General features: G+C 34.1%; 2 protein-coding genes across 6 annotated transcripts; both read right to left on the reverse strand.

Annotated features, from left to right (window-relative positions):
* Window positions 1–1681: 1681 nt before the first annotated feature.
* On the reverse strand, window positions 1682–38227 carry LOC127834453 (lysozyme-like). The gene is made up of 7 exons (XM_052360303.1): window positions 38192–38227; window positions 37707–37837; window positions 36980–37101; window positions 36321–36449; window positions 35793–35904; window positions 35172–35405; window positions 1682–2117 (listed from the first exon to the last, which is right to left on the reverse strand). The coding sequence occupies exons 2-6, from the start codon at window positions 37828–37830 to the stop codon at window positions 35197–35199; spliced, it is 696 nt and encodes a 231-aa protein (XP_052216263.1). The 5' UTR covers window positions 37831–37837; window positions 38192–38227; the 3' UTR covers window positions 1682–2117; window positions 35172–35196.
* On the reverse strand, window positions 22521–34959 carry LOC127834459 (uncharacterized). Of its 5 annotated transcripts, none has more exons than XM_052360333.1 (7): window positions 34941–34959; window positions 32117–32246; window positions 30841–30967; window positions 26932–26965; window positions 25901–26038; window positions 24784–24868; window positions 22521–23104 (listed from the first exon to the last, which is right to left on the reverse strand). In XM_052360333.1, exons 2-7 carry the CDS (start codon window positions 32136–32138, stop codon window positions 22890–22892), a joined length of 621 nt encoding a protein of 206 aa, XP_052216293.1. In that variant the 5' UTR covers window positions 32139–32246; window positions 34941–34959; the 3' UTR covers window positions 22521–22889. The 5 variants fall into 5 exon arrangements, with proteins under 5 accessions (XP_052216293.1, XP_052216283.1, XP_052216307.1 ...); XM_052360323.1 differs by having other exon boundaries at window positions 30841–30992; XM_052360347.1 differs by lacking the exon at window positions 34941–34959 and having other exon boundaries at window positions 32091–32387.
* Window positions 38228–72089: the final 33862 nt, after the last annotated feature.

Genomic DNA, 72089 nt, shown 5'->3' on the forward strand with positions numbered 1-72089 from the left:
AACTGTATTTTAAGATTCTACGCATCGGCTTATTGAAATCGGACGCAAGGTTGTATTTAAAAATACTATAATCACAAACGGGTTTTTAATATGAGCCATTGGACATTTTTCTTGATCGCAATAGACTCAATCTACATCTGGTAAAACTTCACTCATATGTTTTAGAACTCAAATGAACTACTGCAGGAACATTCAACTTGTTAATAACGTACATATCTTAGTTTTCTTATCTACAATTTTACGCTTAACATAATAAAACAACTATGATATGGGCTTAAGTTAAACAATACACGTAAAGTACATGCCTTCACATGTGTACAATATAAAACAATAAAAAAACGTAACATAAACCTGAAATTATATCTTGGCTTGTAAATCAAACTGATGTAGATTTTTTTTTAAATAACTAATAAAACTCCATGGACAAGTTTATTATTAATATATATTAATAATAAACTTGCCAATGGAGTTTTATTAGTTATTTAAATTATCGCAATGTTGACATCCGATAATTGTGATACACAATACATTTTCACCTTTAATGCATTACAAAACCGTTCTGACAAAAAATCTCAAATAAAAAAAGCCATGATAAAACTCCAGAAGGCTTTCATTTTCATCGCCGCACAACGGACATAATTCTACTCAACTTAAGAAATTCATAAGTTTATCATTATATATGTTTACACCAACACAATGTTCGTAAAGAGTTCAGTATTATTATGAGAGCACGAACTATACTAAAAAGGAACATATGTATGATTGTTAATGTATTTTATATTTCATATATTTATAAAAATATGTATGATATGGTTGCTCTACACGTATGTTTCAGTTTATAAGCGCCTTTTTGTAGGCTTCAGTTCAATACGCTCTGGGAGTGTGAACTGTGTCTTAACGATTGTATTAATATAACACTATTTGTAGTTAAATTTCTGCTTGAAAATAGTAAACATAAATTGTTTTTATACATGTGTACATTAAGAGAAGAGTTCCGTCGTCATTCTCCTTTTAGCGTTGTGCCCGATTGATAAATATTGAATATATTTCAACACTATCACCGGTAATATGCTATTATGCGGATAGTGCATATTCATTCCGGACACGGTTGAATATGCAGATTTATTTCGAAAGACAGGGAAGTCGTATCAAATGATTTTGTATAATGTTTATAATTATCTTTTCCGATTTAATTAAAACACGGCAATACAAAACAACATAGAACCAATCGGATGCAGTTCTTTAACACGAACACAATATTTTATATTCTAGCGGTGTTTTTTGAAACATGTTAAATTTCCTTAAATAACTATGATATGTTTTAATACTGTTATAATAATTTGCCGAAAAAATACATTTAAGCCAGCGGAAATATGGCATTTTTTAAGTATGGGTTGTGGGTGCTTTTTATAATCCATAAACGAAGAAATGACATACATTTTTACCCTGATTGATTACCACGACATAAACTGAAGTACATTTAAGTAATGTGGCTAAATTCTTTTAGAACTTTCTAATCTTAAATATGTAATGTAAATATAACAATTTTGATCCGTCTCATCGGTGGTCTAGACGTTATAAAACACGATTTCTTAACTAAAATTCAAAGTAATGTATTATATGTGTACTGTTTACTTTCATTCAATTCAAATATGTATGGTCTAAGGATAACAAACTAGAATACATTCGGCATTTTTTATGAGAAAATTCATATTGCGTAATTGCAAATAAAATCGAAACAAATAGTATGCGTATATTTTATTTGCAACAAATCTTTCAAACATAAAAATCTTAAATCACCAATCTTGACACAAAAACTACATCTGCACAATGTTTATTTAAAAACAAGTTTAAATAAATTAAAATTTACACTTGAAAAAAAATATTAATGGTAACTATATTTTTGTTTAACACTGTATTTCTTTTTGATTGGAATTATAGTCAGATATTTATTTAAAGCAATTAAGTACACAATTAGCATGAACTCTTTGAGACTCCTGAAAAAAACAAACAAGCAAATATTCTTGACAAAATAAAACATTTGACTTTGGAAAGGAAATTCGTTCTGAAGTTTTACTTTTATTACAACTGAAGTTAATATTTCTTTAAGGAACTGTGTAACTGTAGGTGGATGGTCCACGGCCGTCCACAAGCTCAAATGACCATATATGGAGAAAAAGGCGGGACCAAACCAAATAGGCTTGCAATGCGCATGCCCAAGCAAAACCGATTGTAAGCCATCTTGAATTGTTAGCGTGAAAAGAAATATACTACATTTATTGGATATTTTAATATGATGAATATTCTAGGTAGAGAATATGGATAGTATTATCATTATTAGTATTACGTCAACATTAACTCAACAATTGTATTGTTGACATGAAGAAAACGCTATTTCGAGGTTGTTTTGACCATTGATTGCTAAGTAGGTCAAACTCAAAGTTTAAACCTTTATTGTCTATTAATATTTTATTTAGTTAAGGAATCTTCGAGTAATAGTTTAAAAAAATCTTTCGCATTCTAATTCTATAGCTAAATCACGTGTTGTTGCTATATTATAAACTTTTTAGCATGAGCCATTTAAATCCGTTTGCATTACTTTTTTAGTTGTTTCCCCTGGAAAATTCTCTGGTAGCAGTACACGGTAGGAAGCAGAAATATGCGAATTGGCCCCGGTCAAAAAGTGAAATATTGGGAAAGGGTAGGTTTCCATGTCAAATTTGAGGGTAATAGGTCTTATTGTATCCCCAAATTGCATTAAATCCTGAGAATATGACCATTTTCAAATGCGAAACTGTGGGGTCATGACCTCTTGTTGTTGTTGTGTTCTTTGTTACTCAGGAAGGAAAACTGCGGTAGGCATATTGTATTTTGGGTTCTTTTTAAGCTGGAATCGCTAGTAGGGTCACGCTGTGAATTATTGCGCGAAAACCACCTGGATACCTGGTATTTATTCATGGTTTGATGGGTTGTGCTATGTTTTGCGTGTAAAAATATCATTCCAAAAGCAGGCTATCATTACGTTTCATTCGTCCCCAGCCACTTTCGTACATGGTAAAAAGTTGATTTTGAAGCCCCTTTTTGCGGCCTTGTCATTCTTTCACTTTTGTCAATAGTATCACCTGTACAGGTTCCATATGCTCTTTTTTTATCTTAAATGTAAGTTTCAGACTACTTGTGTGCAGTGAATGTGTTTTTATGATTGCAGGTTCATTGTTTTCTGAATTGAGCGTGGTGGAGATCAAGAAGGCGTCCGCGGCTCCGAGAGAGTGTGTGTCTACCGTGGTCTGCTACCTCTTCTTGCTAGCCTTCGCTGAGTTATTCAACAATATCGCTATATTGCTGATTTTTGCTGTTGTTTATTGGTTAAAGCTGCATGCTTTTGTTGGATAATGTTTAATTTATCATTCACGTTTTACATATGATTCTGTTTAAACCATATTTAATCGATGTTTTGGTGAATTTCGCGCATGCTTAACTTGCCTGATTTCGGACGTAATTTACTTTCGGATACATGCTCCTCTTGTGTTTTTTCGATGTTTTCTTATGTATGCAGATTTAAAAAAACAGCTCATGCTTAAATGTGTTATTGAGCAAGTGACTTCTTAATACTATGGCAATAAAAAAACTTATAAAATTATAAAGGAAGTTTAGTTACATGTATAAACTCACAGTCACAAGTGTGTAAGTATTACTGTTACATTTATTTATATTTACTAAAAGTAAATATATGCTCACATATCAGTAAGTATTGTACAGCCCTAAATTATATTTAATACACCCATCTAGGCAGTTAATTCATATATGTGCTGGCTTTAATTTACATTCATGTTATTATCACCCTGCAATAGGCGGAGGGATATTGTTTTGGCCTTGTCCGCCCGTCTTTCCGTCCATCCGGCACTTTTGTGTTGGGAACCATATCTTGGAAGTGCTTTGGTGGATTTCATTGAAACTTGGTATGAGTATATGTATAGATAAGAGGATGATGCATGCCAAATGGCATTGTACACTATCTGACTGTTAATAACGGAGTTATGGCCCTTTGAACCTAAAAAAATCCTTTTTTACCTGAGTGTCAAATATAACACTTTTGTGTCCAGAAGCTAATTAGCGGGGGATATCAATTCAATTAATTTGCTTGTTATTAATTGAAGGGAAATAAACCTGTTATTTTTTCTGTCATTATGGTGTTTAAAGTCACATTTAATGGCATCCAACCTACTTTATTTCAAATACAGTAACACCTGGCGCCGTGACCTGGATGCAGATTCTAAGCAGATGGGCCAAAATGGGGGCAGCTAGAGAGACTCGCCTGGAACTGACAAGCCTGGAGGGAGCTGGTTGTCTGTTGGCGAGATGGGACAACAGACGAAGAATAAACGAACCTACTTGATTTGATAAACATTTTTGTAAGTCATTCAAGAATCGAGCAAACTTTTTGTTTCCAATAAGCAGTCCTGTTAATATCCAAAATAAAATAAAATGTTTCACTCAGGTTCCTTTATACTCATTTTGGTATTTAAGGGACCTTATAACAGATTATGGCATGTATTGAAGTTTGTCATTAAATGCGTTATATTTATAAATGTAAACATTAAATCTAAAAAGCTCAATTAAAAAACAAGAACAAATTAAAAGAAAAAGTTATCCTTATCTGGGCTCGAACCACTGACCTCTGGAGTAAAAGTCTAACGCTAAGACGGCCATCCATGCTCATACAATATTTTATACTTTTAGTTTATATAAGCAAAGCTCGTAGTGTCACAAAAAACGACAACAGAACTCCAAATTATTCAATTGTTTTGCTTTGCAACGATTTATCATTTTCAGGTTGTTAATGTTAAGTATAACTGTTTTCTCACAAATATCATAACTGCAACAAAAATGTGCAAGTCTGAAACAATTTTTATGCGCCCTTTCAAAGAAAAGGGTGCATATAGTTATCAGACTGTCCGTCTGTCGGTCCGTATTTCTGTCACACTTTGCGTTTAGGTTTCGAAAAATGCTCATAACTTCTATTTCCCTTGAGATATAACCTTCATATTTGGTATGCATGTGCATATGGACAAAGCCTTTCCATACGAACACAAATTTTTACCCCTTGAACTTAAGGTCCGTGTTTAGGTTTCAAAATCTGCGTTTAGGTTTTGAAAAATGCTCATAACTTCTATGTCCCTTGAGATATAACCTTCATATTTGGTATGCATGTGTATATGGACAAGGCCTTTCCATACGCACAAAAATTGTTACCCCTGTGACCTTGAACTTTGAGTCCGCGTTTAGGTTTCGAAATCTGTGTTTAGGTTTCGAAAAAAGCTCATAACTTCTATCAAGCATTTATAGGGGGCATAAGTCATCCTATGGTGACAGCTCTTGTTTTATTTTGTCAATTTACCAAAACATGCAAAAGCCCCTTAAAATACATGAAGCAATGTTTACAGTTGTCCATAACCACATATTGAAAAAGAATGTGCAAGCTCTATCTATTGGCATACAAACAAAGCCAATCTGTTGGATTATTACACATGGCAAGCAATATGATCTTAGGTATACCTTCTATAATCAGGTGTTTGCACTTTAATCACATTAAATTTGAAAAACTATAGAAGTACAAAAAGGTCAGAATGATAACAAACAGGTTTGTAATGGACATCATCTTGCAATTGCTATTTATGTGAGTGGGATGGTACACAAATTCTGAATTTGTTATATGTAGGACATTTAGTAACTTAACAACCCATGCATGTTGCAAGGGTGTTAATTGTCCAGATTATTTGGAAATCCCGATTTGAGCCATTCAGGATTGAATTTTAGATCAGTGTAAATCCGATGATTTGTTTTAAGGGGGTGTGAACAAATATTGTAATTGCTTCATTGGCATGCCGGGCATGTGCGCTTAGTATGAATTTTTCCTGGTCTTTTTAACAAGGTTTTCCAAAGAAAGAAACGGGTAATTAGATTGGCAAATGCCGGCTGGCGGGCGGACGGAACAAGCTTGTCTGGGCCATAACGTTGTGGTTCTTGGTGAGAATTTAAAATCATTTGGCACATTTGTTCACCATCATTAGACGGTGTGTCGCTCAAAAGAATACCGTCAATATATCGAAGGTCAAGGTCACACTTAGAGTTTAAAGGTCAAAAATGGCCATAAAAGAGCTTGTCCGGGCCAAAACTATGTCATTCATTGTGAGACTTAAAAATGATTTGGCATATTTGTTCACCATCGTGGGACGTTGTATCGCACTTTAGAATTACGTCAATATCTCCAAGGTCAAGGTTGCCACAACTAAAAATATATTTATTTTGAAACAAAGGGGGTTAATTATAAACAATCAGTTCAGTTTGAGTTGTCTCCCTCTATCAGACTTTTTTCTACATTGAAAACCTGGTTTTGTGACAATTTTGTCCCTTGTTTTACTATTGTCTGATTGGTTATCCGCTGACACGGACATAAAAGGTAACTGACCTAACCTCTTGGCTACTTTCCAGAAATCTTACATACTACAAAATGTAGCATATGTCCCCCATCATTAAATTTCCATTTTCTGCTGTCAAACTAAGTGCATATATTATTTCATTTGCAAAAGACATATCTGGATATATTTTTGGACGGTTGTTTTACTGTATGGTTAGTGGATTAACATTTATTATGCCCCCCTTCGAAGAAGAGGCGGTATATTGCTTTGCACATGTCGGTTGGTCGGTCTGTCGGTCTGTCCACCAGGTGGTTTCCGGATGATAACTCAAGAACGCTTAGGCCTAGGATCATGAAACTTCATAGGAAGATAGATCATGACTCGCAGATGATCCCTATTCATTTAGAGGTCACTAGGTCAAAGCTCTAGGTCATGGTGACCCGAAATAGTAAAATGGTTTCTGGATGATAACTCAAGAACGCATATGCCAAGGATCATGAAACTTCATAGGTAGATTGATCATGACTTGCAGATGACCCCTATTGATTTTGAGGTCACTAGGTCAAGGTCACGGTGACCCGAAATAGTAAAATGGTTTCCGGTTGATAACTCAAAAACGCATACGCCTAGGATCATGAAACTTCATAGGTAGATAGATCATGACTCGCAGATGACCCCCCTATTGATTTTGAGGTCAGTAGGTCAAAGGTTAAGGTCAAGGTGACCCGAAATAGTAAAATGGTTTCCGGATGATAACTCAAGAACACATATGCATAGGATCATGAAACTTTATGGGTAGATTGATCATGACTCGCAGATGACCCGTATTAATTTTGAGGTAACTATGTCAAAGGTCAAATTCACGGTGACCCGAAATAGTTAAATGGTTTCCGATGATAACTCAAGAACGCTTACGCCTAGGATCATGAAACTTCATGGGTACATTTATCATGACATGCAGATGACCCATATTGATTTTCAGGTCACTAGGTCAAAGGTCAAGGTCACGGTGACCCGAAACAGTAAAAAAAAATCCGGATGATAACTCAAGAATGCTTTTGCCTAGGATCATGACACTTCATAGGTACATTGATCATTACTCGCAGATGACCCCTATTGATTTTCAGGTCACTAGGTCAAAGGTCAAGGTCACAGTGACAAAAATGTATTCACATAATGGCTGCCACTACAACGGACAGCCCATATGGGGGGCATGCATGTTTTACAAACAGCCCTTGTTATCGATGTTCTTTATAACATTTATATAAAATGACAATTACACATCGAGTGTTACTGGTGGTCTGGCTTATAATATTTTGCATTTTACTCACCAGAAATAGCAACTAAGACTATAAAAAGAACAATGAACTATGGCTTTGGGGGGCTCTACCTGTAAGGGACCTACAGCCTCAGACTGTGCCATGTATCAAAACCGTCTATATATAAAAATTAATTTTATTAATTGGATATGTTGAAGATTTGGTGATGCAATCATTGGATTTCATTTTGTGTTTTGTTGACCTACTTTTAATTTTTAGGCTCAGCAGAACTTTGGCTGTCAAAATACAATTGTATTAAAATGAATAGTGCTTCAAATTATACAAGAAGTCACTTTCTTTTTGTTTTAGATGTTTTTCAGTTTCGTCGGAAGACATTTCCCACCAACCATCCTGTCTTGAAAGAAATAACTTTTGAACCCGATTATCTGGTAATACTATTTTTTTTACATACAGTTATTAGTGAATTATGAACATTTCATAAGGATCTCAAGGGTCACAACAGGTATATATATATAATATATATATAATCAAGATTTTCCATAGGCAGTTAGAGCACAGCCGGCCCGAATAGCATGGACAAGTTAACATTTTTTTTTTTTAATATCCAGTGTGTAAAAATTACTTTGCATTGCAGAGAACTTTAAGATCATTTTATTTCTGTAAAAAATGTTCAAAGTTATATCCTGAATGATTTTAGGGCCTTAAATTATATATGGAAACAATCTTATTTAATAATAAAAAAGGCCTGTTGAGTTTTTAATTTATTCTCTTAAAGATTTACAGAAAGACCCTTTTTAGCTCGACTATTATATATGAAATCTATATAGTGGAGCAATTCTACTCACCCGGCGTTTGCGTTAGCCTTAGCATTGGCGTTAGTGTGAGCATGCAAATGTTAAAAGTGTGCGTACTACCCCAAATATTTTCAATGTCCCTTGGCATATTTCTTTCATATTTTGCATACTTCTTAACAAACATGACCCCAACCTATAAACAAGAGCAGACAACTCTATCAAGCATTTTGTAATAATAATGGCCCCTTTTCCACTTAGAAAATGCAGCAAATGTTTAAGATTGTTTACTACCCCAAATATTTTCAATGTCCCTTGACATATTGCTTTCATATTTTGCATTTTTCTTTACCAACATGACCCCAACCTATAAACAAGAGCAGACAACTCTATCAAGCATTTTGTAATAATTATGGCCCCTTTACCATTTTGAATATTCATATTATTGATAAATCTATGTTAAAGTTGGCGTACCACCTAAAATATTTTCAACGTCCCTTGACATATTGCTTTCATATTTTGCAAACTTATTTACCAACATGACCCCAATCTATAAAGAAGAGCAGACAACTGTATCAAGCATTTTGTAAGAATAATGGCCCTTTTTCCATTATTATATGCATATTACTTAAGATTCAACCCAATAATATCTTTGACAAGTTTTAAAATGATGCCGGTTGGTTGAAAAACATGGCATTTATGAGGTGGGCATTTTCCTTATATGGCTATAGTAAACCTTGTTATCACTCTAGAGGCCACATTTATTGTCAGATTTTCATGAAACTTGGTCAGAACATTTTTCCAATGATGTCTTGGATGAGTTTAAAAATGGTTTTGGTTGCTTTAAAAACATGGCCACCAGGGGGCGGGGCATTTTTCCTTATATGGTTATTTATATATGGTCCATATATGGTTATATATGGCTTTAGTAAAACCGTGTGAACACTCTAGAGGCCCCATTGTCCAATCTTCGTGAAATTTGGTCAGAAGATTGGTCTCAATGATATCTTGGATGAGTTTGAAAATGGTTATGTTTGCTTGAAAAACATGGCTGCCAAGGGGCGGGGCATTTTTCCTAATATGGCTATAAATGGCTATAGTAAAATCTTGTTAACACTCTAGAGGCCACATTTATTGTCGGATCTTCATGAAACATGGGCAGAAGATTCATCCCAATAATATCTTAGACGAGTTTAAAAATGATGCTGATTGGTTGAAAAACAAGGCTGCCAGGGGGCAGAGCATTTTTCCTTCTATGGCTATAGTAAAACCTTGTTAACATTCTAGAGGCCACATTTATTGTCTGATCTTTATGAAACTTGGTCAGAAGATTTGTCCCAATGATGTCTTGAATGAGTTCGAAAATGGGTAAAATAAAAACACCAGGGGGCGGGGCATTTTTCCTTATAAGGCTTTAGTAAAACCTTGTTAACACTTTAGAGACCACATTTATTGTCAAGCTTCATGAAATTTAGTCAGAAGATTGGTCTCAATGATATCTTGAAAGAGTTTGAAAATGGGTACATTTGCTTGGAAAACACGACTTCCAGGGGGCGGGGCATTTTTTTCATTATATGGCTATAGTAAAGTCTTGTTAACACTTTAGAGGCCACATTTATTTCCGATGTTCATGAAAAATGGTCAGAAGATTCATCCCAATAATATCTTGGCTGATTGGTTGAAAAACATGGCTGCCAGTGGGCTCTGCATTTTTTCTTTTATGGCTATATAGTAAAACCTTGTTAACATTCTAGAGGCCACATTTATTGTCTGATCATCATGAAACTTTGTCCGAAGATTTGTCCCAATGATATCTTGGATGAGGTCAAAAATGGTACAAATACGTACAGACTTTAATGATAAACACTAGTCTGGCCAATGTCGTCTTACAAGCTGGTATATACACTCACTGCTAGAGCAGAATCATTTGTCATCTGTTGCAGACAGGCAGTGGTGATCGTTCTTAGCAAATTGAGTTGCGGTTCTTTCCGTAGCTAAGGCTTCTAAGCACACACTGATTTGCAAAATATGCTCTGTAAATTCTAAAATGCGACCAACTAAAAACAAACCCTTTGCCAACTTCTAGGTCAAAGGTTAAGTTTGAACATCATGATTCCTTTTAAATGGCAAATGATATTCGCGTACGATCTTACAACTGTAACTCCCTATTCCCAACTCAGCATTTTCATCAAAGGGCATGAAGGGTGTCGAAGGTTGACAGGTTGGAATCTTTGAATGGCAGGGTGCTGCGCCCTTCCATTCATGCCAAGCTGGAGCACTGGTTTTGATGGCGTTTCACTTGTAACACACCAAGCAGTATGACCCATTATATTTATCAACATGGCTAAAATGAGGCCAGAATAATTGTTAAATGCCCTTTGTTTATTTCCAAAGACATGGATGGATCATCTTTGTCTCTGAATATATTATAAATACTCGTGTTGTTGATTTTGTCCTGTTTGCTTATTGCAGGAAAACTGTTAACGCATTATGTTGTGAAGACTCCTCTGTAATCAGACAGCTAGCAGTATTATGATTATTAAATATTAAAATTTGACTTAACAATATAGCGCTTCAAATTATATAAGACTTTATTTTTGTTTCAGATATTTTTCAGTTTCCCCTCACAACAATTTGCATCAAACCTCTTGTCTGGTAAGAAATTTCCATTGAAACCAACTGCTGGTAATACTATCTTTTTGGTAATGGGGGCTATATAGGAACCACTTTGTCGGTCCGTCAGTCTGTCCCGAAATTTCATCAGATCTTCACCCAAACTTGGTCACAAATTGTATCTAGATGATGTATAGGTCAAGTTTGAATATGGATCATGCCCGGTCAGAAACTAGGTCATGGGGTCACTTATTGTGTTTTAAACCTGAAGTTTGTCTGGGCCATAACTTTGTCATTTATTTCATACAGTATTTTAAATGATGGAACAGTTCATAATGATTTCAAGACATCTTCTGATCCCTGGAAGATAAACTAGGGATTGATCTGTCTGTATATAACAGTTCAGAGACTTCCAATCTAGCGTGAGAAGATGTAATGATAATGTTAAATGGAAATTACATATAACCATACATGCCATAATTTTTCAGACCAATTCCGGGACATTGTGTTAAATTGTCCGGGACTTTTGCCGATTTTCCGGGACATGTATAAAATGTAGCGATATTTATAGACATATGCATTTTTGGTACGTTTTGTATTGTTTCGCATCGTTAATTGCAAAAGTTCGAAAGCCTATCCGAAATATACTTGATCTATTAACGTCAAATTAAACATTACTAGTTCCTTTACTAGATACAGGCCATGTGTTTTCAGTTTAAGCGTTCTAAACATAGATGGTGACGTCACTGCGTTATTGTTATTAAGACCGGTGTGTAACGCGTAGTTGTTGATACGCCTTTATTCATTTATAACATTTATATAATAAAAAATACAACAATACAGTACCGTTAGATTGTCAACTCAAATCAATTCACAATACATACAACCAATCACATAAAACAAATACAACAAAACAGTACCGGTAGATCGTCAACTTAAAATCCGTACAGTCACACATTAGTTACACTCTGTTTCGATGTAGATATAAGTCAATTAACAACCAAAACAATGCCGCCTTTTCGGTTTGACAGCGAACGTGAGACAATCAATATGATAACAGGACCCCTGTTAATTGATCGATTTTGACACGTAGCGTAGTCTGCCTATTCGGGTAGGCATTGTCATGGAGACGCTGCATATATACACAGATTCGAGGTGCAGTTAAGCCTAAGATAAGGTACATGTATATATGGATTTTGTAAATTCGGGGACATTTGACAGATTTCCGGGACAGCGGGACAAGTTCTTCATTTCCGGGACTGTCCCGGAAAATCCGGGACGTATGGCATGTATGATATAACAGTTCATACAGTTTAAGAAATACAATACATTTTATACAATGTCGTTTTTATGCCCCCGAACCAGCGATTTTGAGGGCATATTAAAATCGCTCCGTCCTTTAGTCTGTTAGTCCATCCGTCCGTCTGTAAGTTAGTAAGTCCGTCTGTCAGTCCGTCCGGATTATTTTCCGTTCAATAAGTCAAGCAATTGTCATCAGATCTTCACCAAACTTCATGAAAATGTGTAAGGCAATAACATAGTCAAGTTAGATAATGGGCCAAATAGACCCAGACACCCCTGAGCTATGGCCCTTGAATCATAGTAAAATAGGGTTTTTAGCTCGACTATTATATATGAAATATATATAGTGGAGCTTTCCTACTCTCCCCGGGGTTCCAGTGTCCGTGAGCGTTGGAATGAACTATAGTGGGGGACATATTGTTTTCGCCCTGTCTGTTGGTCTGTCTGTTGGTTTGTTTGCTCCAACTTTAATATTTTGCCATAACTTTTGTAATATTGAAGAAAGCAACTTCATATTTGGCATGCATGTGTATCTCATGGAGCTGCACATTTTTGAGTGTTGAAAGGTCAAGGTCATCCTTCAAGGTCAAAGGTCAAAATATACTTAGAAAGGTGCAGATTTGCTTCAGTTTTGTGTTTAGGTTCATTTTATTCCTAAAATATCACAGCTATTACACTATGCCTCCAAACAATATACGAAAGCTTGACCCAAACCAAGACACTCTTGATGTTAGTAATGGTAGGTGAACGTAAGAATTAAATGCTGGCAATTCACATGAAATTGACATGAGGGTTTATTAATTATCCATGGTCCTGACCCCTTTAATATCTGAAATCCCTGTTTGTGCATATAACATAATGAGAACACCCTTTGGGCGACCTAACTTTGTATTTCAATCAGTTTCTTGTTTTGACCATTATTTTTACATTATTATCAAAACTTGTTAGTTTCCTACCCTTGAAAAAGGAGAGGGACTTACGGTTTGCGCTCTGTGTCTGTCAGTCTGACACTTTTCTGGATCCTTCGATAACTTTAAAAGTTCTTCACCCATTTACTTCAAATTAATACTGAACCTCTCTTATGACAATACGGTCAATCTCAACTATGTATGGCCCCATTACCAACCCTGGGGTGCCATTCCCACCCAAAATTGCCTTTTACTATAATTTCTTCATTTCTACACCGATTCACTTCTAATTGATACTGAACTTCTCTTATGACAATACGGTCAACTATGCATGGCCCCATTACCAACCCTGGGGCGTCCCTGGGTCAAACATGCGGCGTGGGGATATGCGTCGGTCTCTGCCGCTCCATTTCTAGTCAACATTGGAAACATTGGCATCTTTAAGGAATAAATTATGTATGAGCCCAAATTTTGCAGAACTATGGCCCTTGCTCATTTTTGTTTAGCTCCTCAGCTGAAATCATCATCTAGCAGTCACAATAGTTGAGCGGTTGGAGAGGCATGCATTGCTTCCTACTACTGCTCAGACTATATCATGGTAATGCCTTATCCAAATAACACAAGTATTCACCATGTGCAAATGTATTGTTGTCTGTATAACTCTCTCTATTAGCTCAAAGTAAAAAGCATTTGAATTTGCACACTTTGGTATTTTAGTTTAATTTTGTTCGGACATTACAATTGTTTTGAAACTAAAGATTAGTGTTGGGGCATTACACTTCTCTTTAAAATGTTTATTTGTGATTATTATTTTTTTCAGTTTGGCAGACAAAACATGCTGATCAAAAAGAATGTGTACCACAGGGGCCAGTGTTTCCATTTGAGTGATTGACAAGAAGAAGAAGAGATGAGAAATGTTATCATATTTTAGTCCCTACATTTATAGTGTACAGCTCAATGTATTGAACCGGTGTTGTAGAATATAATTGGAGATACATGCGAACATTATAACATTATATATAAGATGATATTTCAAAAGCAATAAGAAATAAAAAGTATAAAAAGGTCAAAACAGTAAACCTTGTGTTTACAGTGGACAGGTTTAAAGTGGAAGTGACTAGTTAACTGTTGATCATAAGCTGCACTGATGGAAAAAATAGTGGGAAATTACTATCTAGAAAACTGTTTAACGTACGACAACAGTTGTGGAACTTCATAAATGACCGTCTGTAACAGGGCTGGGCAGTTTTCCTTATATAGCTATAGTGAAACCTTTTGAACACTAGTGAAGTCACTGTTTTTTTTCCAATCTTCATGCATTTTGGTCGAATATTTGTTCAAATGATGGCTCAGTCCTGTTTCGAAATTTGTATGTCTATTCAAAAAACATATCCACTAGAGCATGAGGCAATTGTCTTTATATGGCTATAATGAAACCTTGTAAATTCTCTAGAAGTGACATTTTTAGCCATATCTCCATAAATTTAGGTCAGAATATTTATTCTAATGATAGCTCAGTTGTCGAGTTTGTAACTGGTTCCGGTTTGTAGACTAACATGGCTGCCAGTGGACATGACAGTTTTTCTTAAAGTGCTAGAGTAGAACCTTGTTAACACACAATTGGCCCTTTTTATGTGCATTTTTCATGAAAGATGATCAGAGCATTTGGCCCAATGTAATCTCAGCTGACTTTGAAACTGGATCACATAACGTCAAAAAGTGGGTCAAAATGTCAAATTAAAAAAAGCTTGTAAACACTGGAAGTTGCATTTAAAATTGTGTTCCTTTTTTATGTCCCCCACTATAGTAGTGGGGGACATATTGTTTTTGCCCTGTCTGTTGGTTGGTCTGTTGGTCTGTTGGTTGGTTGGTTTGCGCCAACTTTAACATTTGCAATAACTTTTGCAATATTGAAGATAGAAACTTGATATTTTGCATGCATATGTATCTCATGGAGCTGCACATTTTGAGTGGTGAAAGGTCAAGGTCATCCTTCAAGGTCAAAGGTCAAATATATGGGTCAAAATCGCTCATTTAATGTACACTTTTGCAGTATTTCAATATTCAATATAGCAACTTGATATTTGGCATGCATGTGTATCTCATGGAGCTGCACAATTTGAGTGGTGAAAGGTTAAGTTCATCCTTCAAGGTCAGATGTCAAATATATGTGTCCAAAATCGCTCATTTTATTATACTTTTGCAATATTGAAGATAGCAACTTGATATTTGGCATGCATGTGTATCTCATGGATCTGCACATTTTGAGTGGTGAAAGGTCAAGGTCATCCTTCAAGGTCAGAGGTCAAATATATGTGGCCCAAATCGCTAATTTTATGAATACTTTTTCTATATTGAAGATAGCAACTTGATATTTGGCATGCATGTGTATCTCATGGAGCTGCACATTTTTAGTGGTGAAAGGTCAAGGTCATCCTTCAAGGTCAAATATATGGATTGGGTCAAAATTGATCATGTAATGTCACTTCTGCAATATTGAAGCTAGCAATTTTATATTTGAAATGCATGTGTATCTCATGGAGCTGCACATTTTGAGTGGTGAAGGGTCAAGGTCATCCTACAAGGTCAAACGTCATATAGGGGGACACTGTGTTTCACAAACACATCTTGTTTAAAGTTTGTCAAAACATTTGCTGTAATGATAAGCAAAGTCAAGTTTATAATTGATTATTTGCCTACAAATTACATATTTTTCATCAAGTTCATTTATTATTCTCAACTACACCCTCTCAGAATAGCTTAGTTACTTCTGGTCACAGTTGAGCACCTTAGGGCTCTTGTTCTATAATTTGATTGTTTTGGAGAATGGTCATTTTGCCAAAATGTGAGCAAGTCCAAATTTAATTAACCCTGCTTTGTAGTATCTTGTTTTCCTTATATGTATGAAGTGGAAAATTATCTATGAATCTGACTGCATAGATATTTGGTATTCAGCAAAGCATCGTGTAAGTGTAGTAAAACTAAACACAATTGTGTTAGCATAAAACTGGCCATGCCATGGGGGTCAAATGGTTAATACAGACTTGTAGAAAAAAGACTTCTAAACATTTTATCCGTTAAATATATTTTGTGTACATAATGATTAGCTTTTTCCTTCAACTTATCGCTTTCATGGTGTAAAGAAAACATGCCGACTTACTAAGTAAGTCGGAGATCTGGGTTTGATTCCCAGTGAAAGTCAAGTCACAAGGAAAAATGCTTATTGTTGGAAGGATTTATTAGTTATTCAAAACGTAAGATTTTTTTCTTTGCTCGTTCAGTTACAAATAACAGCAAATGATCTGAAAGTATTTGTTTATAACGTAGTAGTAAGTGTCATGAATAGTAAATTGGAATAATGCACTTAATAGAAACTATACATATTGTATATAAGACTAAAATACGCAGAAATGAAATACCAGTAGCATTATTTATACATTTTTATACCCCCACAAACGAAGTTTGTCGGTCCGTCTGCCTGTCTTGTCTGTCGGTCCGTATTAAGTGTCCGCTCTCTAATTCAAGTTGTTTTTACCCGATCTTCACCAAACTTGGTCAGATGTTGTATCTATATGATGTCTAGGTCAAGTTCGAATATGGGTAATGCCGGGTCAAAATCTAGGCCAAGGGGTCACTTAGTGCATTTTAAACTTTGAGCATGGTGTCCGCTCTCTAATTATGCACCCCTTCGAAGAAGAGGGTGTATATTGTTTTCCACATGTCGGTCGGTCGGTCCGTCCATCAGATGGTTTCCGGATGATAACTTGAGAACGCTTAGGCCTAGGATCATGAAACTTCATTGGTACATTGATCATGACTGGCAGATGACCCATCTTGATTTTCAGGTTACTAGGTCAAGGTCACAGTTATTCCAAATAATAAAATGGTTTCAAGATGGTAACTCAAGAATGCTTAGGCCTAGGATCATGAAACTAAGGATCATGAAACTTCATAGGAACATTGATCATGACTGGCAGATGACCCCTATTGATTTTCAGGTCACTAGGTCAAAGGTCACAGTGACAAAAACGTATTCAAACAATGGCTGCCACTACAACTGACAGCCCATATGGGGGGCATGCATGTTTTACAAACAGCCATTGTATATACTACTACCCCATGCTCGTATAAAAGTAATGCCGTATCAAGCCAGTTCTATACTAGCGAGCCATAGCGGGTATATACTACTACCCCATGCTCGTATGTAAGTAATGCCGTACCAACCCAGGACTATACTAGCGAGTCATATACCGGGTATATCCTAATACCCCATGCCTTTATATAAGTAATGCCGTATCAAGCCAGTACCATACTAGCGAGTTGTATACCGGGTATATTCTACAACCCCATGCTGGTATATAAGCAATGCCGTATCAAACCGGTACTATACTAGCGAGTTATATAGCGGGTATATCCTACTACCCCATGCTCATTATAAGTAATGCCGTATCAAGCCAGTACTATATTAGCGAGTTATATAGCGGGTATATCCTACTACCCCATGCTCGTATATAAGTAATGCCGTATCAAACCGGTACTATACTAGAGAGTCATAGCGGGTATATACTACTACCCCATGCTCGTATATAAGTAATGCCGTATCCAGCCGGTACTATACTAGCAAGCTATATACCGGATATATCCCACTACCCAATGCTGGTATATAAGTAATGCCGTATCAAGCCGGTACTATACTAACGAGTTATATACCGGGTATATCCTACTACCCCATGCTCGTATATAAGTAATGCCGTTTCAAGCCAGTACTATACTAGCGAGTTATATACCGGGTATATCCTACTACCCATGCTCGTATATAAGTAATGCCGTATCAAGCCAGTACTATACTAGCGAGTCATGTACCGGATATATCCTACTACCCCATGCTCGTATATAAGTAATGCCGTTTCAAGCCAGTACTATACTAGCGAGTCATATACCGGGTATACCCTACTACCCCATGCTCGTATATAAGTAATGCCGTATCAAGCCAGTACTATACTAACGAGTCATATACCGGGTATATCCTACTACCCCATGCTCGTATAAAAGTAATGCCGTATCAAGCCAGTTCTATACTAGCGAGCCATAGCGGGTATATACTACTACCCCATGCTCGTATGTAAGTAATGCCGTACCAACCCAGGACTATACTAGCGAGTCATATACCGGGTATATCCTCATATACGAGTTATATAGCGGTATATACTACTACCCCATGCTCTTATAAGTAATACCGTATTAGTTACACTGTTTGTAACTGATGGTGTATGAGAGCGAAGCTCGAGAAGGGAACTGAGGGTGTATATCCTATACACAATCAGTTACTAACTGTGTATCCATTATATCTCAACCGATTACTCGGGGTGTATGGAAATTTCTCAGGGTGTATGGAAAATGCACAATGGGCACATGGCCTCTCAAAGCAAATCGAATCAGGTCATTTTTGTAGGAGGCGAGTTATACCTTACTACCCTATGCTCGTATAAGTAATGCCGTATCACATCAGTTGTATTTTGACGTCATTTAGTTATATACAGGATAGTCATATAGCGGGTATTTCCTATAACCCCCAAGTACGTACTGTTCATGCTATATCAAACCTGTTATATTCCTAATTTCACAAAGCGGGTATAACCGACTATCCCAGGCTCAAGTTTGCCAAGCGGTATCTACCCAGTAATATTCTATATGTCATTATGCGGGGATACCTGACTATGGTGTGTTCGTATTTAAGTGATGCTGTAGCACATTAGTTCAACACTCACAAGTCATACCAAGGGTATATAGGGTTAGGGCAACTAAACCTAATCATATTGTTCACTGCTCGCCTGCATGGTCTGTTCTTCTAAAAGCCATGTAAGAAACACAATCATTCTGCTGTGTGCATATTTTGATCAAATTAATGAATGCTAGTTCGGTTGTTCGGCATAGCTGTCTTACCAAGCTTTTCACATTAAATACCCTTTATCAACAAACAATTAAATGATGGGGAAATTTCACGCCTGTAGACCCGAATGAATGAATCAGAATATTTTAATTATTGATTTCAGAGAAATCACCCACCGCATTGGCCAAATCACTGCGGAAATCCGGACTTCTTCATGCACGTTTTTGACCTAACAACAATCACTGCGAAATAGCGCAGACCGTGTTTGACTTTCGCTGGCCGCATACGCATTAAGACCTATTTTCGCAAGACGCGACTATAAGTGTGATTTGGTTGTGTTGAAAGAACACTGTGCATGTATGAACTATTTACATCTAATTGCGATGGCGATATAATAAATTCATAATAAGTCTTGTGAGGCCACATATGATCACATGTAGTATATTTTTATCTAAGGACAAAATTGTTCGGTTTGAATATACGTGCACTTTATAAGAAACACATCATGCGGTGGATATGCGACAACTAAACCTTTATTTTCTATTTAAATATTTATAAACGTGAATATACGACTTGCTTTAACGATACAAGCGTTAATTCGTTACTGATAGGATCATGCGGCAGCAATGAATAGGACACTCCTCGTGTAAGTAATCATCATAGTCTAGGGACCCTTCAGATTTTGCATCGTAAAAAGTGTGACCCAGTAATATTGCTTAAATGGTTGAGCTAACTTAATTTTCATCTTTTCTCGTGCTCTTTAATTACCCACATATTTAGGTCTGGTTGATAGTACTTTTACTTCCCACAGAGCAATTCGGTTCAAATTACTAATAACAACAATACACATTATTAGCTTTATTTCAAATGTGAACATATTTATTTAACGCAGACGTGTACATAATTTTAACACAGAACAAGGGCTGTTTGTAAAACATGCATGCCCCCCCCCCCCCTATGGGCTGTCAGTTGTAGTGGCAGCCATTGTGAATACGTTTTTGTCACTGTGAACTTGACTTTTGACCTAGTGACCTGAAAATCAATAGGGGTCATCTGCCAGTCATGATCAATGTACTTGAGAAGTTTCATGATCATAGACCTAAGTATTCTTGAGCTATCAACAGGAAACCATTAAACTGTTTTGAGTCACTATGACCTTAATCTTTGACCTAGTGACCTGAAAATCAATAGGGGTCTTCTGCCAGTCATTATCAATGTACCTATGAAGGGGGTCATCTGCCAGTCATTATCAATGTACCTCTGATTTTTTTATTTTATGACCCTAGGCGTAAGCATTTATGAGTTATCATCCGGAAACCATTTTTCTATTTCGAGTCACTGTGACCTTGACCTTTGACTTAGTGACCTGCAAATCAATAGAGGTCATCTGCGAGTCATCATCAATGTACCTATGAAGTTTCATGATCCTAGGCGTAAGTGTTCTTGAGTTATCATCCGGAAACCATTTTACTATTTCGAGATCAATAAACCTATGAAGTTTCATGATCCTAGGCCAAAGCGTTCTTGAGTTATCATCAGGAAACCATCTGGTGGACCAACCAACTGACATGTGCAAAACAATATACCCCTCTTCTTCCAAGGGGGGCATAAATATAATATTAATTTTTAGTAATCTAAATTAAATAAAAATTGCTAGATTGTATTTTCCGAGAAATTATCGGAAAACATCGTTAAAGTTAAAGGGTATCTGCCAGCTTATGCCATTATAACACAAATGTTAAATGACAAAAGCTGTTGCCCGGTTCACGGCACGCGGAGCCTACCCTATTGTGAACCAAAATCTTTTTGTGTATTTCATCCTAGTAGTTACCTTGACATAGAACAGACACATTGGTTTCTTTTATGAAACAATTCTTATAAAACTTGGTATACAAATTGCGACATTGTTGCCCATTTGTCCGTCAGTCCATGTCCGAATAGTAGCTAAAATTGAGAAAACTCAGTAAGATTTCATGAAACTTAATATTCACATAATTTTTAAATACACAAAATAATACATTGACCATTTTAATTTTGTGATAAAACTTGGTTTACAAATGAACTCAGAAAAGCAATGTGATATTTATTTTGTCCCTACCGTTTTCACATGAAGGGATTTACGGTTGACCCACTGTCCATCGGTCTGTCAGTCAAATAAACCTGGATCTGGTTACAATGTTTTCCTAAGATTGCACCAGGTTACCTACTTTTTGGACACACTCAACCCAGGCTTACTCAACCAAGATGAGCATGTCGATCAGGTTTCATCTACATCGAGTCGAAAAAAGCCTGGTTTCTTCCATCACCTGATGATCCTCTAACACAGCAAGTCAATCCTCGAATGTCCGAAATATGTTCTGGTTCTTATAGTGGCAGACAAAAACAAGACCTATGATTTTAAGTAAATTTGTTATGTTCATATATACATTAATTATTCCAACTATTTTTTTAGCTCGTATATGTTGTTATACAATTGTATTAAACATGGCCATTTAAGTCTTTCATAAGATTCTAACTAAACAAATGAGTTTTAATTTCTTTTAAAACTCTTGATGCAAGCAAACGATGAACGGCAGTATTGGGGGAAAAAACTGGCAGACAATATGTATTTGACCATCAAAACTAGAGAAGACTGAGATAAAGATATGCAGAAAATGAAGCAACACCAGTTCATACACAGTGCTAAACTCACATCATAGAGATGTTTAAGTTCATGGATTTCAAGACTATTAAAGCTCAGGACTTTGGTACAGTCTCCCCATCTACAGCATTTCTCTTGAACCATATGAGAGATGATATGTGCATCTTGCTGTCCTATGGAGTGGAAGTCTTCCTTGCAGGATATCCATTTGCACGAATACTGCTATAACAAGCAACTTTGTAAACTGCAGATTGGAAGCCAAAGTCAATTAACATACAGTGTCCACATTTTTAACTTTAGTTATAATCATTGACTAAGTTTTTCACAAATGTTATTTTTGATTGAAAATGTTAATGAAAAGGCAAAAAAAAGAGATTTACTGTGAAATAAGTCAATGGAGATAAGCCTACTAATAGCTCTTGGTGTGTATTGTGGATTTCACCATGATTTTTTTAACTCTATTTTTGTTTTATTTATTTATATATTGATATTTTCTATGAGTTCTTTACGCAGATACACATCTAATCAGAGCCTCTGTTAATGTAATAAAAGTATGTTACTGTTCTGTTCTTCTGTTAATAACTAATCTAAAAAGAAAGAAAAAAAGTAAATTTGCACTATTGTATGAATATGGCATACACTTATTTTTCCATGTTGAAATCTTATTAAATTCATGATTTGAAGCCCTAAATTGTTTGTAACAAACAGATGGATGGACTGACAGACTGACCGATGGAAAACGCCAACACTATATCTCTCTGGCTTTGGAAAGGATAATGATTCAACAGAAAGTAGAAATCATCAATAAAAACTTGATGCATCTAAGTTAACTTAGCAATTAGTGAGTTCAATATGTCCTTTAACTGAACAAAAAACAGATGTTTCAAAAACTTAACATGATTTGTCATTTGTTGCAAATATTAAGAAGCACTTACAGGTCCTGGGTTTCAATCACCAACATATGATAAAATAGTTCTCAGTAACAAAAGGCACAAAAATGCAAGAAAAAAATCACTTTAATGTTAAAATAAATATATATAGTTATTCAATAAACGATGTATATTTTGTCATAAAGTACCGGTCCTGGATTTTTCTCAACATCATTTAAGAGCATCAACATCCGCTGGGACAGGTTAACATGTTGTTGAATACACAGCTGCATCATGATGTAATGAGGACCACCTTGTCCACACATACGACCCAGAATCATCAGCCCAAACATCTTGATCCACATGGTGGGTGGGAAATGTTTGTATGTTCCTAAAAAACAAAACATGTTAATGATTTATCATTTCAAGTATAAAAGGCAAGCCTTAAAATTCTTAGAAAGCTTTAACATCTGAAGGTTAATATCACCCTGGCTGTGCAGATCTTCGTAATATACCCATTTAAAAAACATTCCTTAAAACCACACACCTTGAAATGAAATATCTGGCATAGTAAATTTGGATATAAATAAGAAACATATTTTATCTTTGCCAATTAGAATATATCTGGTGGTTGCAAGGTAGAAATCCGTCTTTCTTGTGCTTTAAAACTTAAAAATAATTGTGTTTCTCGAATTGAACATGTACGTATACAAATCATACATTCAGTTTGAAAATTTAAAAAAATAAATTACTTGCTAACTAGGCTATAGATTTAATGACAATTTTGCACACTTTCAAATTGCATCTATATGTACTGAGTAACATGTATTTCATTTCAAGGTGTGTGGCTTTAATGTAATAAACAAGAGTGCTAAACTGTCACAAGATACACCCGTTTGAAGGTTTTGGACACCATGCTAAACGCTGGAAATGCACTAAGTGACCTAGTTTTCGACCCGGCATGACCTATATCTGAACTTGACTTAGATATCATTAAGACACAACTTCTGCCCAAATTTGGTGAAGATCGGATGAAAACTCTTTCAATTAAAGAGCTTACACCATGCTAAATCCTTGAAATGCACCCTGTGAACTAGTTTTTGACCCAGCATGACCCATATTTGAACTTGAACTAGATATTGTCTAGATACAACTTCTGACCACATTTGTTGAAGATCAGATGAAAACTACTTCAATAAGAGAGTGGACACCGTGCTAAATGCTTGAAATGCACTAAGTAACCTCGTGACCTAGTTTTTGACCTGGCGTGACCCATATTTGAACTTGACCTAGATACCATTTTGACACAATTTCTGACCAAATTTGGTGAAGATCGGATGATAACTACTTCAATTTGAGAGCTTACACCATGCTAAATCCTTGAAATGTACTAAGTGAACCCCTGACCTTGTTTTTGACCCGGCATGACCCATAATTGAACTTGACTTAGATATTGTCTAGATAAAACTTCTGACTGCTTGTGAAGATTGGATGAAAACTACTTCAATTAGAGAGCAGACACCATGCGAAATGCATGAAATGCTCTAAGTGACCTCGCGACCTAGTTTTTGACCCGGCATAACCCATATTTGAACTTGACCTATATATCATTTACACACAACTTATGACCAAATTTGGTAAAGATCAGATGAAAACTACTCCAATTAGAGAGCCACCAATGCTAAATCCTTCAAATGCACTAAGTGACCCCGTGACCTAGTTTTTGACCTGGCATGACCCATATTCAAACTTGACCTAGATATTGTCTAGATACAACTTCTGACCAAGTTTGGTGAAGATCAGATGAAAACTATTTGAATTAGAGAGTGGACACTGTTATGGACGCCGCCGCCCGCCAAGGGTGAAACCTTTTTTTCAAAACCGGCGTATAAAAATAAGTAATATCCCTCACAGGGTTCAGGTCACACAATTAACTTATAGACAATAGGCAATACTTAATTCATTCGCTTCAAACTGTTTCTCTTGACAGATAACAAATGTTCAATCAAATTTTCATTCAAGATCTTGTTACTTCATTTGATTACAAATTTGAAATATACTAAAATTTGCCTTCATAATGGAAACTTCTATTTTCCAAGCATGCCTTCCACTTCCTTGAGCTGACTTCGTTGAGTTCATGATTAGCAGATGCAATCTGTAAGATTTACTTATAAATAACTCTAAAATAAGTGATTGTTACCCAAAAAATAAAAAAATATAAATTCTTTTGTCTAATTACACACTTTCACATACATAAATGTGACACACGCATAAAGGCGCATAACCATCCAATCAAAATATTCAGAAATAGAGGTGCTCATTATACTAACAGTAATGACTAAGTTTGTATACATGTATGTTTTTTCAACTATGTTTTGCAAAATATTCTCATGCAAACCAGGGTTTCCAATTTAATAAGCAACATGTACATTGCATGTAACAGGGGTAAGACAATGCTAACAAGAAATGTGGTTGTCAGAAACACAATGCCCCCTAATGCGCCACTTTGATTATTTTTTTTACCTTTGACCTTTAAGGATGACCTTGATCTTTCACCACTCAAAATGTGCAGCTCCATGAGATACACATGCATGCCAAATATCAAGTTGCTACGTTCAATATTGCAAAAGTTATGAAGAAGGTTAAAGTTTTGGTTAAAGTTTTTGAATTATTTTTTTTTACCTTTGACCCTGAAGGATGACCTTAACTTTGACATTTCACCACTCAAAATGTGCAGCTCCATGAGAGACACATGCATGCCAAAAATCAAGTTGCTATGTTCAATATTGCAAAAGTTATGATGAAGGTTAAAATTTTGGTTAAAGTTTTGGGACACACACACACACACACACACATGGACACATACAATGACAGACAGGCCAAAAACAATATACCCCCGATCTTTCGATCCGGGGGCATAAAAATAATCCTGGTTGTGTTTTTCAAGCAATCTAGCCAAAACAAACAGGTTTAATAAAATAGAAAGATTAACTAAAATGAAAATACCAGTTATATAGGGCTATAACTATCATATTGAGTATGTCAACACAAAATCGTGTCATTAGTTGCTAAAAGATACAGAAAGCATTATATGGGAAAGTGCATGTGTTGACCTCCTTTTTTTGTTACTTTATTTGTACATAAAATGCTTGTCAAGCATACACAAGTTAGTGATTTAAAGTCATACCATTGGTGAGCCTATCAGCTTAATTTTACTCTCTTTTCCAGTCTCTGGTTGCTTGATGTGGCGACTGCAGAAGTGGCTCAGCAAAGCGTCTTCGTTGGAGCAAACAACCCTGCATTCTGGACACCGATTGTGCGCCTCCTTTAAATATAAAACTTTGTGAAACATAAAAATATATTTAACATTTATTTTTCATCATTTTAACCAATAAATACCTACTAAACAAGAACTTTGACATTAACTTAGATAAGAAAACATATATATTACTTTCAATTAAATTGTAAAACAAGAGCTGTCTCCATAGGATGACGTATGCCCCCAATAAATGATTTGATAGAAATTATGAGCATTTTTCGAACCCTAAACGCGGACCCTAAGGTCAAGGTCATGGGGTAAAAATTTGTGTGGGAATGGAAAGGCCTTGTCCATATACACGTGCATATCAAATATGAATGTTACATCTGAAGCGACAAAAGAAGTTATGAGCATTTTTCGAAACCTAAACACAAAGTGTGACGGACAGACAGACATCAGACAAACAGACATAAGGACAGTTCGATCACTATATGCCCTCCTTCGGCGGCATAAAAAAAGTTAATCCAGAAATGCAAAATAAGTCCCAAACTAGAGAGCGGACACCATACTTAATCCTTGAAATGCACGTAATGTAAGCAAGTTAGTTCAAATAACAATGTACACAATTTCAATACTTTCTTAAAGTTAGTTCAAATAACAATGAACACAATTTCAATATTTTCTTATCACTTAATCAATAATTATTATTTAAAAAAAAACACATCCTGACAGTCCCCTCACATTTATGTGACTGAACTATCAGTCAAAAAAACGTTTGTTAGCTAACAGGGAGATATCTGTTATGGGAGAAGGTTCAAAATATTTTTGCCATTTCTTATATCACACTGCAAGTGTCAGTGCTACTGGCTCTGGGCATTTTCTATTTTTATCAAACCACTAAATTCAGTGTATTTTATTCAGAAAACTTTGCAAAAGACAACCTCAGTGTCTGTACTGACCTGATGCACCAAATCGCACAAGTCAGCTACATCTCTGAAATTATTTCAATACAATCATTTTCATTAATAAAAATAGATAACAAGAGCTGTCAGAGGACAGCGCGCTCGACTATTCGAGTGCTTGACAGTATAACGTAAGCCATCATGGGGAAATTGTTCATATTCAATAATTTATTAGATGATCTTTCAAAAATAAAAAAGGGAAAAAAAATAAAAATTTGGGGAGGGGGTAGGGGGGTTGAGAGGGGGGTATAACGTAGGGTGTGGTCATTTATTAGACGATCTGACGATCTTTCAAAAATAAAAAAAGGAAAACAAAAAATTGGGGGGGGGGGTGGGGGGGGGGGGCAGGGATTCTGGGTTGGGGCGTGGGGTATTGCAGTGCTGCAGCTAGGATTTGAAAAGGGCAGGGGGATTTTTTGTCAAAAGGGCACTTTGGACGCGCAGTATTTTGTCAAAAGGGCACTTTCATGCGCGCGGGCGTTTCTAGAATGCTTCCTCATGCATGTTAATTTATGTGTTATCAATAATTGTAAGAATAAATTATTTCCATTGTCATTAAACAATTCAAATCTAATTACTACAATGAGGAATAAATTAATTACAATGTATTTTAATAAGAGATTTATTAATCATCATATGTAAAAAAAAAATAATATTTTTTTTAAGGGAAGGGGGGGCCCTAGTAAGGTCAGGGCGGAGGTTCGGGAGGGCAGGGCGGGGCGCCCTTCGATTTAGGCCTAGCTGGAGCACTGGTATTGCACGGGTGGAATCCATTGTGGTATTGAGGTAAGTGTTGTTTTGTCAAAGTATTAATAAAATCTTATCATAAATAAAGAAGTTATGTGAATTTAAGCAAAATGTCCAATTCTCAAAGTAAAAAAGGGGCCATAATTCTATCAAAATGCTTGATTCAGTGGTCTAATCTTGTTTATAGGTTGGGATCATGTTGGTAAAAAAGTATGCAAAATATAATAGCAATATGTCAAAGGACATAGGAAATATTTGGGGTAGTACGCAAACTTTAACATAGATTTATCAATAATATGCATATTCTGAGTATAAAAGGGGCCGTTTTTCTATCAAAATGCTTGATTAAGTGGTCTGCTCTTGTTTGTAGGTTAAAGGTCATGTTGGTAAACAAGTATGCAATATAACAAAGCAATATGTTAAAGGACATAGGAAATATTTGGGGTAGTACGCACAATTTAACATAGATTTATCAATAATATGCATATTCTAAGTATAAAAGGGGCAATAATTCTGTCAAAATGCTTGATACAGTGGTCTGCTCTTGTTTATAGGTTGGAATCATGTTGGTAAACAAGTATGCAAAATATGAAAGCTATGTCAATGGACATTGAAAATATTTGAAGTAGTACGCAAACTTTAACATTTGCACGCTCACGGAAACGCCAACGCAGGGGTGAGTAGGATAGCTCCACTATATATATTTCATATATAATAGTCCAGCTAAAATACAGTCAACAATAAAAGAGTTGTTGTCACTGGGAATGTGATCTTGCATATATACACTTCATGTTGACAACATATTATTTTCAATTAAATTGTTAAACAAGATCTGTCTCCATAGGATGACGTATGCCCCCAATAAATGCTTTGATAGAAATTATGAGCATTTTTCGAAATCTAAATGCATTTTTTGAACCCTAAACACGGACCCTAAGGTCAAGGTCATGGGGTAAAAATTTGTGTGCGTATGGAAAGGCCTTGTCCACGTACACATGCATATCAAATATGAATGTTACATCTGAAGCGACAAAAGAAGTTATGAGCATTTTTCGAAACCTAAACACAAAGTGTGACGGACGGACACACAGACATCAGATAAACAGACGGAAGGACAGTGCGATCACTATATGCCCTCTTTCGGCGGCATAAAAAACGTTAATATAGAAATGCAAAATAAGTCCCAAACTAGAGAGCGGGCACCATACTTAATCCTTGAAATGCACTAAGTGACCCTGTGTCCTAGTTTTTGACCCGGCATGACCCATATTCGAACATGACCTAGATGTTGTCTTGATACAACTTCTGACCATGTTTGGTAAAGATCAGATGAAAACTACTTCAATTAGAGAGCAGACACCATGCTTAAACCTTAAAATGCACTAAGTGACCCCATGGTCTAGTTTTTGACCCGGCATGGCCCATATTCGAGCTTGACCTAGATATTGCCTAGATACAACTTTTGACCAAGTTTGGTAAAGATCAGATGAAAACTATTTGAATTAGAGAGCGGACAAGAAAAGTGTGACAGACAGACAGACAGTGCGAAAACTATATACCCACTTTTCTTCGAAAGGGGGCATAAAAAATGTGGAGTAAAATATATACAAATGTGTTCTTTTTCTTTGCAGACTGACTTACCTATCAAAATAGTTACATAAACAAATATGTATAATTATATTGTTAATATTATGCGCATAAATAAAACATTTGCTATTTCATGTAAAATTAATTGTAGACAGCAAATAATGAAACAAGAAACCGTTTGAGACGGGTGATGCTCCACAAAGGTTTTTTTGTCACAATATTGCACTATATATTCAGATAAAAGAAAACGTCTTGAGGGGCATAACTTTGGCCAAAATAATACAATGGATGGTTTAGTAACTTAAAAATTTCAAAGGGCCATAACTCTGTAAATAAATAATCTAACCAGAACCCACTAATAACATGCGCATCTCCTCAAGGTAGTTAAGCTTCCCATAAAGCTTCATTGTATTCCAGTCAGTAGTTGGGGAGAAATAGCCCGGACAAGAATTGCACTATATGTACAGTTTATAGAAAATTTCAAAGGGCCATAACTCTGTGAAAAATCATCCGACCATAACCGGCTTATAATATGCACATCTCCTGTTGGTAGTGAAGCTTCCCATAAAATTTCATTAAATTCATGTAATAAGTTGCTGAGAAATAGCTCGGACAAGAATTGCAGTATATGTACAATGGAAAATTTCAAATGGCCATAACTCTGTGGAAAATCATTCGACTAGAACCGGCTGATAATATGCACATCTCCTCTTGGTAGTGATGCTTCCCATAAAGTTTCATTGAATTCCCGTAATAAGTTGCTGAGAAATTGCTTGGACAAGAATTGCTCTATATGTACAATGGAAAATTTCAAAGGGCCATAACTCTGTGAAAAATCATTCGACCAGAACCCGCTGATAATATGCACATCTCCTCTTGGTAGTGATACTTCCCATAAAGTTTCATTGAATTCCAGTCATTAGTTGCTGAGAAATAGCCCGGACAAGAATTGCACTATATGTACAGTAAATGGAAAATTTCAAAGGGCCATAACTCTGTGACAAATCATCGGACCAGAACTGGCTTATAATATGCACATCTCCTCTTGGTAGTAAATCTTCCCATAAAGTTTCATTGAATTCCGGTCATTAATTGCTGAGAAATAGCCCTGACAAGAATTGCACTATATGTACAGTTAATAGAAAATTTAAAAGGGCCATAACTCAGTGACAAATCATCCGACCAGAACCCGCTGATAATATGCACATTTCCTCTTAATAGTGAAGCTTCCCATTAAGTTTCATTTAATTCCGGCCTTTAGTTGCTGAGAAATAGCCCAGACAAAAATTGTTCACGGACGGACAGACGGACTGACGAAGCGGCGACTATATGCTCCCCCCCAAATTTTTTGGGGGAGCATAAAATGTCAAATTAACATGGATAATAGAAAATATTGTGAAATGCTTTATTTATAAATTAGAAACTAGATAACACTTCTAAAATGATTGCAAGTTTCCATGACTCATTGAGGAATAAACCATGTAAAATGTTAGGTTTGCAAATTTATATAGTTATGGGAAACAACTACATTAAATTTAAATATCAAAGCTTTTTTTATAATTATATATGTACCGGTAAAACACCGCTTCATTCGTAAGAATGTCATTTGAGCCTAGATGAAGATACAGCTGTTGAACATCCATCTTCCGCAAGTCTCTCAACAATGCATGGCGAAAACGATCACAAGAAAATTTGGCACCTTTGAAAACAGAGTTGGCGAATGTCTGTGTAAATAAATCACAAATATACATGAATGAATACACAAGGAAAATTCATGCTTTGCCTCAAGATTAAAATGAAAAGTTTGCAATTACAATTCCCTACAATCTGTAAAATATTCCACACGCTTAAATAAAATATATAACCATGCAAATTAGTTAGAAAACGCAATGATGCCAATCATTGCACATCAGCATAATAAGTTTAACTTTATATTGATGACAAATACTGTAATCATACGAAGCTTAGGACTTGACATTTGAACTGTTTAAGTATAAAGAAATGAAATAATTACATCATTTATAGAAACTATGAGTATCACGTTTAAATGGTGGCAATTCGTGTTTTCTCAAAAATGTTTACAAAAACAGTAAACATTTAAACGACTGTTGATATCAACATAATCCATTTTAGTTCATTACGTTACAATGTTGCAAAACTTATTAAAAGCTGTTAAAAAAAGACTGGTACCGTATACATTTGTATCATGTGTGCCAGATGGCCCTTATCCACAACAGCGTAAACATAACAAAACACCATGTACGACCTAGACGTCTTCAATATTTGACACACAAAGTGCTCGGGAAAATTTTCCAGCTATTTGTTGCATGATCATTCCCCGAATTGTGTTGAACATTTGACGCGCGTCAGCACAACGTGCATGAGGAAATTTTTTCCGACATTTATTCATCCGCATTCACTTTTAATTTAATAAACAGATACTCGTTTTTATGTACATCTTGTTAGGTAGAAAACAATAAAAAATTTACACAGGTGTAGTCTTATTGAAGAAATGTGGGATCAATATTTATTTGTCTTTGTTATAAAATACTACGGCATGTAAGTAGAAAATGTGTACCCAATGACTCAACAACGGCAAGAACAGTTGGTTTTAATATGACGTCATTGCCCAAATGGGTTATGATCTGAATATAACTTCTGGAAATAATCATTACTTTCAGTTTGGAAATGCGATGTCAATGACGCTTTTATAACTGACATATGGATACCGTTTAAACGGTAACCTTTTGTTTATTTCATTAATCATTTCGTTTTAACGTTTAGAAAAATGTGTACATGTGATACCATTAATAGAAACAAACCTGAAACTGTAATTACTGTTCTATACCATTGTCATTACATATTCTCATTAGAGATTGGCAGGCATTTGACAGCTATATCGTCAGGAAGAATATCCTTAATCCGATGAGCATTGGAGTCCCCAGCAATACGGTTCACTTTTCTCCTGTCTTGGGCACCTGAAAAAATAAAAGGAAAATGCTTCCTGACACAACACTGCATCCTGTTCAAAAGAGCCTGCGTAATAAATCTACTAATTATAAAAAGACAAGTCTTAACAACCCAAATACTACCTTAACAATACTATTGCAACAAGACTAATAAGGACGACTAAATTTGTCTTATGTGTATCTAACTACACAAAAAGAATATAAACAAAACAGATCAATCATGCTTTAATAAAAATAAAGGTCACACAAGTTAAAAAGCACTAGTTTTCAATAATCAATAAGTGTCAAAATTGCAATACACTGGTCAGTGTTCAGTGCAAATACCACTATGAACATGTCAAAAGTGTCAATTATTGCACTAGTGTGTAACACACTGAATGTGTCCAAATGCGCGAAGCACCTGTTTTTTAATAATTAGTATTAAAGTGTCACTCAAAATTGCAATCCACTGGTAAGTGTTCAATCAATGCAAATATCACACAGTCACTATAAACACATCAAAAGCGTCAATTATTGCACTAGTGTAAAACACACTGTAAGTGTCCAAATGCGCGAAGCACGTGTTTTTAATAGATCACAAAATGGGTAATAAAACGCACAGTTGAACTTAAGGTGAAAAGTAAACACAAATCCTTCGTTCACTCACACCGAGTTACACATGTACTAGGACTAGGTCGCGAAAATGAATGCCACTTTGAATTATACACTTTACAACGTCGAAATACACCAAATCACAATTAAAAGATAGCTATTGCAAGTTCAAAAACAAAACTGAAATATATAAGCGCCGAAATGACTTCTTGATCTCAAAACAATGTCACAAACGTATACAATACGGGTTATGGATGTTTCGGTAAATGACCAGTTCGGTAAATTGATTTATAGAGTAAAAGTCGTGGATGTTTCGGTAAATTGATTTTATATAGGAGGTATACCTACAACGAGGTGTTAATGACACCTATTATCGGCTTACAATAACATTGGGGGCATTTATTTGCAAACTGTGGATTACTTTTGAGTTGAGTAATTAATGCCATGCCTAAGGTAAAGAATTTAGTTAATTTTACGATTTAAATAACGCAATACTGTTGTTTGGTTTTTAAATTGGTGCTTTTATTTAATTAACAAAATTATAACATAATAGTAAAAATAAGAAATAATGATTTATGGCGGAATAAATGTAAGCTCTGCAATTACGTTTAATGCTATTTTAAAAAGTTTTTTATGATTAAAGAATAAAGGTTTCATGTTGAATTTTATATTTATTTATATGTTTTATTATTTCTTTCTGGTTGCGAAAAACACACAAAAAAACAATATATAAAATTTAAAACGTGTACGTAATTAATAAAAAGTAATATAATGATACGCGTTATGTTTTATAATTATGTTAAGTGCGCGTGTCATTGAACGTTGAGTTAAGCGAAGAGATACACATACTTGAAAACTGATAAAATTGACATATAACACAACGCCAGCCGAATGAATACACTGTGTAATAGCAAGCTGCCGTGATGATCATTATCTTATCAAATTAATACACTGGCACCTGACTACTGTACTGGAACAATGGGTTTTACGGCCAAAATAACTGATATCATTTTTTGCCCTAACAAATCGGTTCAATAAATAAATGGTGTGTCTACGGTGACTCCATCTTCCACATGAATCACATGCAATAGCGTGCGCACGAGAAATGACCTCAATATTGCAGTAAATACATGGATGTTCAGCCATGATTGTATGATACAGTAAAAGAAATCATCTGCCTATATACATACTTTAACATTTGAGCAACAACACTTACCATAATTACTCGATAACCCGCGAAAATTTTCTCTTCATCCTCTCATTGATTTCTTATTTGACAATGACCATGATAATTTTATAATTACCTAATTACATAATAATGTTATTTTTACCACAAATAAACATCCTTTGATGTCACCACCAGTATTTTTTGGTAAACATGATTAAAGAAGGAAAACGTTTGTTTATTTCACAGTTTGAAAGTTACTGGTCGTGTATGTAAAAACTCGGCCACCAGTGTTAAAGCATGTTCACGATCTAAACATAAATATCTAGATTATTTTAAGAATAATACCTTATGTGCAGAACTGTTTGTAGGAAAAAAAAGCGAGAAATTTATTTACATACGAAACAAACATATTTGATCTTATTATTTTAAACCACCGAAAATTAACCATTACATAAACATGAGGTAGTTTGCCAACATAATGAATATGTTGCCCAGCTCTTGCCACGTGGAGGCCACCTCTTGTAAGAGCCACATTATTATATTTTTTTTAACTGCTTTAATTAAGGTATTTATCAACTAAATGTTTAAAAACATATATAAAATACAAAACGATCATGACCTTAATATATAATTTACCTCCATCGATTAGAAATTTAATAGGTTGCAAGCCTGGATAATTAATAATAACACTTTGCAAACATCGTACATTTAAACAGATAATTTAATTAGTACCAAACAACTCAATTAATGTACATCAAAATTAATCCACTGTTTGCAAATAAATGCCCCTAATGTTATTGTAAGCCGATAATAGGTGTCATTAACACCTCGTTGTAGGTATACCTCCTATATAAAATCAATTTACCGAAACATCCACGACTTTTACTCTATAAATCAATTTACCGAACTGGTCATTTACCGAAACATCCAGCACCCTACAATACCGGATCTCAACCGTTTGAAAGCTCGTGTGCAATCAAAATGGGAGATTATTCCAACGATGTTTTTTCTTGTTTGTCCATTCGGTACCCCTCGCACGTTATTTGATTACGCTTTCTTCATATATGGTCATATTACACTCATTCGTAACGTTTATTTATAGATGTTTGTGTTGTGACATATATGGTTATGATTACCATATAAGGTAAAGACGGCCAGGGACCAGAGTCGCTCTGGTAAATACCGAGCCAGTTCATTTGATTAATGCACGTTACTGCAGCCAGGGTGTGACTGTAAGCGATGCCAGTAGGCCAATGTTGCGTCCTTGTGGCAGCCATTCGGGCCACCATTGTGTATGCGGGCATACCCCTCGCAGGACAAGGGGCAACCCCCGTGGGCCGCATAGCGCTTCATATTGTTCTGCACGCACTGGGAGGAGCAATGCTTGTCGGCGGCACACTCGGGCCAGCCTGGCAATGAAAACGTGTGTTCGAGCTATGTTGACCGTAAAGGACGTTCATCACTTGTCAACTTTAACATTCAAGTTGTTTTGGACAATACACACTTTTTTTTATAATTATTGTTCAACCCGTAAACATATTATGTCGCGGTGGGGTAGTGCATATGTTTGCATATAGAGATTTGAATGTCTCATGGTTCGATTCTAACTCAATGAGCGTTTGTAAAGATCTTCACTTATATAATAAGATATGACTTACAAGTTCTGGCCAGGAAACGGCTTAGATGTGTTCTAAATAACCATTACATCTTAGATGCAATCGAGCTTAAATGAAATCGCTACACTTAAAAGGTGTATTTAGTTATACAACAAGAGTTATTATTGTACTAATTCGTACTGTTTCCTGGCCGACCACAGTCAATCCAGTAGACTTCCTTAATCTGGAAGTAGCCGCAGGAAGGAGTTCCAACGTCGTCATGGCAACCAAGTGGGCGGCATCCAGATTCTTGCTATAATTTAGGTTGCTATTACATTTTGGTTTGCAATGAAAGGTTTGCATAAAGAATAATTTATGTATAATTTCAAATAAATGTGAATAAGCTTACTTTCTTTTCTAGCTAAACACTTTAGCCCGTCATAATAATAGTCACTATATATCTTATACCGTTTTATCTCATTACGTATAGTTTTACAACACTTAAAGAATTAATTTATGATTGTAGCTTGACGAAATCACAGATGTGGCTTTTTAGTTAAACATGAATAAAATATTGTTTAAATAAAATACAAAAATAAGTCAAAGTATGTGATTACAATGACACAAGTGAAAAATTGATAAAAATAGGAAGGAAATCATATAACTGATGGGTTATATAGTTTCCTTTATGTGCGTGCCTGAATATAGAGCAACTAATTAAGCTATTACCGTACAAATACACTGGAGGCATTCCTGAGAAACCATTCCCGTTGCGAATACACCAGAACCAGAGCCACTACCAGTTGTACATTGAGACGCCAGCGACACGTGCAGAAATTCAGAGGCAATCCAAACATTCTGATTTGTCAAATATATTAATCAAAATGAAATGCTTTCAATTACAATTCTTATAGTTATAGGTAAACTAGAATAATACTGAAAACAAATAACCATTTAAACCCTTAACTGTGATTCAAAAATGGGAGTCAATTACATGTATCAACTTACATATGGGCCGTGCTCTATTAAAAGGGGTTTAATGCATGTGCGTAAAGTGTTGTCCCAGATTAGCCTGTGCAGTTCGCATATACTAATCAGGGACGACACTTTCCGCTTTTTTATGATATTTTCTGTTTAAACAAAGTCTTTCTCTTAGCAAAAATCCAGTTTAGAGTTTCTGGAGAAAAAAAACCAACAATGAAATACAAATCAAAACGACAAGAACAAATACAGCTGCAAGCGGTTGAATACCTACGGATAGCACAGATTAAAAGTATGATTTTCACGTGGACAAACTGCCAATCATACTCTTTTTTTTAAATATTTAAGAGAAAAAAACATCAGAGTGACTTATATTGCAATGTAGAAAATGAAAACGTGAAACGTACTTGATGACCGTGTACATTGGCTAGCTGGTACCATGTGTGTCCGTCGGCAATTAGTGAGTGTCCGGAATAATGGAAACAATCCCCCGTTGTCGCTTGAATGACCACGTGACTATGGATTGATGCTACAAAATAACATTTGTGACACCACATTCAGAACGATTCAATGTATTATCTACAGTTTCCCTGAAATGGATATCTTTTTCTTGCAAACGTCGGCTATCTCTCGGCGTCGATGAGAATTTTAAATATTGATCTTGGTCATTGAAATTAATTGATTTGTTATTTAACCAATCGCTGATGGTCTTCAATACAATGTCGTGAATAGATTTATGTTTTGAGAACGTATACATCTCCCGTTTGTCATGCCATTAGTCTTAAGATATTTACGACATTCGTCAACATACCGTGCGCACAAGTTTGAGTTCCTACCTTTATTTTATTTTTTCTTCTAAAATAAGTTTATGACGTCACTCACTTTATATAAATGTTATAAAACGCTTTTGTACAAACGTTTGTGTGTCCATCAGAATTTCAAAAATGATTAATGGTATTTCAGCAAAACATTTTAACATATGTACCCAACAACAGAGATGTGCCAATATTCGACTACAACCCTCGTAAAGGTTATATGCACTTGAAATACATGTCCCATAAATGGTACGTGGCAAAAACATATTTATATGTTCCTCTTGGGCATATTAGTTAAACATTCTTTAAGGCTGCGCACCTGATTCCCGGACGTTAACGCCGGTCGTAGTTACACACAGACAAGCTCCCGTCGCAGGCGCCGCAAACGCTGAAGTCAATGACGTAACGACTAACACTGTCGTTAAAATTGCACGAGTCACCATGGTTAATCTTGAAATTATAGAAAGGTGATTATTAACTTGCATTATTAGAACAGTGGTTCGTTTATATTTAAAATTTTACACTGTGTGATATTGTGTGCCTTATCTTGGTACAACTCAATGCGATAAAGATGAAACGTTTCTTATTTAACTAGCTATACGAACATATTTTGCAATCGTTTATCAACAGTATTCCGGCTGATATTGTTATAAGAACAGTATATCACTATGTATGTTACAATTTACAAACTTTTTGATATCTTGTTCTTGGAATGAAAGTGATTTGAAAATTAAAACATCAAGTACAACTAACCACATAAATTCCACAGCAATAATTCAGTATGATGACAAGATAAGAACCTACATGAATTTAGCCAATGAGGACTTCACACAATCAGGTGATATTTCAAACACGAATCACGGCTAAATCATACTGAATTTAATGCATACAATTGAAATATTGTCCGTTTTTTAGAAAAGGATGCACATTGTTAAAATTTACGTTAAGACTTATTAATAGTATTATTATCATTTATTACCACATTCGGCATTGTCGTGCAAATGATATTTCGTTTTTAATGATCTGCACTAAACGTAAAAACACAAGTAAGATCATATTGCAATACGCTTAAAGAATCTCCGACACATAAATCGGATGTATTATTGTTACAGTAAATATTGCTTTTAGGCTGGTAATAATGTTTTTTCTTCTCCGATGACCTAGTGGGTGACCCCTCTTGACGCGGATTGTAACTTGGCATAACCTGGTCCTGACGATATACCGAATGAGTTGTTGAAGAATGACCTAGCATTGGCGATGCTGCATAGCATCTTTAATAGATGTTGCGTTAGTGGAACTGAACCATCAGAATGGTCTAAAGGCACAATAACACATATTCCAAAGTCGTCTACGTCTGATGTTAGAGATCCACTCTCTTATAGGGGTATTACATTAGCTCCTTGTATGAATAAGACTTATTGTAGTCTTTTGAATACTAGATTAAAGAAACTGGAGTACACAAGAAAATATTGTATGTTGTGAGCAAAAAGGCTTTGTTAAAGGGAAAATCACTATTGATCAAGTACAGTCATTAACTACAATTATAGAAAATCGTAAACTCAAAAGGCTTCCCACTTTTTCCGCCTTTATTGATTTTAAGAAAGCGTACAAATTGTTAGATCGAAGTACATTATGGAAAAAGTTGCAGGATTTTGGATTGCGGGCAGTCTGTTTCAAGCCATATTTTCATTGTATAAAGATGTTAAATGTTGCGTCCGTCTAAATGGCTTCGACACGCATTGGTTCGATATAAAGTGCGGCTTGAAACAGGGTTGCCCCCTCTCATCTATGCTGTTTAATTTGTATATTAATGATTTGGTTTCTACAATAAATAGTTTAGATAAAGGAATCAAGATAGGAGATACAAAAATTAGTATTTTATTATATGCTGATGATGTTGTATTATTAGCTGAAAATGCCAAGGATTTGCAGTTCATGTTGAATCAGCTATCAGTCTGGTGTACTCAAAATAAAATGACAGTAAACTGTGATAAGTCAAATATTATTCATTTTCGTACTAATGGGACACCTAGGTCGTATGTTTTTAAACATGGAACAGATGTATTAGAATATGTACATAGCTATAAGTACTTGGGTGTTGTGTTAAATGAATTTCTTGACTTTCATGAGATAGCTCAAACTGTTGCTATGTCAGCGTCCAATGCTCTTGGTCTGATTATTTCAAAGAGCAGAGCATTTGGTGGTTTCCAGTACTCAACTTTCACAAAGATGTATGATAGTATGGTATGGCCTATCATTAGCTACAGCGCTCTCTTGTGGGGGCACAGGTCTTTTTCGTGTATAAATGCATTCCACAACCGTGCCATGCGGTACTTTCTTGAGGTAGGGAAATATACTCCAAATGCAGCTTTCATTTGGGAGATGGGTTGGAAACCGCTCAATGTTAGACTCTGGGGTGCAGTTTTCAGATAATACTTTAGAGTGATGAGCATGCCAAATACAAGAAAGAATAAAGTGGTATTTTTGTGGTCAAAAAATGTTAATGTTAGAAATAGTTTTTTTAGATTGAAAAAGTGTCTTCAAAATATATATTGTATTGAATTGTTGAATCTTGCTAGTGGCAATTCTAAACCTGTAATTAACTACATTGAAGATAAATTGTTTGATGTTGAAAAGTTGAAATGGAAAGTATTGTTAGAAATACATCTATCAGAGGAAATAGTGGAAATAAGCTGAGAACTTACAGAATTGTTTAATCAGATTTTTGTACGGAGAATTATTTGAAAATGAATATACCTTTTAATTACCGTTCAGCTTTTACAAAATTTAGATGCGGTGTTGCACCATTACGAGTTGAGACGGGAAGATATGAGAATTTAGCACTAGAAAATAGATGTTGTCTTTATTGCCAGAATGTTGTAGAAGATGAAAAGCACGTACTATATCATTGCCCATTGTACAATGAGTGTAGAACAGAACTTATTTCTGTAACAAATAATATGCCAAGAGTCAGTTATGAAAATTTGTCAGATGATGGAAAATTACTTGCGACTTTTAAAAATGATAACGCATATGTTGCTGCCAAAACTGCTTTAAGATTTTATATGAACGCAAACAATTTTTATACTCTAGGACATAACCATATTTTTACTGTATATATGTATAAACAGAGTCTTAGTTAGAATATCTTTTAGTATGTTTCAATGGTAAAAATGTTTTTAATTAGAATGAAAACTTGTTTTTTTTAATAAAAGTTGTAGTCATGTTAAATGTAAAGTCTTTTAAAATGGACAGTCTCTAATAAGTCATTAATGACTGGTTACATTCATGTCATTGTGTTATATTGTATATGTAAATTGTAGTATGAACATGCAATGTGATTGAGACTTAAATAAAATATTTGTTTTGTTTGTTTGTTTGTTTTGTAATATTTGTCCAAAACATACACTGCCGCGGTAGGACAAATGCGATTAGAAACATGTTTCCTCGGACCCCTGATCCATAGTTCATAGAATGCTCGAAAACTAGATTATTAGAAAACCATATCATGTAAATAATGTGAGATATACCTTGATAAATGGGATGTGATTCAACCACATACGTGACAAAATAATTAGTTATTCATAAGTTGTCAAGGGATTTAATGTGCATGGTGTTATTTAAGAGAGGGTAGCTCCTCACCATACCGTCCGGATGCGGAGGCGGGTCTGGAGCTACGTTTTGCCTTTTGACCATTTTTTATATGACGCAGCTCAATCATGTTGGGCTGAAAACTTTTCAGTCGTATGGAAAGCTTTTATGCCATATACCGTAATTTCTCTAAGTTTTTGGACACTTTTCGTTTTCGGACACTTTACGTGTTCGGACACCCTGTTTTTAGCAAAAGTTTTTTATTTTTCGTGACTCTTAATTTTCGGAAATATGGGCTTTCGTCCATAATTAATGTCTCTTAATTTTGGACAGTATATTTTACCGCTCTATTCTACAGACTTCGGCCCTGTTTTCGCTTATATCGTGACACTTCGATCAGACTTTTTACAACCGGATTAAGGTCATAAAACCTGGCATGTGCATGCCTGAGGGCAATTTACCGTTATATTCGCGTACTTGGGTAAATAATCGTTAATGCCGTTAGAAAATAATGGATTTACCCAATAGCATTTTAAACAGTGTCGTCCTTTTAAGGAAGCAGACTGTTTTCTTTTTTTTTCTTTTTTGTTCTTTATCATTTCAGGCAAGAGTTAGAAAAGCTGTGAAGTTGTTTTTATTGATAAAGCAGGAAATGAAGAGGTAATCACAAGAAAATTATTGTACACTATATTGCATTAATTGAAAATAATTATAATTTTCGGACACCCTTATTTGTGTCGGACACCTGTTATTTTTGAATATTTTTCGTATCTAAATTTTCGAACACGAAACAAAATAATTATTTTTAAGTGTCTGAAAAATAGAGTAATTACGGTTTCTTGATTTGAATTTACATGTTTGTAATTGTTTTTTTTTGCAAAGTACTCCTCTTGTCCTTATATAATCCATAAGGACACCGAGTGCTGGTTAAAAGCCCAGGAAACGGACTCAACAGCGTTTCAATAAACCTCATGCTTCCGATGCAATCGAGCTAAAATAAACACAGAGGAGGTAATCACGTGATAGTCAATATGTCAATATCCGGGACTGTTATTTTTTGCCGTTTTTCACCCTTTACTTCTTGTGTTTAATTTTAAAAAGGCGCTCACTTTCCAGCCATATTAGTAAAAAGGTGATAAGCGTTTATTTCGTATTGAAATTCGCTTTATTTCTCGACTTAACTCCCCGCATATTTTCTTAGTGGAGCCTTAATAAGGTCATCTCGCTAAGGAATTTCGTATTAAGTAAAGTCAAGATAAAGAGCGAATTTAATACGAAATAAACGCGAGTAATATTCTTGCTAATATTGCTGGAAAAAGAGCGGTATTGAAAAATTAACAAAGTAATAAAAGGTATAAAACGGCGAAAAATACCTGCCTCGGATGGACGTCGTCATCTTCACAATCACATGATTACCCTCTCTGAAACAAGTTTACAGTAAACTTATGGATTAAATTAGTGTGGTGGTAAACATCAAACAACATATCTGTCTGGAAACGAGATTTTTCACATCTCTCGAAAAGACAAATCGAATCTGAAGTTTGATCGCTTTAAGCTTAAATCCTAAAACTGACGAAGTTCTGACATGGTTTGTAAAAACATTTAGATACGGTGCATGCAATTACCCATAAGGTGATATAATCCTCACTTTTTGACACATATATTTCTTTTCATTACGATATAAATTGTCATTACTTGCAAGCAGTTGTGGAAAGCACAAGGTTTGCAAGGAAAATTTGATATTCAACCAATACATTCAGTGGAATATATTAACTTAACATTTCCAACGAAAAACTATAACTGTTGTTATAGACAGATCAACAACAAATGATAAACTAGGAATAGCTTAAGATTTTGACAACTTTCGGGTAATACAGAAACAGATATATCGTCAAAAAGCATCATTATGAAAGCCAAAACGACCCATACACACTCCATCATGACTGAAATTCATTTTACATGAAATTCCACTAAAGCAAAACAACTAAAAAAACTGCCTCGAAAATAAACAAGCACTGTATCCGAAACTACACAAAGTCGATCTTTGCCCTTCTGTATTTATCGTTTCATAAGCTAAGGTAAACTTAAACCATATAAAATCAACAAAGTACGGAAAGTATTGTTCCGATCACTTAAATAACTTTTACTTCAATGCTTTAATGTCCTTTATTCAACAACAATAATTAATCCTGTATACAATTGTATTTATTGTACTAATATCCAACGCGATAACTTGCGTATGTTATCTAAACATTATACTAACTGTGATGAACATATCACACCGTTGAGATTACAAATGAGGTATTAAAATAAAATTGTTCCTTAACTTTTGCTTTGTATTATTTTATTTTTTTTAAATCATATCTGCAATATCTGAAGGCGCTGTCGTGCATCGATATCTCTTTTTTAATCCCCCGCTTAAGGCCAAATATAGAATTGGCGTTGTCTGTCAGTACGTTTGTCTTTTGTAAACTTTAAAGGATATATCTAATACATTATATAAGATATAAACATAAAACTTCATAGGTGTATAGATATCAATTAGGAGCAATACCATGCACAATAACCATAACCCTACACTTTCTTAAATGAGAGTTATTTACCTGTATTTATTGTATGATGTAACTTTTCAGATTTCGTGGCTATATCTTAGATACCATGAAATTTCATGAGCGTATTGATATCAAAAAGAGGAATTACCATGCTTTAGAACCATAACCCTACACTTTCTTAAATAAGGTTTATTGCCCTTTGTTATTTTTGTATGATATAACTTTAAAGGGCTATGTCTCAGGTATGACACAACATTTCAACATGAAAATTCATGGGTGTATATTATATCTATTATCGATGAGGAGCATTACTTTGCACAAACAAACATAACCCTTTACTTTCTAAAATAAGGGTTATTGTTCTTTGTTGTATTTGGTACGATTATACTTTTCATGGCTACATCTATGTTACCGGTCCGCTACAAGATTACAACATGACTTCATGGGTGTATGGGTATCAATGAAAATAATTGCAATGTATAAGAACAATTACCCTAAACGTATTGTTTTTTAAGAATTATATTGTACATCAAGGGATTTGCACCCATCCATAGGGGCCGTCCATAAAGTATGTCACGCTTTAAAAAAACTCTTTTTTACCCCCCCCCCCCCGTCACAAACTGTCACAAAATCTTGGACCCCTCCCCCCTAAAGTACGTCAAAAACTCACACTTTCGAACATATTTTTTTAATTAATATCTATTTTTAATTTAATCTAAAACACAATTCACTGTTAAACCTTATTAAAATTTTACTTAAAAGATCTTTAACATTATTAAAATGACTTTAATACTAGAATAATTAATTGTCAACAGTTGTCACAATTTTTCATTGAATAACATGTTAAATTCATTTTTTTTTAAATAAATGCTGTGACATCACACATGGCCAGACCCACCCCCCTCCCCATGTTACAAACTGTCACACTTTTAACACCCCATCCCTCCACCTGGTGCGTGACATACTTAATGGACGGCCCCATAAACATGTGTTTTGTTGAGGATATCAATTAAACGACTTGCTCGTTCTCTTGTAAAATATAGTATTGCTACTTTATGCTAAATGAAAAGTATGGTAGAGTATGTGATGTTATTAAATGTAATGTTACCATGCGTCCTGCTAATAAAGACATTATTGTAAGCCACCAAGAATCAAATTTAATATCAGGAACAGGCGAACCATTTCTTGACCAAAACATACGCTATCACTGCGCAGTATTTGCCATAGTAAAATAAAACAAGCCTGTTCGAAAAAGTGTTTACCGACATATATGGCGATACGAATTTAGTGACTATGAAAAATTACAAACACTTCTTTCACATGTACAGTGAAACCAATTAATCTATGATGATATACATATCTTTACACAAAATGTAACCAACGATATATGCGACGCTGCACAAAGATCAATACCGAATAAAAAGGCCTGCAATAGTACAAGAGACGCACCGTGGATGAATAATTTGTTAAAATTCAAAATACGTATACGTAAACGCATGTATAAAAAACAAAATTTGAAAAACATATTCTTGGTCGTTCCTAAAATAAAAAGTTAAACAGCTTTAAAAAAACTCAATATGATATTATGACTTGTTCAATTCACTGCAATTTCTAATCAACATTTCTTATCGAGACTTCACATATTCTATATACATGTACATTTTTTATTAAACAGTGATTTACATGTTCATCAATCGAGGCGAACATTTGTTTGTTTTACTTAAGGATATGCATATTAATATTGTGATAAACATCGATTCACCTATCATGCGTAAATCAATAATGATCATCATATTAAGCTTACTTCGTAAACGTTTTTAACATAATTATCGAAATTAACTTGTTTTAAACAAGGCACATGTATACAAATAGTCACTCGCCAACATGAAAATGATCTTTTCGCATGGCTATGATATCATTATATAACTGAATTGAATACTAACTGCCGATGTCTCGAATTTACACATGTTTTCTAAGGAAAACATGTCACAATAGGAAACCACTGAAATAGTCTGATATCAAATTACACGTAACATCCTTTAATGAAATGGGTGACGAGTTATATATAAACACGAGGGAAATTTCGAAAATGCTTACGAAAATGCTAATAAAAACAATAAGTGAAATTTCATGCAAAAACAATTTAAACAAAACATGAAGCATTCAACGCAATCTATACTCACGCTCGATGTAAGACATGTCACATAATTTTGTAAACAGGGAAAATATAATATAAAAGAGTGGACACGTGGAACAAATGATTATTTCAATGTGAACAAAAAGTATCGTTGAAAATGATGGATGTTCCCCTTATGTTCATAGTAAAGTTAACAGGTATTAATAACCATTAATGACAATAATAGTATACAATCACTCTTTATTTATCATGGAACTTGAACCCAAAGTACACTATGGGCACTACTAAAGTACACTGGCTGAATATGAGTCATGACTTGATCCTGTCTGTTGTAAAATACCATGTCTAAAACACTGTCTGTCTTACACGTTGGACTTGGAATCAGGTTTCAAAATGTAGAACAACTTCTGATCATTAAGAACTACCTTGTTGAATTCCCCCAGAATAAATATTCTATCAGTGTCCGGAATGTCCCCAGTGACCTCAAACCTCATCAAAAGGTAGAGGACCATGCAAGGTACCTAGTTGCCTAATATAAGAGATCGGTCAAATATTGAAGGCGCTATGAGAAACTGAAACCAAAATATGACTTTGAAAAAATCTATTATTAGCCTTGGTGACCTTGACCTTGACCCCAGTGACCTCAAACCTCATCAAAAGGTAGAGGTTCATGCAAGGTACTTACATGAAAATGTGTAAGAGATCGGTAAAATATTGAAGGCGCTATGAGAAACTGTAATCAAAGTGTGATGGAAGGAAGGAAGTAAGAAAATACAAACTGGCAACTAAATGCTCCGTCGAAAGTTTTCGGGGAACATAAAAATAAAAACACATGAAAAAATTTAAATATACCAGTTTATTCGCATGAACCTGTAATGCATCGCAAAATATCGAGGCCGTGGTGGTCCACCGTTATCGCGTTGGTCCACTGCAGGATTTATTGCCCGATAACGCCCGCGCTCAAGTTCTGATCAACATATTTGATCGAGTCTGTCACCGCGATTTTCCATGGCAAAACCACTGCGTTCAACGCTGTTCCACGGCGGATCGCGGTGACGAAATTAGTTTCCACGCTCGGCTGAAACACGGTGATGCGGGGCGGGAGGCAGAAATCGCGCTAGACGTAGTGTATTTTTAATTTTCTTCGAAGTAACTCGTTTTTCACACAATATCAGTCAGGCTTTATCCAAGGTGATTCAGCCGTGAATCAACTAACGTATATATATGACACATTTTGTAAACCCCTGATAACGGGCTCGAGGTTAGAGTCGTTTTCTTTGGCATACGTAAGGCCTTCGATACAGTCTGGCCTAAATGACTAATATATAAGCTCCAATCTGCTGGTATCAGAGGCAACTTTTTAAATAGGATAAATAATTTCCTATGAAATAGAAAACAGAAGGCTGTACTTCCAGGCGCCAAATCGCATTTTTCTAATATATCGGCAGTTTCCCAAGGTTTCATTCTCGGTCCATTGATGTTTCTAATTTACATAAATTACATGGTCTTAAATATACGTGTGTGATAACCTCTTCGCAGATGATAAAAGCCTGTTCAAGATTGTAAACTCTGCTGTTGCAACAACGGCTCTTATGCAAGCAGATATTGAACAAATCGATTCCTGGGCCGAACAGTGGGTAGTAAATTTAATCTAGCAAAGTCAGAATCGTTATTAATTTCGCGAAAACAAAACAGACCAAACCATCTATCTTTGAGTTTGCGAAACACACCCATTCCAGAAGTCAAAGTTCGTAAACATTTAGGAATATTTATAGCAAATGACTGCTCATGGCGCGAACATATAGCACACATCAAGGACAAAGCCTGGAAACGAATAAATAGTATGCACCGCCTAAAACACTGTCTCGATTGGAAAGCATTTGAAAGTATGTATTGTTCGTTTATAAGACCAATCATGGAATATTCCGACGTAGTTTTGATAATTGCTGTAATTATAAAAAAGACGACTTAGAAAAAAGTCAAAAAAAGGAAGAACGAATTGTTTCGGGTTGTTCCAAACTTGTCTCTATTACATAGCTCTTCAAAGAGGTCGGGTGGGTAACATTAGAGACTCGGCATCGAAAGCATAAATTTGTTCACATGTATAAAACCACAAAAAATCTTACGCCGGCTTACCTAAAATCTATTGTACCGTTTACAGTTGGAGCTAATAACCCCTACCCATTACGAAACGGAGACAACATCAGCAATCTTACGACCCGCACAACAACAAACTCTGATTCATTTGTACCATCAATCATTATGGGATTGAACAAACTTCCTCTAGATACTAGAAATGCTGATTCTCTTACGTCTTCTCAGAATCTTTTTAATATAAATGTTACGAAACCGAATGTATTATACTATTATGGTGAAAGGCGCCAACCAATGCTTCACTAAATACTCAGAACTTAATGAGATTTATGGTGCAATTGTCTCCCTTGAATGGGCATGTTTTGTTTTGAACTGCAGAAAAAACAATGTTTTAAACGTTTGTTAGTCTCTTTTTTGGGAATTTGTAATTGAACATGATCTGTGTTTTAGTGTAAAAATGGAATATTGGACATAATACATAAGGTATGAAAATACATAACTTGCTTTAGAAGAAAAGACAAAAACCTGTTGTTTTTTTCCAAAGTATACTGTTCATAAAAAATATGGCATCACAATCTCCACATAAAGAAGACATTACTAAACAAAAACTTCAGAGCTATTAGATGTTACAGAAGTATCTGAAAGTGACCGTGAAGAAAATTGTGAAGAAACAGTAAATAAACGTAAATATATAAGCAGTGTGAGTATACTAGACATTAGCATTAATTCACCAAAACGCGAAACCAAGAAACAGCCAAAGAAAAAACCCAAACATGAAAAACAGGAACAGGAAAAGCAAGCAAAGCAAGAAACAGAAAGCAATGAAAATAAATATAACATCAGCATTAAAGGTATATCAAAATAGCGTAGTGAGATAAACTGTCAAATGTTATGATGAAAAATGACAGCTGCCTAGAAAAAAAATGATTGAAAAAGTTGTTGAAAACATGTAAAACAGCCTTCTTCATAAATTGAATTATTAGAAGCAAAACTATTCCATAGAGAAACTGAGAACGAGAACCTGAAGAAACAATAAGATAAATTACAAACTGAGTTGAACACAGAGAAAGTGGTGAACCGTGAAGCGTTGAGTAAAGAAAAGTATAGCAACAGAGAAGCACTAAATGAACTGGAGCAATACACAATAATCAACAACATAGTTTTCCACGGTCTGCAAGTCACATATAAAAATGAAACCCCTGAAACCACCATGTAGCTGGTTGCAGATGTTGTAAAACAACACACCGGTATCCAACTCATCAGAACTGACCTTGATTTCGGCCATAGGCTAGGTCGTTATGAAAATGGAAAAAGTCGACCTGTCGTCTTGAAATTCTTCTCTAGAGAGAGAAAGATACAGATATTAAAAATAAGCAAGGAGTTAAAGCAGGGTAAAATATACCCTTTTAAACATCTAACGCCACTGAACCAAGATGTCTTCAGCTCCGTTCGTTTGAAGAAAAGGGACACAGTGGAGTCAGTCTGGAGTAGGTGTGGAAGGATCTTTTATAAGGGCCGAGACGGCAGTATGAACAGGGTCCTTTTTAGCCAGTATGAAGAGTGGCTGAACCTATCATGGCCTCAGAGAATGTAAGCACCAAATGAACTGTAATTATAGATTTGAGAACAACAATGTACATTCAAAACCACTGTGATAATACAAGAACTAATACTGAAAACCAAAAATACCGACAACATGGGCAGTACATTGAGTGATTGTGTTGAACTGCACAGTTTGTGTGTCTTTTTTTATAAGTATACTAACATGAACATTGATATACATTAACATTTGCCTGTCTTTAGCCCAGGTGCAGTTGTATACGCAAAGGATTAGTGGTCACTCAACCGTGCAGTATTTACATACAGTTAAAACTAGTATTTATATCCTTTCATTTATTTTTCGTGGGTAGGGAATAATTACAATACAGCGTAATGATCTACTATCCTTTATAGGAACTCTTATCAGGTATAATGTTTCCTTAGATTAAAAATCAATACACATTTTATGTCATCAATTGCTTAATAAAATTAATAAAAACAAATAAACAAAAGAATAGATAATTAAAAAAACAACACATGTGTTGTAAATTATTGGTTGTGTATTTTACATCAGTACTCTCCTTTTTAAATAAATTCATACATTACGAAAACTGTGTCTAATTATTGTATTTTTGTACCCTTTAGTCTCAAACATGAATGTGTTCATATACGTAGACTGCAACATTAGACAATTAAGTAAGCTGTTAGAATAGGTAATACCCAAGTATGAACTTGTATATTATATACAATATTAAACCAACTAGAATCTGCTTAGCATGATAAAATTATGTAAACATGCTTTATGTTTATTGCACTATCAATTAACTTAATTAGGGAACTTAAATATTTTTTTTTATAAACACACATAAGGTGTTAGTTTATACAGACATACTCATAAAGGATGCCGATGTTCATTCTTTAAGAAATTGACTTGTCTTTAATCCAGGCTCAGTTGTATACGCAAAGGATTAGTGGTCACTCAAGCGTATCTTATTTACATACAGTTATAACCAGTATTTATTCACTTCCATTTTGTTTTCGTGGTTAAGGAATAATTACAATACAGCATTCTTTACCACTATCCTGGATATTAACTCTTATCAGATATTTGATTTTTTATGCCCCCGGTAGGGTGGCATATAGCAGTTTAACTGTCCGTCAGTGTGTCCGTATTTCAGTATGTGTGTATTTGTGTATGTCAGTCCGTCCGTCCGAAAGCTTTAATGGCCATCACTTTTTCAATATTGAAGACAGCAACTTGATATGTTGCATGCATGTGCATCTCACGGAGCTGCACATTTTCAGTGGTGAAAGGTGAAGGTGAAGGTCATCCTTCAAGGTCAAATGTCTAATATATGGCGTCTGTCCGTCCGTCCAAAAACTTTAACATTGGCCATAACTTTTCACTATTGAAGATAGCAACTTGATATTTGGCATGCATATGTATCTCATGGAGCTGAACATTTTCAGTGGTAAATAGTGAAGGTCATGGTCATCCTTGAAGGTAAAATGTCAGATATATGGCGCCTGTCAGTCCAAAAACTTTAGCATTGGCCATAACTTTTTCACTATTGAAGATAGCAACTTGAGATTTGGCATGCATGTGTATATCATAGAGCTGAACATTTTGAGTGGTGAAAAATGAAGGTCAAGGTCATCCTTCAAGGTCAAATGTCAAATATATGGCGTCTGTCCGTCCAAAAACTTTAACATTGGCCATAACTTTTTCAATATTGAAGATCGCAACTTGATATTTGGCATGCATATGTATCTCATGAAGCTGCACATTTTGAGTGGTGGAAGTTCAAGGTCAAGGTCATCCTTCAAGGTCAGAGGTCAATTTGTTTTTCAAAAAGCGTTCTCATGAAGCTGCACATTTTGAGTGGTGGAATCTCAAGGTCAATGTCATCCTTCAAGGTCAAAGGTCAAATTCTTTTTTTCAAAGCGGCGTTCTCATGAAGCTGTACATTTTGTGTGGTGGAAGTTCAAGGTCAATGTCATCCTTCAAGTTCAAATGTCTAATATATGGCGTCTGTCCGTCCGTCCAAAAACTTTAACATTGGCCATAACTTATTCCTATTGAAGATAGCAACTTGATATTTGGCATGCATGTGTATCTCATGGAGCTAAACATTTTGTGTGGTGAAAGATGAGGGTCAAGGTCATCCTTCAAGGTCAAATGTCAAATATATGGCGTCTATCCGTCCGAAAACTTTAACATTGACCATAACTTTTTCAATATTGAAGATAGCATCTTGATATTTGGCATGCATGTGTATCTCATGAAGCTGCACATTTTGAGTGGTGGAAGTTTAAGGTCAAGGTCATTCTTCAAGGTCCAAAGGTAAAAAAAATATTAAAAGCGGCGTTCTAATGAAGCTGCGTATTTTGAGTGGTGGAATTTCAAGGTCAAGGTCATCCTTGAAGGTCAAAGGTAAAAAAATAAATATTTTTTTCAAAGCGGCGTTCTCATGAAGCTGCACATTTTGAGTGGTGGAAGTTCAAGGTCAAGATCATCCTTCAAGGTCAAAGGTAAAAAATATATAAATGATAATACTTTTTTTCAAAGCGGCGCAATAGGGGGCATTGTGTTTCTGACGAACACATCTCTTGTTTAGATTGAAGATCAATACACCTTTTATGTAAATGAACTACATAAAAAAATACATAATTATAAATTAATAAATTATAAAAGCACGCCTTTTGTAAAGTATTGTTTGTGTATTTACATCAGTGCTCCCCTTTTTGAATACTGTGATAATTAACACAGTACTTAAACTGTATATAAGTATCTTATTTTATTACCCTTTAGTCTCATACAAGAATGTTTCCATATATGTATACTGCCACAGTATACAATAAAGTAAGCTGTTAGAAAAGGTAACGCCCAAGCATAAACTTGTATATTATATATTATATTACACTTACTAGATTCTGCTTAGCATGAACAATATTATGTAAACACGTTTTATGCATATTGCACTAGCAATGTAGATTGTAACTTAATAAGGGAACTTCAGATCTTTATATTAAATATGTTTGGATGAACACATATTTGATGTTGGTATATACAGACATACTCATATAGGATGAAGGTGTTCATTCATTTAATTAATTCACAAATTAAGTAAATAAGGTTAAACAGTTTATAAACATATTTGAAAATTGTAAACTATTGTGTTGCTGAATTATTTTGTGTTTACTCGGAATGTGGAATACATGGTGGGCTACATACAGGCTCAGTTCTTGTTGAACCTCAGTGTTTTTTATTGTTCAATTGTATTTTTTACTGTAGTTTTACTCTCATATGCATGCATGTGCGAATGATTGTTTGTATTTTCATTAATTTGTTTTTTCATTGTTGGCTTTTCTTGTTTACACATAATTATATATACCTATTATTTAAAACATATATTCTAGTCTTTTAAAACAGTGGAAATAAATACAAATTTCCAACACAGGTTAACAGAATATCAATATGTTTTTTTATAAACTTAATAGGCAAGGTTCATTACTTTTCAATTTAGCCATTCAAATAAAATCATTTAAATTTAAAATATGTTCTCTAAATGTAAGAGGTCTAAACAATGTTAACAAAAGGCAAAGTATATTTAAATGGTTTGAAGAAAATAATTATACAATATGTTTACTTCAAACACATGTATGTGAGCTAACTAAAAACAAATGGCAATCAGAATGGAGTGGAATAGGTTTTTACAGTGGGAAAAAATAAAAAAGTGAAGGTTTAGGAATTTTAATTAGAAATAAAAACAATGTATAGGCGATTATAAGGAATTAATACCCGGTAGATTATGTACAATTGATGTTATTATTAATAATCAAGAAATCACGTTAATTAATATATATAGAAAAAACACATCTGCTACAAAATATCGAAACAAATTATATAATAGGAGGTGATTTTAATACAATACTTAATCCAACCCTAGACAAAAAGAACGGCAAAAAGACACACATATAAAAGCAGAAACTCCATAATCGATTCATGCGATTTGATTGACATATGGCGAGCACTTCACCCAGAGCAAAACCGTTACACATGGCACTCAAGTGGCAAACCTGTCTTTTTTGTAGACTGGACTACTTCTTAATTTAAAAAAATATTGGTAATATAATTAATAAAGCAAAAATAAAACCAGGATACAAGACCGACCACTCTCTAATTGAAATAATTATTGACAATAAAATGCAACAAAAATGACCTGGTTATTTCAAACTAAATAATTCCATGCTTTTAAATGATGAATATCAAAATCAAATTAAGCAAGAAATTCATAAAGTAGTAGAGAACAACACAAACTGTAACCCAAAGTGGCAAAGTATACTTTGTGGGAAGTAATAAAAAAAACGGTAAGAAACATACTTATTAAATTTGCTACCATAACTAAAAATCGAAACCAGGAAAAGGAACAGAATTTCATTGAACAATTAGAGTCACTAGAGAAGCAACTGCATACAAATAGTGATTATGAAACAATTCAAAAATAACTGAAAGAAACACAAATAGAGTACGAAAAAAATAAAGATGAAAAAATAAATGGCATATTAGCTATACACATTGAACAAAATGAGAAAAATACTAAATACTTTGCAAATCTGGAAAAAAGACATTACGAAAGTTAAACCATTCATAAGTTAACAATAAAAAAACACAGAAGTAACAGACATTAACGCTATAATGAACGAACAAAGTAACTTTTACTCAAACCTTTATAGCAAGAAAAAATATGTTGATACGAATACTCTAAACAATTCACATTTCTTTAATTATAATATTAAAAGACTCACAGAAAATGATAAACAATCGTGCGAAGGCTTTATCACAGAATATGAATGTCAATACCCCTTAAAAGAGATGGATAACAATAAAAGTCCTGATTCAGACGGTTTCACGGTATAATTTTACAAAGTATTTTGGGATGTAATCAAAACATTCTATATAAACTCTATTATCCATTCATTTGTAAATGGACAAGTGACTCAACTTCAAAAACAAAGTATTCTTACACTAATTCCAAAACCAGGAAAAAGTCTTGAAACACTTGATAACTGGAGACCATTGAGTTTATTGAATGTCGATTATAAAATATCGACCAAAGCAATTGCAAACAAAATTAATCAAGTTATATCATCTGTTGTCGAATCAAGACAAACTGGATTTCATAAAAGGAAGATTCATTGGCGAAAACGTACGCACAATTTTTGAACAAATAAGTTTTCTGAATAACAATAACACACCAGGCCTACTTTTATTTGCCGATTATAAAAAAGCATTCGACAGTTTAAATCATGACTTCATGTTTAAAAGTCTCAAACAATTTAATTTTGGAACTGAACTCATACAATGGATTAACTTATTTTACACGGACATAAGTACCATTATTATTAATAATGGACATCTATATGAACCTATTCCTATTCAAAGAGGCATAAAACAAGGCTGTCCATTGTCAACAATACTTTTTATATTCAGTATAGAAATATTGTCCAACTATATAAAAAAATGAAGACATTAAAGGTATAAAAATAAAAGAACAAGAAATAAAACAAACACTTTTTGCAGATGATACAACATATCTGACAGATGGAACGCTTAATTCGTTCTCGGCACTAATAAACACTATTCAAGACTTAAGTGAAGTATCCGGACTCAAACTAAATACACAAAAATCCATTGTTATGCGCGTTGGTTCACTAAAAATACACAAATAATATTTAACAAATACAAACATTTTACTTGGACCTCAGAAGAAGCCAAAACACTGGGTTTTTACTGCACAAATGATATATAAAAACCTCAATATAAACAAAAACATTCAACGAATGTTGTAAGCCTTTAAAAATTGTTTAAAACAATGGCATCACAGAAAATTAACACTTCTCGGAAAAGTCACTGTGGTGAAAACATTTTCCTTACCGAAAATTATGTACACATTGTCAGCACTCCCAAACCCTAATCATGATATAATACAAACAATGAATATATATATATACCAATGTGTATGGGATGGTAAACCTGACAAAATAAAACTCTAGTTTAACCAATTGAGCAGGGAGGGCTCACACTCACTGATATAACCGCCTTTTTATACGCAAATAAGGCCAGATATTAATAATACAGGGATGTGGAAAATTTTCTATCAGAATGAACTTTATAAATATGGTGGAGATCTTGTCTTTGAATGGTACCTTAATGACAAACATATTAATTTAAATTTTAAAAATGTATTCCTCAGAGATTTAATTTCTTCCTGGAACAAAATTAAATAAAAAGAAACAGACGGACATGTAACTTAAACGATTATATTGAATAACTCGACAATAGTAAAAAATAACCAACATACCTTCTTTTACCAAAACTGGCTTAATATGGGTGTTAAGTTCCTAGAACACATCTATGACTTTAGGTCAAAAAGCTATTATACATTCGAAGCTTTCAAAACCCTTTATGAAATACCCTCAACATATTATCTTAAATATTACACACAAATCAAACGTATACCAACAACTTACACATAACAACTTTCTGAAATGGAATATGTCAATTTCAATAATAACACACTACTTCAAAAAGTACAAAAAACAAAAACAGTGTAAATACTTATATAATCTACAACAAACCTTGGAAGAAAATAAAACAAAACAAGAACATAAATGGGAAGAAATAATGTCCCCCTATGAACAAAGTATAGACTGGAAACATGCCTATATAACACCATTTAAAGCCACCATTGATAATACTTTACGCAATTATCAATACAGGATTCTGCAATGCATATTACCGACTAATTTATATTTGTTTAAATGTAATTTAATATCTTCAAGTCTCTGCACTTTTTATGCCCCGGATTGATAGATCGGGGGTATATTGTTTTTGACCTGTCTGTCTGTCATTCTGTCATTCTGTCCCAAAACTTTAAGGTTACAGTAAAGTTTTGCAATATTGAACATAGCAACTTGATATTTGGCATGCATGTGTATCTCATGGAGCTGCACATTTTGAGTGGTGAAAGGTTAAGGTCAAGGTTATCCTTCAAGGTCAAAGGTCGAAAATATAAAGCTTTAATATAGTAATGTTTTGCAATAACTTTTGAAATATTGAACATAGCAACTTGATATTTGGCATGCATGTGTATCTCATGGAGCTGCACATTTTGATTGGTGAGATGTCAAGGTCAAGGTCATCCTTCAAAGTCAAAGGTAAAAAAAGCGGTGCATTAGGGGGCATTGTATTTCTGACAAACACATATCTTGTTCTACAATTTGTAAAGACACAATTATACATGTTCTATATGAATGTAATTCTGTACATTCGATATGACGGGAACTGACATTATTTTTAAGTAGTAGACAATTACACATAGATCTGAATGTAAAGGATATTGTATTTGGTACAAAAAAGGAGGCAATTATAATCAAGTGATGAACTATATAATTATTCTGATGAAGTCTTACATATTTAATACTAAATTAAAAGCCGAAAAGCCAAATATTGAGACCTTCAAAAATGCTCTAAGAATGAAAATTACCTTAGAAATACAAATTGCTTTAAAAAAAATATAATTGACCAACATAATAAAAAATGGCACAACTTTGCCATAACATCTTGAAAAAATCTTGCCTCTATCCTCATCATCATATGATCTTTCTTTGTAGTCTTGTTTTTTTGTATCTCTCTTCATTTCTTCTTTTTGCGGAACATTTAGAAATTAGACAAACATCTATTGCTTTTTTGATTATTTTTGTTAATGTTTATAAATTCTACCTATTTCTTATAATTTAACATAGTTGCTCCCCTCTCTCTTTCACTCTTTACCAAAATGATATAGCATTGTCTCAAAATGTATTTTTTTGGGAACATTAGAAAGTAAATGCATTAATAACGTGTTATTGTTAATATATACCAACAACATGTGCTTGTACATAAATCGTAAATATATATGATACTTTGGTATGTATAACTATGTAGCTTCATATGTATAACCTTGTTGTAATTGAAATGTATGTTGAAATTCAATACACAAAAAAAAAAGAAAAAAGATGTAGTTCACTTTATAAACATCTATTTGAGTGCAGTATTGCACTTTCACATTTATGCACGTGTGGTGCAATTGAAACATTTTCTCATCATTTCTTAGAATGTCAACGATTTACACACCAAAGGCAATTATTTTTAAGTAGAATCGCGCATTATACCTCTCCAACCATACACACTTTATTATTTTGCGATTACAGTCTTGATTTAGAGAAAAACACGCCTATCTTTGATGCAGTTTATTTATACATAAATTGCAGTAAACGTTTTAATACCTAGCTGTTTGTCAAAGCAAACAACTTCCTTGCATTTTTTATACAGTTTCGCTTTGTCTTTCCTTCTGTCTGATGTGTGTTCACATCTATCTCATCAACCTTAATTAACCAACTATTTCTGTTTACATAACATATATCTTCGCTAATTGTTTAACTATTTTTTTTATATATTGTATTGTTAAAATACATATCTGCCAGCTGAAGAAATGTTACACACTAACTTGCAATGACTGCGTATGAAGAAGAACCCTCTTAGATCTTGATCTATCGCTCTATTCCTTTTTTGGGCAATTTGACTCAGTTGTTATTTTATGTGCTATGCACATGTATACCACATTTGTTCGTGAAATAAAATATGTTTACACTAAAGACATTATTGGCAATGAACTATTATCTCATAAGTCATTAGGACCAATAGTGTAACATTTGATATGAAACATAAAATAGAGGCCCTCGAGTGCATGTATGTCATTTAATGACTGGCCACAACCAGGAGGTCAAATAGTTAACTAGACTTGTATAGGTAAATTAGTGAAACAATATTTCTAATATTCAATATTTTACAACCGGACTCTATATTTTTGCATAGATTGTCCGAGACATTACGACATCCCAAATACTGACCCTCCTGAAAATAAATTAATTAATCATGACATTATAATCTCATATTTTGCCAAGTGACACAATTAATTAATAACAATAATAACTAGTTTTAGTAATTCGCTTGTTATCAAAGTGTCCAATATATTTTTAATATTAAGATGATATGTACGTGGTGGTAATCTAGAAGGTGGGCGTATGTTCGGGCTTGTAACCTCTGTTTGACTTCTATTGGATTAGGGAGGGGGAGAGCATATATCTGACATTGTGAAATGAACAACAAATACCCTTGACACAAAAGATGCACCATGAGAAATGTATTTGATGACAGCATTTTGAGTGTTTAGAGGAAGGACTCAGCTTAAAACATGACATTTGACGGTTATACATTATTTTCTTCCTATCAGATCATAAGAATATATTTGCTGTTGCTAACAAGCTTTATGTTGTGATTGTGCATGTGTGACCGTCGGTTTGTGATGAATTGCAACTAGTGCCTTTTTTATTTTCTACATTGTCAGATACAAGTTTGAATAGGCAACATATAGATTTGTCATTGATATATATATAAGACATATTTATTCAAGGCAGACATTAAGCATAGGGACAACTTGGCTATTTTAACAAAAAGTATTCAAGACATATTTTTAGAACAAATATTAATTTAAGTCTTTTCGCTTTTCTGTGAAAAAAATATCACAATAGGTAAGCTATTTTTGTTTAACAGTAAAATAAGTTGATTATTGCTTTTATTTATGCAAAAATTGACTTGCATATTTCATGGCTAAAAAATGCACATTTTAATAAGGACCTAAATTGTTTTTACTCTAGGTATGAATTCTCAATTGCTTTCAGCATGAAGGTGCTTTTTGGGCAAATTAAATCATTATAAGTAAGCTAAGCTATTATTGGTGAATATATGAACAGTATAAATAAATCTAGCACATAAAACTATCGTCTTGCATATTTTACGGCCATAAATCCTCTTTGAAACAGAAAAAAATACTTAGTATTTTTTAACCCAAAGTATGCATAGAATATTGCTGTTAGCATATGGAATACCTGCTCGTAAGCCAGTCACCGTATTAGTAAGCTGTTTTTGTTGATTGAGATGAACAGTTGGAAAGAAAACACACAAGAACATTTACTTCGATATTTAACGGCCTGTTATCTAAATTATAAAAAAAATTCTACCTCAAAGTATGCACAAATGTTACTTTTAGACTATGTAGTCGGTTTTTAAACAATAACAAAGTCAGCAAGCAATGTTTATTAAACAATAAATACCTGGATTATTTAGCACATGAGAATACTGACTTGCATAATTTACGGTGAAAAAACTTATTTAAACAAACAATTAGTATTGTGCGACCCAAGGTCTGCAAGAAACATTGCTTTTAGCACTTAAGAGACTTTATCTTAATAATAACATTATAAGTAAGCTGTATTTGCTGGAAAAGATAACCAAATAGAAAATGAGGAACAAAAGACTTTTGACTTTCATTGTGTGCATCTTTAAATCCTTTTTTTTTAAATCACTATTTTCTAACCCAAAGAATGAAAGAAACATTATTTTAGCATTTTAGTGTCACTTTCTGCATGATACTATTACAAGGAAGCTAAATTCGTTGAATAACATGACCAGTTTGCAAATTTGGTTAAAATTACTGACTTACATACTTTACGGATAGCAATTCACATTTTAACACACACAGAAAACTATTTTCTAACCCAAAGTATACAAAAACGTTGCTTTAAGCATTAACATGTATGTTTGATACCAATGACATAATAAGAAAGTTTAATTGTTAACAAGATCACAATACTTACGAAGCAAAATAACTTTGTTATTTTTTTGTCAATACTGTTTTAACTATTTTGTTGTTTGTTTGTGCTATTAGATTTTTTAATCTGTTCTAAAGGAAAAAAAATCGCATATGTTCCAAAAACGTTGGTGGTCAATGAGTGAAGCGTTTTGCAGCTGTCCAAGAAGATATATAATATTTAAAAAAAATCCTCTAATCATGCGGCAAAATGCAGTCAGTTAAAAAATCAAAACATATTTAGTACTTACTCGATCATTTTAAGTTGAAACCAACATTCGATCGGTGCAAAAGGGAAAACAACACAATATGACATGCGAAACAGCCTAACAACAATGTCAGATAAGTAAACATATAGCAGTCACAAGTACAAAGACTGCATTTGCCATCTTAAAATCATATTCTTTTTATTCACTGAAACATGATGCAACAAAAGAAATGACGTTCAATGATAACAAAACTCTCTATATTATTGTAAGCATAAAAACCGTGTCCAACAAAGAATGACAACAAATTACTATTGCGTAACTGTTTTAAGCCATATTTAAATGTCATTTTGAGTTAAAAGATTTGTATATGTTTCTTAACTTTGAAAAAGAAAAACGGTCAACCCAAAGGGTATTTTTAAGGTTAGCAATTCTGTGAATCTTTACTCATTTTAATGGAAAAACAAACAATATAAAATCTTCGGAAAAAGTAAAAACTTAGGTTATTTTTTTCCCCTAGGCAGTTGGTGAATACCGGCCCTGATCTTAAACTGTGACGAAACAGGATGGTCAAGTCGAGAACACAAGAACACAAGAACGATACAAAGAAAGGTAACTTCGTTTTCCGTTCAGGAGCGTTAATGCCACATCACAACGCAAATCTAAGTACCCGCATTTTTGTCTACCTTTCTGGCATTTTCCGTATGCTTTATAGTAATCTTTCGCTGCTTGCCCTTTATTCGAGCCTTTTGTTCAATTAAATCAATGCGGATCAAAATTGTTTTATATAGTTTATATGTATGAAAATGAAGAACAAAGTAAATGCACAAGTGGTCTAAATAATTGTCTTATGTTAGTTATTATTCCTTAGGACAGGAGAGTGTCCCTTACAAGATATTCGAGTGAGTTCCAAAAACGAAACAGTTCACGACTATAACATGGGATTCCAGCAACTTGCAGAGTTTTAACAGTAGGTTTAAGAAAGTGTTTACGAAGCACTATGGATTAGAGATTACGACAGCCAGGTTTATAGCTTAGATTATGGTTCCCATGAATAATTTGGTGCTGTTGCTGGCTCTTCTTTGTCACATACCTTACATCATACAACCCGTCGCCTTCAAGGTAACCAATCTAATGGGCTCGTGTTAAATACCATTTTTGTGTTTTTATGTTTTAAGTATTTATACTTGCGCTTTTTATCGACTTCAAGATACTGTCAAACGTCTTTATATACTAGTACGACACTATAATCGATAGATTTATGGAAGCTACACTTGATTAAAACGCCTTGTCATAATAATTCTTGAACCATCATAATTTGCATATGCCGTTCATAAGGTAAGTTATGACCGCATCGTTTATCTTAAATAAGACTATTATTACACATAAAACATCAGTGTCTAACATTACCAGTTTGAATTGTCTCTTGCCGAGCTTTAAATTATGCACGCGTTCGTAGGTTTGCATTTGTTTTTATAGTAGAAATCATGAAATAAAAAGTTACAATATGATGGAACTGTCTTTTTGTTATACCCGTTCAAATAAAATTTAAGATTTGCTTTTATTTGCAACAAAGAGGAAAAAATTACCTTTCCAATTTTTAAAAATGGTTATGAATATAAAATATATGTAAATGAAAGGAACGTTACCAGCAGATTACTTTTTGAGATTCAGAGTGTTCCGTTCCGTTACTAATATTTTATTTTAATATAAAGAAGTGAAACTATTATACATACGTTCGTGATCGTTTATTTATGGCCAGTGACCAACTGTCAAAACAGTACGGCACAATACGGAACATCATACACACATAGTAGAATAAAGCTGGGGTAGTCGCATTGGAACGGTCAATGAAAAGCACTCTGGGTTTAAACCGGATTTAGAGCGCTGAACCTCACACTTGGCACAGCAATATTCATGATAAATGTAAGTGTGCCTCATAGCATTGCAATTCAAATTAAACAATAATAAACAGGAATAACAACGCATTTAATTTAATTATCATGTAATTACTCAATGATAGGAAGGAGACCAGAGCAACAGAGTTTGAGGACCGATGCAATGAAATTACGAACAAATGTCAACTACATCCCTCTTTTTGCAAAAAGATTTAAGAATCAAGCATCATATAGTTAATATTTCAGATCATCATCGTGCAAATACAGGAAGAAGCAGCAATATTGGGTGTAAAATGTCAATATTACATAGCATGGTTGTTTATGTGACAGTAATATACTATGACAATAAATGTAAATGAAAATTAATGTAATAACTAAAAAGAATAATCGAGGTTTGAGGCCTTTAATTAATCAGAACGAAAATTATACTGGTAATGATAAAATGCTGCGTGATCTATACACGCGAATATTTTTTCAAAATAAATAATAAAAAGTATTATCCCTTTGTTGACCACTTATACGATTATAAAAAATATAGTTTATCTATAGGGATATGTTTCCTTAGTGAATATTAAAATCATTTTATTTAGAGAGCAATCTATAAGGTATAAAAATAATATTTTCATCTATATACACTTGGCAATTTAATTTAACCATAGCCCAACGTCGACCATCTATGCGAAAAATACATAGATAGATGTTCTTGAGGTATTTATGCGACAAAATTACATTCGTAACTATTGTACAAAACATAACATATTTGAAAAACAAAACAACAAAAACAGCACAAAACATACACACCTTGAACATTCAACAAGATCTGGGTATGAGAACACTTTGAGTACTGTAAGTCTTGATAATTTTAAACTGTGAACATGAACATTTCTCTTAGTTGGAAGGCTTTATGTCAATATGTTGCCAACTTTTTTAAAGTGGTTTTATTTTCGCTTTGCATGAAACATTCATATTTAAGCATGTTCGTATGAGTATATAAATATTTTTAAATATATTATTTCCCAATATGGATATGAATGGAGCACTTTAGGACAAAATGAAACTCGTCTTCAATATCATAATGTTTTCAGAGAGTGCATTTTCTATCTTGTCTAGGCACATTATTATGACGACCGGTTTCAATATTAAATTTGTGGGATTATAAATGTAATTTGGCCAATATAATTCTGTATTTTGGATTTTCCAATAATCTTACATATGCTGAGTTTGCAAAATTAAGTTGTGTTTCTCTACATATAGAGGCGTTGAATCGTCTAGTCCTGGTTGCCAATTGCTATTATAGACATCGCGAAATCGGGTTCTTAGCTTTGGGATGAATGTTTCTATTAAAACTTAGTTGGGATATATTCATATTTCATGTAAACCAGTGGATTGAAGTATCAGTCGTACCTGAGAGGCCCAGTTTGTGCGAGAATTGTTAACATTAATGTCATTTAATTGTTCATTTAAAAAGGTATTTAAATCTTTAAAAAGTATTTAATCATTCTAAAGTATCTTTCTATATACAATAGAAATCTACCCAATTCGCTTAACAATGCAAGAATATTTGCAGAGGGTTTTTCATTCAGGACCCATTTACAAAAAATTTCGTGTACTCTTTTATACTTTTATCACCTTGATCGTATCACCAAACTTACTAACAGTAATTTAACACTGATACAAAAGCGTCAAATGACTAAAGATACAATTTTTTAATATCAAACCTCTGTGTCTAACGTTTTTTAAGACAGATGTCCACATTGTTCTTCTATTCAAGTCTGTATGACCCCTTATGCAGAAGACTTCTATACGATTAACAAAGCAACTGTAAAACTGTTGACACACCAGGCCTGAACACAGGCCCTGGGCCCTGCCTCCCCCAGGTGGCTGTCGAGTTCTCTTATTATAAGGGCCCACCGTACCCTTTCCCTAAATATAAAAGAGCAGATTTGTTTTTTAGTTTCCCTGATAAACATGGGTATTAGCGCAAATGTATTCGCCAGTGGAGATAAGGCCCAATGCAATGTTTTCTGATCGCCTTGTACACACATCCCCTTGTGATCCTGAATGCTTCATCTATCGATGATTGATATAACACGTCTTTTGATTGGCAAAGTAAAGAGAAGCAGCTAAGGAAAGCTGACTGATACAGGAAGGCATTATTAGGTCTGAAAATTGATGACGTTAATAATTTGTTAAAAACAAATGTTGGAAGAAATTAAAGAAGTGATATGGATAATCGTCATTTATTTGAACCGGTAAGTCCTAGGCCCATATCTTCGCAAAAAATCAATGGATGGGAACAAAGTTCAGACTTCATCTGTAAGTTATGTAGGTAGACTAACACACCTTATATCAGGTATATCTCTAAACGGAAAATAAAGTGCCAGATAGACGGACGAACGGTTCGACTATTATATGCAACCCGACGGGGGCATACAAATCAGCTCAATATCTGAAAGAGTTGTGTAAAACTCTCTGGAAAACGGTTATCATAGAGAAAAAATTTCAGTCCAAGATCCATAACTTTACCAAAAATCAATAGACAAAAACGGAATCCATACTTCATCTGTAAGTCATGTAGTACGACCCAAATACCAACAATCAGCTCACTATCTGAAAGCGTTGCGTAACAATTATTATAGAGATTTTTTTAGGTCCAATCTAATGACGGACTTGCAGCCGATTGCAATGGTATAAATCTGCTTTAATGACTATGAAAGTAAAAATGTGCAGTAGATGATACACATTTTATTAGCAATTTACTTTGAAACTTTAGAGGAGATTTCAATTAAAAAAAATAGTATTATGGTTATGTGTTAGTCATACTTTATGATACATTTCTTAATAATGGAATTTGATTTTCAAAGTGTGCTTTTCTTCTTCGGCAACGTTATACATTCCTGAAACTTGAGAGGAGGTTTTAATTCAAAGTGATAGTACTAGTATGGTTATTTGTCATGCATACGATATGAAACAGTTCTTAATAAAGGAGTTTGATTTTCAAAGTTTGTTTTCCTTCTTCGTCAACGTCTAACATTTTTTAAATCCATTGAAACATTTGTGTGAATTTCAAACCAACGTTTAAAGCTTTAGACTTTAGAAAGAAGCTAATATGCTTGTTATATTCCATACATTAATATCACGAAAAGTTTATATAAAGCATTCAAATTCACAAAAAAATAATTAAAATTAGGGCGGGTAGAACCTTCCCGCATCCTCCCCGGTTGTCCCCCAGTAAAATATTTCTTCGGACGGCCCTGCACATCGTGTTACATATTTACCTTTAATAAAAATATTCACAAGCTTACTTTTGACAAGAAAATTACGGTAACACAAATATAATAACCTATAGGGTATTTATGGAGTTCTTGCACTGCGTTATATCTTATCGCACTAGTGTCTATATTAATTGCATTGTTAGTTTAACACGCGCTTTCATATTTTTTGTTTGTATGTAATTCGCGCATAATAACTGAAATAGTGTAAGTTCCATACATTTCTTTACGTTGAGTGGTCATGCATGTAGTGTGTTAATACATAATAAGACATAAGACATGAGGCAAATGGTCAATTTAAAATATATGACATTAGTATAAATCATGCAGTACTGTATGATGAGCATTAAATTTGCACTGACCAGATGTAATCAGATTCACGTTTTAGAATTTTTCTTTTTTTTCTCAAATAAAATATAGCAATTAAATTCGATGGTGTTTTGTTTTTCCCATAATGTCTTTTTTTTTCTTCTCGTACTTGTTTCTCTATCGAATCTGTAAAGACAACGTATACATGAAATTGACAAAAATATGTTGATAAACATAATATGTTGCTATATTACACCATAATTGTGTATTTAAAATATGATTTTATATATATATAAAAAATACTTGTAATTTAAATGCAGGGTATTTCCGAAACGATAACAGATCTTAGTGGAGAAAGGACACGAATTAGCATCTTTACAGTTGTATGTGTATGTATTATATATAAATATGAGCTAAATAAACACCTTTAACATCGTAGGACTTATGAGAATTACTATTACAAGTATTACTATATATGTATAGCTGGGTATATTGTACATTTAAAAAAACACGATAAATATTGTGTTTACATTATTATTTTTTCTGGATATACAGAATTTAACAATTGATGAAATATTCTTATCGCAAAGCCAAACCTGAACGCTATTGAACGATACGACTCAACATTTAAACAAACAAACAAACACAATGACATTCGAAGACATTAGAATCTCCGACAGGCATTTACTGGCCAGTGAACGGGGACACGCGTAAGCTTCTTCATAAAAATGCGATGCTTCTGTTGCTGGTATGGCACGCTGGTTGTTATGGGTGGTAGCAGTTACTTCCATAGCAACATGTGGAAACAATAGTATAAACTTGTTATAAAACTGTGCATACAAAAAGACAATCCAATAAACGACATATCGCAATCTTAAAAGCGACATACGCATTTTGTTCTCGATATGTAAAACACAAACACACACGTTTATAATTGCCTAATTGCACGAACAATGAGTTTAACACATTCTAAATGATTTTTTTCAATCATTTAATTTAAGCATTTGTCGATGGAACCGGTCTTAGGCTATGCAATTGTGTTGGTTTTAAATTTTTCTCGGGAATTTTCACAATCCCTTTGAACCATCCTATCTTGTCCAGTATTTCGGCACAAAGACGTTTCCATTCCGTTTTAAACAACGTTCCCGTCATAAAGTAAAAGAAGAAGTTTACGGTAAAGTTGGTGTACAGGATTAACAACAATATAGATTCCACGAGATCCCTCCGCGCAATTGCCAATGGTGTCGAGCCGTCTATGTTAATCTTTACAGCCATAAATAAAGTGTACGGCAAAGTAGTGGAAATAAAAAACAAACTTATCAACAACAGCAGTTTCGCCAAAGGTTTCATCTTATTTTTGGGGCATTTATTTGTTGACTCAGTGTGTGGGTGAACCTTTCTGAGCTTCCGTTTCTGTGCAAATATCACCGCAACAATACCTGCATTACTACCCAAAATGGCTACCATGGGTACAATGTTCAGGATCAACAGTACGAGGATATTCCATTCATTCTTAATGAAACGATCATAAGCAGTAGAAACGGGGGCGCAAACAACTGCGCTCTCATTTCTAGAGTTTGTGTCCTTATATTGAACTATTTGAGCATTAAGAAACACATAATGCATTGGCAAAGCCCCACAGAAGATTAAGATAACTACAGCGATAATTACAGAGTTTTTTGATGTCAATTTTGTCTTTGAGAAAGCGATTGACGATGTCATCATTAGTCTCTCTATTGTCATCATCGCCAGCAACATAGCGGAATAGCCTCCAAACGTGTAATTCATCCAGCTCAGCGTATGACAATAAAATGGGTATTTGTCCCAAAGATCTATATAGAATACCTTTTGAAGCGTCTTTGAAAATGACGCTGTCCACAGCAAAAATATGTCCGACACCGCTAAACAAATCAAGTAAACACTTGTCGAATATTTCCTCATCCGTTTTCTCAATAAAACAACGATATTAATCACATTTCCGCATGTCCCAATAATAATCTGTATTGCTGGAATAATTGCCCACAACCAAAAATTTACGTAACACTCCGTAAATTCGTATGGTGCACATTTTGGATTTATTTTCATTTTGCGTTACTCTATGAATTAAACAAACTACATAAAACGTTATATAATAAACTACAAGTAATGTGGCTACTGCTTGTCCGCTCTGTGGGTATATATACTATCTTCAATTCATGGCTTCTAATAAAGTAGGCTTTCTGTGAAAAATATCGACCTACAAGGAAAAGCTTTTCATCAAAATGATTGGAATTCAAGTTATAAGGTTTGCCTGATTGTTCACAGCATCTTACATGATTTATGGTTTTAAGAGATTTTTTTTTGAGAAACGACTTCAATAATACGTCTACAATCATAACGGAGTATCAATTTCCTGGAATAATTAAATGAAATTTCCACTATAAATTTCATAAATATCCATATGCCATTACAGTAAGGAGCTTGTTCACCATGAAAATAAATTCCATATTGCACGGTTAATCTTTGAGGAAAATGTCAAGTCATATTAACCATCAAGTACAGTTTACTGCTCTTAACAGCGGTATGCCCGTATAACGAATAATCGAATATCACACAACCTTTTGCTGTGATAGTCCCCGGTAAAAGTATAAGACATTGATCGGCACTTGTTTTGCAGTTAAGAAAATGTTGTATCTTGCAGATTATAGCAAAATTAAGTTGATATGTGTTTATATTTAAAAAAAACCCATAAAGATAACATTATGAGTACATGCAGTGATACTTATAAGGAATATACGTTATTAAAATTTAATTAGTAGAGAATATCGTACTAACCAACGATATGCTTTAATATAGGACACCAGGCAAGTTGTCTATACAATAAAGGAATATGCATACAGCGCGCCATAAAACATAAAGTATTTAAAATAATTCCTAAATGTGTTATAAATAAAGCTGAAAAAACGGAACGAGTTGTCTTGTACGCACAACGCTATGTCGATACTGTTATGTTGGTGGAGAAAATGATGTCATACACAACATCTTTAACTTGCGTTGATTTGAGTGTATGCTAAAGTATTGTGGTAAACGACTTTCACAATTATTATGTTCTTTTAGTGTTTTTATTTTAGTTCAAGTATGAATAACTTATGAATGCATGGGTATTGTTGTTAAATGACTTTTTAAGACGAAGCGCTATACATGTATGTAATTAAAATAATAATTAAATTTTGATTGTGGTTCCTGGTCTACTTCAAGAAATCTACTGCGATGCAAACCTATATGTTTTTAATTACTACTAGTATGGATGGATAAGAGTGCTAATAAAAAACCTATGCTATATCCATGGGCATATATGAACAATGAAAAAACAAACGACAAAGCGTAACGCATATAAGACCATAACATATATTTATGCAAATAATTCCTTTACCGATTCTCAGATTCTAAACCGTCAAGCGGCTTGACGAGTGGATATCGGTTTGATGTATGTGACTCTTCTTGATTGTAATCTTGCCTAAGAAAGGTCGTTTGTTTCATGTTGTAAATGCTTATCTTTGTGTAAGTGGTATTGCATCCGTAACAATGACAATATTGTGTTCGATACACAAGCAAGATTCCATCTAAAATAAAAATGTGTTGAGTTAATTGACATCCGTTTAAGTTTTTGTGAAGACGCAAACAGTAAAAACAGTAATGTGTTAAACTATTTATTCATTAATGAGTTATTGTTTTATTGTTTAATGTAATATTATGACACTATCGTCTAATTTAGAATTCGATGAGTCAAATAGTATCAAACATACGTGTCAGACTACGGACGCTTATCAATCATGATAAATTTGAGGTCAGTGAGTCGATGGGTGGAGTAAATAAGGTTATCATCGGCTTTTACGCGTACAATCGCTTCAAAAATTTGAAATGATAAAACTTGTCAAAGGAAAGTGAATTTTATTCAATAATTTGTTTCATACCAACCTGTTAGTTTCAAAGATAGAGCACAAGTTTAGATTGTACATGTATAGGCCTAAAAAGTACATAGGGTATCATCATGGCATTTTTTCATACATTATAGCACATACTTCAGGGGCTAAAGATTTTTTTAAATAAATATTTTCAACTGATCACAAAGTGAGTATGAGAATGCTTACTGGTAAATTGATTGTTATTTTCATCTGCAGGGACGTCTTTATTGTTGGCAATAGTTGTCTTGAAAGTAAAATGTGTGCTTTTTGATAGCCTATTGACTATGTTTAAACTACAACATCAACCATAATTTTGTACGGGCTATATAGAATATGTTGTGATCAGCATTATATATTTAAAAACATAATTCTCCCTTTACAATGTTTCGTGAGTTTCATTGTTCATTTTTTTAATTGTATAGCATATGAAGACCTATATCGTGTACAATCATATTACGTATTTCTTTTTAATTTTAATTTTTTGCTTAGTCTTAATCGGACAGTGTTGTGAACACAACATAAGATTTATATGAAATATATCAATTTTATATCAACAACTTGTCTAACAGACAAGAATAAATGACGCCGCGTCAGATATTGACGTGCATTCATCTTATATGTTATCTTTCATAGTAATTAAAATCATCGCTATGTAATCCATAACCTAAAGTAGACAAATATGTATTAAACTATTTAATAATACAACTTGGTCAGAGATATTTAAAATTTTATTTTTAATAAATATGATTCAGTAATGACTTCCTATTTTCATGAAAATACGTAACATTCAATACATTGCTTGTAAAATTTAAATTACAAAATTGCTTGTTTGCTTATATTGTATCGGGAAAATATAAAGTTTAGGTCAATTAATTGCATATAAGCACACTGCTTATTAAAAGAGAGTTATAAAGGGTAAAGCTTCAAAAAAAAATACCATCATTTAACAATTTCAATCACATGAAAGTTACAAAATCTTTTTTTACATGAGAACATACGAGTACAACAATGCTTTAAATTGATACGTTATAATGGAAAACATTGATGTTAAACTACTAAGATACTTGATACTTCTAATTATTTTCCTGACCTACTGTCTGTTGCTGTTAAATCATGAGATCATGGCTTTATTTGTAGCGACCTATCAGCATAAATGCGACTCAAAATGATGCATTTTGCAAGAGGTTTGCGATGCGCTCGCGTATTTTGTCACTTTGAACATTTTTTTTGTGATAATGAGGCTTAATATATGGGTATTTTATTTTATTTTTGAGATAGGATACATCCTATCGATTATAACAGTAAGAATATCATGAAATTGTAAGATAATTTTTGGAGTTTAAAATATAAATTTTGATTCTGCTACAAAAAAACACTGTTCAAATTGGTCCTGGCGTTACCAGAAAATAGTTAAAAAAAAAAAAGAACACACAAACATGCTACATAAATGCCATTTAAAAAACACTCCTGCACACAATAAAAAAATTCTATGTCGAGACCTTGGTAAATTACGACTGAAATGAACAAATTCAGTTATTCACATCGAACACATCCCACGTCATAATACTCGTTATTAGCGAACCTATTTTAAATATTATTGATGTTTAAAATATTGCAGGAAACATTAATTAACAATATATTTTACAACAAAAAACCTTATCGTATGTATTACATTACACGTTTTCTGCACGTGACTTTGTATTTGTCATCTTCATACACTTGCAATCAATGTTTTGTATTGTAGGAAAACATATATTTCACATCATTATTCGATATTCAATTGCTTGGCAAAAACAATTTTGTTTAAAAACAAATGACGAGATTCGTAATGAGACCATTTGTTTGTGATTCCTGCTTTGAAAATATGGCGGGTGTAGGCGCCGCAGCATTAGTAGCACAAGTTTGATGTACATGTATGGGTGTAATAGAAAATGTATTGTTCATTTGATCTAATATTAACAAAAATAGCATATAATTTGTACTTAAGTCATCACTTTTTTGGCGAAAAAACAACAACAATAATATTTAGGACCCTGAGTTCCCGGATCTTTGCTTAAACCTTATATGTAATGTATTGAATATGTCTCTTGTTTTTCGGGAAGACCTATGTTTACTAAGTATTTTGAAGTTATACTGTTCAGTAGGTATAGGCTTTGTCCTTAACTAAAACATAAAAAATGTCCTTCAAAATGTTTCCGCTGTTCATAATGTGTGAAAATCTGAGATCGGGGCGACCGTTACACTAAACGTTTCGTGTAAATTTGACCAAACTTGCGGCTGTTTTTAATAACCAAACCGTTTTTAATTGAAATAATACATGACCTCGTGTACTTAAAGTGCCTGTCATTTTGAATGGTATAATCCTAAGAAAACCATATTTTTTATTTTGAGATGATAATATAAATA

The sequence above is a fragment of the Dreissena polymorpha genome, chromosome 1, assembly GCF_020536995.1.
Source record: "Dreissena polymorpha isolate Duluth1 chromosome 1, UMN_Dpol_1.0, whole genome shotgun sequence".
In the NCBI taxonomy this organism is placed as follows: Eukaryota; Metazoa; Mollusca; class Bivalvia; order Myida; family Dreissenidae; genus Dreissena; species Dreissena polymorpha.

Excerpts from the sequence above, each read along its gene's own strand:
- LOC127834459 (XM_052360317.1), bottom strand. The coding sequence starts at position 31,019 with ATGTATATTTGTGATTTATTTACACAGACATTCGCCAACTCTGTTTTC. Across the intron at positions 24,869-25,900 it reads AGCTGATAGGCTCACCAATG|ATTGCATCTGCTAATCATGA; the intron begins GTATGACTTTAA and ends TAAATCTTACAG. Across the intron at positions 23,105-24,783 it reads TAGAAGTTTCCATTATGAAG|GAACATACAAACATTTCCCA; the intron begins GCAAATTTTAGT and ends TTTGTTTTTTAG.
- LOC127834453 (XM_052360303.1), bottom strand. The coding sequence starts at position 37,830 with ATGGTGACTCGTGCAATTTTAACGACAGTGTTAGTCGTTACGTCATTG. Across the intron at positions 37,102-37,706 it reads CGTTAACGTCCGGGAATCAG|CATCAATCCATAGTCACGTG; the intron begins GTGCGCAGCCTT and ends GTTATTTTGTAG. Across the intron at positions 36,450-36,979 it reads CCAATGTACACGGTCATCAA|AATGTTTGGATTGCCTCTGA; the intron begins GTACGTTTCACG and ends TTGACAAATCAG.